Raw genomic sequence first — 58,872 nt, forward strand, 5'->3', positions numbered from 1 at the left:
TCGTCTTGTGCATTATTAAAACTATTCTGATGGCGCTTCCGAGGATGGGGTCCACTTGAAATGTCAATGCTGGGTCCGCAGCTCCTTGTTCCTCTACTTCTCTACTACTCTACTCCTAGCTCCCAGCTCCTTTGCTTCTTTGCTCCTTGTTCCCATTTTGCAGTGCATAAAGTTTTATCGCTGTCGGGAGAGGGTAAGAAGGAGAACCCGATTCCGATTCCCTGCCTGCTGTTCTGTCACGTTTCCTGGCCAAGGACTCGCAAACTTGTGCCCGGGACGAAATGCATTTGCAATTGCATAAATGAATAGCATGAGGAGGTAGAGGCGAAGCGAGTGGCCCAGACAAAATGAATGGAATTCATTATTGACCAGGAGATGTGTCCTGCCAAAGGTAGGGGGCGTGGCCGAGGTGCTGGCCTTTAAATTGAAAATACATGTCAACTATCGGCTGCCCACACAAATCACAGTTTCAGCGCGCATTTCGCAATTTTCGTTGTTGGATTTTCAGGGGGCGGGATCCCATGCACTTTATGACATGGCACTATCCGTCCCATTCCCTAAAAGGACCCCCTCCGAAACCCTTTCACTGCCCATAAAGTGAGCAATTAGACAATGTCCCAGCCTTCTTCGCCACCCACATCCTGTGTTCTGCATCTTGGCAATCGGAATTTCGGCTTTTCGCATTGAACTTTGACTTGCCATCAACATGGGGTTCGAATGAAGTGCACGTGCAGAAAATGTCAGTAAATTTATACCTAAATGTATATTACACATATGTAAGAACATACAATTTTTAAAGAACTTAGATCCTATGTATCATAACACAAAAATACAATAGTAGTGTCTACTGGGTAAAAAAGCCATAATAATTATCTAAGTATGAAAGTTCATAATTTGAAGTTGCGTTCGTTTATTGTTTAATTATATTATTGTCTAATAATCTACAAAACATTTGAATTTCTTGCACCCTTGTCACGGTGTTCATTTTCCGATTACCCCTCGGCCTCCTTGCGCCAGATCTTGTCACATGACATGATGGCCGTCCATTGCCGAGCTGCCAATTTGCAACAGCACGGGCGTGGCAAACGGACCACGTCTAATGATGGCATACATAACGTGACTTCCCCTGAACGCCTCCGACCTGGCCAGGCACACGCCCACGCCCGGTCCTTGGTCCTTGGTGCTCCGAGCTGTTCCTATTCCAATTTCTATTCCTGGTGCCTGTGACCAGTGCCTGGTCCTCAGGCCTTGGTCCTTCGCAAGTGTCATGTCACACAACGCACTCGGCTGGCTTGTCAATTTCGCAGCTGGGCGTGGCTGGAAGCCAGGAGCATGACTTGAGCCCCAGTGGCAGGCATTAGCATGTTCCATCGAAGGCACAGAGTTTAAAGGAGGGAAAGGAAAAAGTATCCACATTGCAGTGCAGGACAATCGGCAGACACCCCACCCACTCGCACTCGCACTCACATCAACATCCAATCCCAAATCCCCACCCACTTTCCACCCCCCCAGGATAGCGACCCGCCCTGACAGGCGTCCATGATTAATGGTTGTCAATGGCATTCCGCTCGGATCGGATCGGTTGGGCTTGACTTGGCCTGCATGCGGAAAGTAATTTTGTTATTTTAAGAAAAGCCCTCGCAGGCTCTAAGGATTCTGTTTTGCAGGAAATTGATTCCCCCCGCGTTTTCCCTTTTTTTTCCAGACCGCTGCCGCAGGAATTCCCCAACAAGTCGCAATTTCGCAACCTTTTGCACCCCGCGATGTTCACGGCGCACAAGAAAAAAAAAAAATGAAATAAAACGAAAATATAAATAAAAACAGGGGCTAGATGGTGTTAATGGCATTGGAAATTTGCGTGGGGTGCGGTGGAAGAAATTTAATTTATTATTTCGAAAAGCAAAGCATTTCTAATCGAATTGTACGCCAAATATGCGTTTCATGGGAAATTGAAAAATTGCGCTCCAATTGGGTGGATTTCCTCCAGACACAGATAATGCCGCCAGAAATTTGAATAGGTTGGTTTTTAAGTGGTCGGGGTCGATAATGTCTATTAGATTGTTTGGCATTAATGATGTCTTGTGCAGAGGACAGAACTTTTGATGAACAGGCACTTAGGGGAAATGAATGAAGTAAAACAATTCAGTATTGACTGATAGGAATAGAGAAGCATAACACATTACGTGATAAATCAAATCTTACAATAAACTTACTATTAGTTTAGGTAAAACAAATAAGGGGACGTTTGAAAAACAGATTAGACTTGGTTGTTCCTCTAGGATTTTCCATTCTTTAAGGTTAATTGGGAGCTCTTTAAACCGCGCCCCTTAAATCGCCCGCAGGACCATGCTGCTGTGCATATATTTTTATTAATTTTCCAAATGAATTCCTGACAACGACAAAAAGACAGTGACAACGATGACAACAACAGCGGCAGAAGCGCCGGCCCAGACAGAAAGAAAGCGAGTTATCCTGGCCGCCAAAGGATAACAAAACAAAAAAAAAAAAAAAAAAATGGGGGCAGCCATTGTTGGCCACTGGCAGCCCGCTGCTGTTTCCCCCTTTTTTGGATTTTTCAGATCTTTTTTGGTAACTGTTGGCGACATTATTACGTTACTTACTTTACGCCATAAATGTTGTTACGTCATGGCAACCACCCAACGGACCATCCACCTACCCACATGTGCGCTAAAAAAGGCAAAACAATGAAATCAGAAGGAGCAGAAGGAGCAAAAGGATGCGATGGCTGCCATCATTGTTATGTGAATGTGACGACTTTTTGACTTCCGCCACGCTGATGTGTTTCCGTTTCCTGTTTTATGCACAACTTTTGTCCGCCGCCTTTGCTTCGCCTCTTCCTTGCGCATCCTTTGTGCGCTTGTTTCTTTATATTTTTAAATGTTTGCCGCTGATGAAATGTAGCCAAGGATAACTGCCTGACGATTTCACGCCGCGTTGAGTCCACCACTCCCCTCTTGCCAGGATATTTACCCGCCCGAGCTGTATGTGCATCCTCAATTTCCCTTTTATGTTATTTTAATTTTATGTTATTGTTATGACACAATGAAAATAAAATTGAATTGACACTGATGTCCTTGCTTCCTTTCCCGAGTTTGGGGTCCTGATAAGTGCGTATAAACGTATAAGAGAGCGAGTGCGGAAGCTTCCGAAAAAATGTGTGTGTGTGCCGGTTGGCAGTGACGTTTTTATTGCCCGGACACACGGAGTCCAAGTGGCAGGCAGGGCAGACAGGATATTCAAATGGGCCATAAGTGCGGTTAAAGCGTTTCGCTCGCTTGACTAAATCTCAATCCGAGTGCCGAATCCCAATCCCCAATCCCAATAGCAAATTGGAATAGCCATGCCAATCCGGCACAGAAACTTTCAATTTTTGACGCTGCCAGCTGGCGACATGACCTCTCACCCCTTCTCCGCCCGTAAATCCAACCTCCCCCAATCGCTGACAATATTATTTGTCGCGCAGGTTCAAAACAATATCATAAAGTAATTTATATGCCTGGCAGGACGCAGGACGAAGGACGAACGGAGCTGTGGGCGTGTAGAGCGCAGAGCGGAGCAAAACGGATCGGATTGGGGGCGGACTGCTACTGCTACTGCTGCCTGACTGCGATGATATATGGGCGAAATGGCTTTTTAATGACAACGACGACAACAGCAGCTTGTACAAATTACAAGCCAGCACTCACACACACACACACGGAGATTGTGATTGACCAGGACCTCCGATGTGTTGCCGCTGTGCGTTAATTTGGATTGTCTTTGGGCTGCAGCTGCCTGATAAATGGGTCACACGTACTGGTCCCATCCCGGTTTCCATCGGATGAGTGGCTGAATGGTGTTGTGACGGCGCGACTTCATCAAAATCTGTCCACCTAATGGGCCTCCCATTCCCATGAGCACATTGATTGCTGATCAACAGATTTTGATTTCTTTTGGGTTCCTTTGAGTGTGGTGGGGAAAAGATGGCTATATTAGATTAAATTTACTGGTCCTCTAAGATTAGAGCTCCTTACTTATATTAATTTAAAAATCTTTATAATGTGGATCCTTGTGAAGTCTATAAAAATGGACATCTACATCCAGTTTTTAACTGCCTAATAATAATTCAAAAATTTGGCTACTTAACTTGCCTTATAGAATTACTTCTTATTTATAGACAAAAGTTTAGTAAACTACTAAAAACTACTAGTTGTTGGAGTGTTCAAACTAGGCATGTGGAACTCCACTTGATTTGACAAGAACATTTATCGCTCGCACTTTTAAAAATTCATTTGGTAGTGACACTTGGCCAGGACATGAACGGCGAACAATGCGGCCGGAGGCCAAGTTGTCGGGCTTTCTCTGTGGCTCTGAATCCGGCTTCTGGCCCCCAGTTTGGTCTGGCTCTGGTCTGGTTTTTGGCCAGGCTCAGTGTCCGATTCTGCTGCTACTGATGCTGCCACTACTGGTGCTGGTGCTTCTGATGCTGATGCTTTTGGCCAGGCCGGCAATATCCTGGTGTGGCTGTTGTGTTGGCTTTGCGCAGATAAGAGAATTGTCCTGTCAACCGGAATGATATATGCGCCAGCGCATTCAAATTGGGCTAACAGACGAACCAACGGCGGACTGGCCGTGCGATTGAGGATTTTCCTCTGCCCATTCCCATCTCCATCCCCGCATGGTTTTTTTCCCCACCTTCACTCCACTCCATTTCCATCTGCAGGATGTGTTTTTCTCGCACATCAGCGTGCGTTTCCCATGGAATGCTGATGATAGTCCTTCTCCCCAACCCCCGAAAACTCCTTCTTATATGAGGGGGGTTAAGGGGCATTCTCTTTTTTCTTCCTTGGCTGCTGTTTTATTTTCAGCGCTTCCTTTTTTCCAAGCGGGTTTGTCGAGTTGAAAAATTGGTGTGAAAATTCAAAAGGAGCTGCGAGTGTGTGAGTTATGTGAGCGCTTGTGTGTGAGTGTGTGTGTGCAAGGGGTGTTGCGAAATTACTTCGTGTGTAAAATTATGCGAATTGCGTATGGGGAAAAAAGTGGGAAAAAAGCACGGAAAAAAGGAGCTGAAAAAGGTGAGCGAATATTCATGCACGTAGCTGCGAATGGAAAAGTGGGAAAATGGTCGGGGAAAATGGGTCTGGGATGCGGGCTTCTCACTGCTTGGCATCTCACTTTTATTGCATTTCAACACTTGAGTATGCGCGCATGCAGAATTTCTCATAATAAATGTAATAAATAAAAATGTAACCTGAAATGTGACAGTTTCGTTTGATGGGAACGGGTGAGTGGAATATAAATCCGCGGCACACGAAATGTATGAAAAAAGGACGAGAACAGGTGAACCCAAGTGCCTGCACCCACATAAGTTATTAACAAGTACGCTTTCTGCGTGGCTCTTTTAAATATTGCACGAGACTTAAAATTAACTGAATCACTGACAGCGGGAGTGGATTTTCCTGCTCGTAGGATATTTGCTTTATCCTCGAACGAGTTGAACGATGACATCAGTGGAGTAAAGCTCTCGGTCTTTTCCTCGTTTTGAGTGATGCCAGCCTCTGGCCACACAATTCCTTAAATTTGCTCAATTATCGTCCATCGATGTGCCCTCATCTCCTCCGGCTCTTTGGATTAACTTGCCCCTGCCCTGCAATTTGTCAAACTACGCAGTAAATACAACAAAACCACAGTAACTCATACCAATCGAAAAAATTGAAGGATACGAATTGAATGCTTCAATACGGCGAATAGATAATATCCTATCTTTGAAAAGATAAAAACCACTTCCTTTTGAGAACTATTCAAAAAGGTTTTTATAAGTTTAAAGATATATAACATAGAACCATTTTATTTGATATATGATTAACACGAAGGAATAAGCTAACAGAAAATTAAAATACATTTGTATATTTTCAAAATTATTATTTATTACGTCATATCAACCCTCCTTGTTGTCTCAATCGCTCTTAGGGTATTTGAAGTCAATGATATATACCAATTGTTTCATGCAAAATCAGCACAAAATTTTCAACGCCACAAAGAGCAGCGTCATCAGTTACAAGTCAACAACATGGAGGAGTACGAGCCACAAGAACGATGGGGACAATGAAATAATTGACGCCATTGATGCCGTTGCCAAACTCAAACTGAAACTCAAACAGAAAAGCCAGAAATCAGAAATCTGAAACAGGGATTCCGGGATGCCAGGATGGGGCATACAACATTCTTTGGGAATTGAGCTCATTATGGCATCGGCATCAGCAGCATCACGAATGCCATGCCAGCGCCACGCCTCCATTAGTGTAAAAAGCCATGCCCCCGGCCAGGTTCACGCCCCCTTTTGCCGCCCACTTGCACGCCCCCGGCCAAAAGTCACAGTGTGGTCAAAATCGGGCTTCTAATGGAGGCGTGGGCTAAATCAAAAGGGTGGCGGATGGATAATGGTGCTCCGGCTGGCTAACGATTCCAAATTGCGTCAAAGATGAGATAGTATGCCGAAAGGAGAACATGAGGGTCCTCTAAAGCGGGGTATCAGGATGGTTTTATGCCCAATTTTTTTATATGGTTAAAATATAACATGGCGGTTAGAAAGGGATATACTTAAGCCTCATTTTCTTAATAATCTGTATAGAAGACTCTCTTAGCTTTTATCAAAATTTTCTCAGTGGAGTGTATGTTTTGAGTGTAACTCTTATTAGATAATGCATCATATTTTTTTTTGGCACATTCCGTATAAATATACAGGGATATTCTACAAGTGCTGGGTACCACTGCGTGGTTGCTCTTCGTTGGGGCTCTTCATTTCTGTTTGGGCCAGCAAAATGGGCGCTAAAAGTGCTCTTGCTTAGGCGGGAGATTGATGCCCGGCAAGCAAGTGCCATGATGACTGCCAGGCCTCCATTCCTGCTCCTTTGCCGCCCCTCCCCCTCCAACTCAGAAGAACTGGTCTTGTTCTATCGAGCGTTTCGAGGATAACCCATTGCCACCCCTGGGCCAGATGCCCCTTCTTCTACTCCTACTCCTGGCCTGGCCAGGCCAGGCCAGCCCATTGGAACGGCAGTGAGGCTGCTCTTTGGGGCGTTCAGGCTGAATAAATGGGTGTAAAGGGCAAACAAAATGATTAATTGCCCTGAGCTTTGATCGCCTGCATGCACAGCAGCAACATCAGCAGCCGAACAACAAGGAGTCGTGGAAGGATGTGCCCAACAAAGGGTGCAAAGGATGTTGATGTACATAGTTGTGTACTATGGAAATGGTAGTGGAGGGTAGGGAAGGGAAAGGCGGGGAATGGGTTCAGTCCCTGGCGTTATAACAGAACGACTTTGCTTCCGTTTGAATAAACAAACACGGAAATGTAACCCTTGCTAGTACAGCGACAGGAATTGGAATAGGAATAGGAACAGGAGCAGGAACAGGAGCAGGAGGAGCTGAAGCTGGGTTCAAACTAATGCCGACCAAATGGCCAACGGCTAGCTCAAAACTCCGCCCACTCAGTGGGTGCACTGCGAGGAAATATCTGTAATTGCTATATTTATAAACATTACATTACAATATAAATCGTAAAGTTTTATATTGAATGAATTAAGTCATGACGTACTTATTAATCTTAAGGTTATTTGAAGTTATATGTATATTTCACACGTTCCAAAGCTATAATATACGATCATTTCATTTTGATTATTTTTTATTATTGTTATTCGTGTTATTCCGAAACTTGTTTTCAAGTGGACCTTCGAGTTTAGCTAGGCAAAGTATCACTCAACAACAAAGCGCATCGCAGCGCGTTTTATCCTTTGAAATCCTCTAATGAGAAGGGTTGAAAATTGCTGCGGTCGCCGCTTGTGCAGCTTTTCCTGCTTTTCCCGCTTTAGCAGCCTTTGCTGCCTTTGCTGCTCGTGCTGATAACGTGGCCAGCAGCGTTGGTCAGCAGTGGTCGGATAAAAGGATAATGCGGGTCTGCCCACGCTCTGACCGCTTCTGTGTCTGTTTGCGTGTGTGTGTGTGTGTGTGTGTAAGAGTGGGCTTGAGTGTAATGTAGCATGGCAGGACTCTCTCGAGTATTTGTTTTAAAATTACATAAAAATTGCTGTGCTGAAAAAAGAGCGGAGAAAAAGGACTCATGGTTGGTTGGTTAGTGCCATAATTTCGCAGGACATCGTAAAGTACTTAGAGCTAGGCCTAGCCAAGGAAATTTAATGAAAAACGTTCGCCCAGGCCATAAACATTAAGAAATTTTAGCCCTGCCCAGGAAGACTAGGAAAGTTTGTGGATGGGGTGGAAAAAACCTGGCTGCCTGGGGGCGTGGCCGGGCTCGAGCCGACGATAAGCAGACAAATCGCTGAGAAAAATACGCAATTTAAATGCATAACACACACAGGACATGCCTAATGCCAATAATAGAAAAGGAAATCCCGTCACAAATCCTTCGAGCGCTCCCAGGGCATGCGAAAAAAATTATGTGGCCTACGTTATGGGGCACACACATACGCGCGCACACACACATACGCTAAGGGAGATATTCATACATATGTGGAAAAGACGTTGGAAAATATAGAAAGTAATCTTGCGAGGCGAAAAGGACGTGGCCAACCACCTTTGGCGACATTTTGTTGCAGATTAAGTTCTATTCGCACATGGCTGGCTTGAAATACGATACACGCACACACACACACGAACCGGGAGGGAGGAGTAGCTGTGTATGTGTGGGTGCCTCAAAGTAATTGGGACATCCTGCGAGCATATAAAGTGGATATAAAGTAGCAGGAGGAAGTAGGATCAGGAGGAGGTGCGGCGGCAGTAGCAGCAGCCCTAAGGCACAAACATCGCACCGGCTCTCTGGCATTTTTATGCGTTCGAATGTCGTCGTGCCTCATCCGCTTTTCCGAATCGGAACCCCAACCACCGGGATTTCCCCCAACGCAATTTTATCCCCCTATCCCACGCCAGTCGGTTTCCCGGGAATTATAACAATTTTCATGCTACTTTTCTCTTTTTTATTTGTTGTCGCGCTGAGCTTATGATTTCTGAAATATGACATTCGAAATGGTGCTTTCGGTTGCCTGTTAAAGGAAGTTGATGCCGCCGCCATTCCGAAATATATTAATAAATTTTCGTGTCTCATATTGGAAATGTCGCAACTTTCGCTATAATTCAGCTATTGTTTTTGCACTTTGCTGATAAAAGCAACAAAACTTTAACTACTTCTGATTGGTTTTTACAAAAAGTTGAGATTAAAGTTTCGGCTATGCTTTCAGGGCTTACAAAGAAAAAATTAATGCTTACATTTAATCCTTACTTTTGTGATATACGATGTGGAGAGAAATTTAAGCTCAACTGCTTCAATTAAGACGAACGCTTTTTTTTAAACCTTTTCCTATCCTGAATTCAATTTTCCATTTCCAATTAGAATATTTTAAGAACGAATTTAAGAGAATAGAAGTGGAAATTAAGCCCCAACATTTGTTGCATCGCTTGAAACTGTAACTCTTTCCCCCGCTCCACACTCATCATCCATCTTTATCTCTGCGATTTAGCGTCGGCCATTGTTGTGGCATCACCATTGTGGCCAGCAGCCGCACAATCGCCATCGGACATCCAGCAATCCTGTGATCCTGCAATCCGTTGGTGCAGTTTGCAAGGTAAATATAATGCAATAGATGGAATTTTTATCAAATGTAAAACGATAAAGGGGAGTTGTGTGTGTTTGTGTGGGAATGGGAAGTTTTGGGTCCTCGAGAGGGGTGGCAGCACCGACTACCCACCACAGCGACGAATCCTGGATCCCGAAATCGAATCCCAGATCGGCGGACTGGCAGGCCAGAAGCCATTTGTCAAATGCGAGGCGGAGGCGGCGGCGGAAAAGCGGAAAATGCGCGACGCTGAGCCGCAGATAAAACCGTTCGGAAAAGCACAAAACAAACATCAAACGGGCAAACAAAAAGGACGACAACAAAAACAAAAGCAAAACATGAGCGGGCATGAATATAAAATGCGACACAGGCACACATCCACATACACGCAAATATACAAATACACGGAAAACAAAAGGATGCGTGGCCATATTTTTCACGCATCGCTCGATGGGCGCGCGTGTGAGTGGGACGAAGATAGAATGGGGGACAGGGACAGCAAGGGCATATCCTTGCGCCATAATGGGATTATGGCCGATTAATGCATTGACATGTAACGATTTTCGATTGAATTTATCGTTTTTCGGCGGCTCGAGCCATTTTATTCATTTACGCCCACACGTACGCTTCTGCAATGATATTTGCACGCACGTATACAAACACTCCCCGTGTCCTTGCCCCTTCCCACCCATCTCTCACCACCCATGAGTGTGCGTGCATGTGTGTGTTTGTCGCTGCGGGTGTTAGAAAACAAAAGCGCAAGGGAACAACAGGCTAACAACACGGCACAATATGCAAAACAAAACCATCATCAAATGTTGTCTCTAGTTTTTATTATTTTTACCCTTTTCCGCATCCTGACAAGGGGTCGTTGCGACTTTTCCAGCAGCTTAGAGCTGGCATTTTCAAGTGGCTATAACGAAATTCCACATCCTTTTGTGGTGCATTTATTTAAATCGCAGATTTGAATTGACCAAAATACATTCTAATAGGTAAAGAGTGTAGTTGAATACACCATTCTTACACAGTTGGTTAATACTTAAGGAAAACCCAACCATGCAGTAATAACACAATATTATGAGTAATTATAAGTTGTTTGAGCAAATAACACGTTAGTGAAATAATTATTTCCTAAAGCGTTTTGCTCGAACCAATTCATGGGACCCTTGAAATTGGCAAAAACAATGATGAATATGATGGGCTATTTTATTTATTAGCCACTTAACTTTGGCTGAGTATCCCGCATTCGCAGTGATTTCCTCTCGAGCGACGTCCTTGCTGGCATTGTTGTTACGGGTATTGCAACTGCTATTGCCACTAGTGGGCTGCCAAGTGCATTGTTGTTCGCGCTTTTTAGACAATTAAAACTAACAATGCGCTGGCCAGAAGACAAAAGAGCCCGAAAGAGACCAGGAGCAGTGCCATTCTGTGATTAACACATGTAAAGCGTGGCAGTTGGCGAAAAGCGGCGGGGGATGCGATTTCCCTGGGATCGGGATCGGAATCGGGATGGGGGACGCGGAATGGGAGCAGTGGAAGAGGATATGGCAGCACATGGGACTGTGTCCGGACTTGACTTTATCAATTGAGCATCATAAGCCCGGTGGTGGAAGTCGCCTGTGGTTGCTCCTGGTGCTCATGGTGGTGGTTCGTCCTGGTGCGCTCGTGTCCCCTTCTCCCGAGTCCGGCAAACTGCTTCATTTTCGCTGCAACTGTCGCCAGTGGCGTCGATTAAGTCGTAATTAGATTTAAGGATATGGCACCAGCGGCCCAGCAAGATGATGAATTTCTCCTGCGGCGCCATGCTGTATTGTTGCAGAGAGAAAAACAATCACTCAACTTAAAACTATTTATAAATTTTGCATTTAATTTGACTAAATCTATTTATTAACCTTTGTTGTATTACAGTCGTTAGGTTTGGCTACTCTTTTAAATTCCTCTTCCTATTTCTTTCCAAGTGAATTTATTCTTTTTATATGGATTTGTATTTCTTTAAGTGTACTTCCGCTGCTGTTTGGCACTTTTGCACCCCAAGGGGCCAAGCGGGATGGGAACGGTCAAATGAGCAGTCGCTAGTTGGCAATCGGCAGTCGGGCAGCTTATGGCATGTTGTGCGACGTTATCAGCGGGAGCGGTACCGGGATTGGGATTGGCATCGGCATCAGCACCAGAAGCCGGCAAGGGAGCGGTAGTGGAAACAGGACACGGAGCAGCAGCGGCAGGAGTCACCCCTGCGCGTGTGTTAATCAGCGTAATGGTGCCATTCCCCGGACCATTTCCAATCCACAGCGCATCGCTGTCCCAATCCCAATCCCAATGAGAATGCTCACATGCGGAGCCAGCTGCTGGTGGTCTCCGTAAGCTGGCCACGATGCCTTCAACTTGGGCTCAACTTGCGCATTATTAGCAGCCAGCGGAGTATCCTTTGTGTCCTTGCTGGTGAGCACTATTAGTGCGTCTTTCGCTCGCTGGCTGTGTCTGTCTGTCACTGGATTTATTGCAATCATTAATCTTCTTTTCTGGACCCCCGACCACCCATCCAACCGCCACCTCGCCATGTCCTGTGCTGCAGTTTTACCCCATCCATTCAGCAAGGACCTCCTTCCATTCCGAATTCTTTCTTGCGAGTAAGATTTTATTAAATTTTTGTTGCTACTGCTTTGATTTTATTAATTTGGCCTTTGGTGCGTGGAATAGTTAAGTAACTATTTTCTTGCACTGTGGAAAAAAAACGGGTCTTAGTAGAACCACTTTTTGTTTAATATAAAGTTGTTAGGGGGAAAATAATATAAGACCAACATAGTTAGTTTAAGCACTTCAATCACAATATAAAGAAAGGTAAATGTACTTTTTTCTTACTTAGCCCTAATGATTATGATTATGTTTTTTAGGCACATTTAAAATTTTTTTGGAATTTTTTATAGTGCACCAAGTCTGGTTTCTCAGCCTGATTGACGTCTGCCAGAGACTCGCAATGTTGCCAGTTTTTGGCTTATAATTGCTCGGCACTTGATGGTATCCGAAGAGGGGGAGGTGGTGGTTCGGTGGTAGAAAGTGGTTGGGTTGCAACGGGGAAGGGGTAAGGTGGGGTTGCGGCAGGGGCTCGAAGAAGGGCAACCAGTGTCTGGTCATTAATCATGGCGATGTTGCAACAACCGAAAGCGTCGTTCGGGGGTTCGCTTCTAATGCAAAATGCAGTCGTCGCTGGCATTCGCAGACTGGGCGACTTTAATTGCTTTCAGGGAGTTGCTCTTCCTATTTTCCATTTCCCAGGGGGGAAAACGAAAAGTCCTGGCCGCAGCTCTGGCAGCCATTTTACCTATATTTGTAAACAAATTAAATGCATTTTTTTGTTTGCTATCCTCATTTAATGAAACATTGTTATACTTTTTGTTTCCTAGCAGAACAGTGACTTTTGCGCTTGATAATCTCATAAGAGTGATTTATCTTAATATGGCTGAATGAAGGAAATAACTATTTAAATGTTATACTTTTTAGGCTTAAGTCCCGAATTATTGGAAATTTTGTTTATCGAGCTGTGACATTTTACTTTTTGATTTCAATTTGGTTTTTACATTTTACATTGTAATAATTGTCGAAATCAACATTTGTAATTAGTTAATAATATAAATTGTTTATTTAATAACTACATTATACATTTAAATGGTTTATATCGACATGTACTTTTATATTTCCATCTACTATTTATATTACAAAATTAAACTCTAATACTACTGGTGAATGCTAATGCCGCCAATGATAAAATTGTTGAATGTTTTTTGGCCATAAAGTTAATGCACGGGTTAAATCTCACCTCAAATGCAGTTGGAGCCCGTGATAAGTTCGTACCTCCCGCAGAGATGGCCAGGTTCGATTTGGAGTATCGCGGGCGGTTTAAACGGGTTTAACCCAATGGCATTTCGGCGGGGGGAGGGGACCACAGTTATTTATTTATTTACATCTGCGTGTAAACTCCGTGTGTTTGTGCTCTTTTTTTTTACTGTGTTTTTGGTGCGGATGCCAAACGTATTTCCAATTGGTTTGTGATTACAAAAGCGTATCGGGCGAGTCATGATGTGTGCAAACATTAAATGGCGTCACTCCCGCTCTTTCGACTCCCCAAAAAGGGGTGGAGGATCGGTCGCGAAGGGGGAGTGGCTGCCATACGCACACGGATATGTATGACGCGTATCTGCGAGATACATTCCAATATAAATACAAACAATGCGCGGGGAATGTTGGCCCAAACACATTCAGCAAACATTACACGCATCGCGCTGTGTGTGTGTGTGTGTGTGTGCCAAATGTGCGTGTAATTGCAAATTCAATGAATTGTTTACATTTCTTTGCGCTTGTTGGCCTCGGCCCCGCCCCCTCGTGTTGGCCATGTTGTTCACTTGAATTTCTCAGTATTTTATCTTTTTTTTTTTATTCGTTTTGCAGCGCTGTTTCGCTGCTGATTTCATTTATAATTCGTGTGCAAAATTAAATTAAAGCCAACTGACAGGCAGGAACCCCCGTTGCCCCTTTTTATTGCGTTTTAGCTGGCAATCATTTCCATTAGCCACGGCAAGCAGCGAGAATTTCACATAATTCACAACTGGAAAATTGCTGTCAAGAAGGAGAAGGAGAAGGAGAATGAGAATTCGAGTTTCGAGTTGCGAGCCGGAAAATGCAGCCAAATAGCGAATACCGAATGCGCCGCCTCATCACGCATGCATCAAAGTGCAGCAACACCAACAATAACAATAACAGCCATCAAGACGGCGCCCAACAAAAGGCTAATTGCAATTTGACTGCGTTTACAAAACTTTCAGCCCCTTCAGCCCGTTCAGCCCGCACTTCGTCGAAACCGAGCGCACAGTTGCGCTTTCAAATTGCTTTTTAGCTATGAATAATTTAACTTTTTTGACTTTCGATTTAGAGAAAACACGATAGCCCGAAAAAAAGCCCGCAACTGAAATTCCTCTGACATTGACAGGACGAAACGCAATTTCTGCCCCGTCCTGAAATTCCAAGGCAACTTCTAAGCACTGCAAAAAATAACTAGCTACAAGTTAAATTTCAAGACTAATAAGAATTAAAAGGTAAGTGTTTCACACTTTTATTTGCAAAATGATAAATTTGAAATTTATGATTAACTGAATATTAACTAAATTGCCTCGTTTCATTTACTTTTTTAAGGAATAAATATCTTCAAACGCTCAGTGATAACTTACAAAACCGTCGAGGGGATTTGGCTGGTTTTTGCCGCCGGTGGGAAAATATTTCTCTTGCGTTCTTAATAAGTAAATTGGCGCAATTTGCCACACGCGCCAAATTAAAGGGGAAGCCTGGGAAATCGCCCAGCTGCAGTGGCGAGTGGAAATCATATTGGAAATCCAAGGCAGCCTTTCGGAACTCAACTCCTGGACTTTTCAGGCATTTGACTGGAGGACTCTGGAGATCCCTGGGGTCACCAGGGGCAGCGAACCCTTCGCCGCTGCGATTCATACATCATTCATCATATTAAGTGTTTTATTACACTCGACCCCTCTCACTCGCTCTCAGTGTCTCTGCTGGATCAAATCCCATTACGGTAATTAAATCACATCCATGTGAAAATTACATAATTACAACTCACAAAACACACACGCACTGAGAATATTTACCCACTCACACATAGTTCATATGCGCAAGTCCATAAACGTATTAAAAATAATTTACTTAATGTCAGAGCCGCCGAGGAATTTTTCGAAGAGCCCGAAAAATGTAATTCAACACTTTGTCAATTAGTGCGCCGCCCCTCGAAACTTTTCCCGCTTGCTGGGAAACTTTTCGAGTGGCAAACACTCAAAGGGTGACTGATCCGAGCCTGGATCTGGACAACCCCTCGGAAATATTTGCACACACACATACACAAGCGCTCTCGACTCTCCAGATTCGAACCCCAAAGGATTCCAACCACATTAACATTGGTAATTAGAAATGGGGGAATATAGCCTTGGTTTGATTTGGCCAGGATTGTTCTGCTTGGAGACTCATTACAAGCCAAATCATTTATCAAAACAAACTTTGTGGGGTCCGGATTGTCCACTGGGGAAATAATGTTCGCTTATATAGAGCTCAAATATTCTTAAATCAATTGCAACCTTTAGTTGAAGAGTTTTGGTGAATAACATCTTAAGAAAGCCTGTCATATTAAATTTAAATTTAAAATTCGATTATACATGTACATACAATTTTTTCAGTAAAAAGAATTTGATTTGGTACTCCAACTCACACCCAACGATGATCGATCACCGACGTTCACTAAATGGACGCTCCAATCCATCGAAAAATAGCAACGGATAATTCAGGACCGGTCAAAATTGGTCAGGGCAATCAGAGCACCCCCGTCCAGATACATTGAGTATCGATTAGGGGCAATGCATTGCGGCTGGCCGCAGCCAAATCAATGCTAATTTCAGCCAAGTTATGGCACCACAGAGCCAACGAGCCAATGAGCCGCCCAACCGCCCAGGAACCTGGAACCAGAAACATGGAACCCACTGCAGGCAGGTGAACACACAATTGCACCCAAAATGCGATGGGGATGGGAATGGGGAACGAACGGTGGGGAGACATCAGGTGAGGCACAATGACAATAACCGAAATGAATGCATTTCCAAATCTAATCATTGCGGACCCTGCAAGGCATGTCCATAAACCAAACGGAAAACGTGAGCCATGATAACTCAGAATGCATATTACAAAATGCCAAATCCAGGATGGGGCCAGAAACGAGCTGGCAGCCCACTCCAGTTTAAGCCAGATCAAAACTGGCCAAAAGCAAGCCGCAAGCTGGTGAGTATCTTTCGGATACATGGCCCAAATGACAAAATCATAATTGCTTTTCCACAAATTCTGTGGTCGACCTCCTGTCCGCTCCGAAAAATAGGTTTAAATGTATTGATAATGCACATTATGCGAGTGCAAAATTAACAGCCAGCAAACTGGTAAATGGAAGCCAGACAGTTGGACATTTGCACATATAGCATACACATGTAGATAGGGAATGGCTGGCAAATTATACAAAGTGTCCAGCTTCCCTACAGGATGCGGTTTTGGACTTGTATTCGTATTCGTATTCGTATTCAGATTCCGATTTCGATTCCGAATCCGTTTCGAACGGGGAATCGGCGAAGAGGCGTTTTATAATTAAACCACAGTCAATTACAGACAAAAGCGTCACTCAGGCATCGATGCAATGGGTGGGGGTATTCGTGATAATTGGGTTTTCATATTGAAATTGGCCGGCCAAAGCCAAAGCCAAAACATTTAGCCTTGGGCCGCCTCTGGTTAACAACTCCTTCTTCTACTCCTTCTCCTACTCCTCCTTCTTTGCTCCCTTTAACTCCGATTTGTAATTGCATTTCACGACTTAGCGACAGGGCATCGCCTCAGATGAACCGCCATCTCACTTTTTGCCAGCCGCCACTGTTGACAATAATGCCGCGAATAATATGACGAAATGTAGAACATCACCGCCGACAATGGTCAACTGAAATCAATCCCGAATCGAATCGCATCGAATGCGAAAAACTTTACCAAAACGCAGACTTCGACAGACCGTCAAACATAAAAATTGACGACAAAAATTGCCGGGGAAACACATGCTCCACATATTTGCCGGACATTTATTGAAGTTAAGTTCGCTGTGAGGGGCATAAATAAAACATAATCCCTTGCAGCCAGGCCGCCACGATCGGGCTAGGGATCGGGATGGAAAGGAGATGGGGACACGATATCTATAGGCAACGAAGATCGGAATACCCTAACACAATGTAACCCACACGATGTTAATGGAACTTTATTCAAATGAAAACTACAATAGCTATTTAGCTAAAGTACGTAGAGTATTTTTAATTTAATAAATATACATTTTTACATCAGAGATGATCATAGCCAAGCTTAGATACCTTTAGTTAGTATATGAAAACGGCAAACGAACACTGAATCCATTCGTCCGGCAAGTGGAAACAATGCGCTGGGCAAGAAACGCTTGGCAAACCTGTGCGCATTGATCGAACAAGACTGATGGAGCAACTGGGATTACGTATGCCCCCTTGACGTCGCTGGCCCCCAAAATCCCCGCCCCCCTTTTTCGTCTGCCAGGGGCAGTCGCCGTTCCCAGGTTCCAATTGAGTTTGCAACTTTTTGTGGCCGCGGCGGATTGAGCAGGATTGCTGGCTAGCTGGTTGTCGGGTTTGCCGGTTGGCTTGGCTACCAAGTGCTACCAAGATTAAGCCCGGTTTTGGGTCTGGTTTTCAGCCAGGATGGTTGGCTGGATGGCTGGCAGAATTTATTTAATCTGCTGCGGCGTCGGCGGCGGCTGCTCAAAGCCAGCGAAATCAACGCATAATAATTTTTCACATGCGCCGATCGCTGGAAACGGACGACGACAACTGGCTACTGACTTACATACCCGAAAAGCGCATTTATCAAAGCTGCAAATGGACGGTACCCTCGGAGGGGGGAGTTGGAGTTGGGATCGGAATCGGAATCGGAATCGGAGTCGGAATGGTCATGAATGAAATTCTGACGACAACGGAAGTTGCTGTCCCTGCATTAAAAACAAAATAAGTAATACGAAGAGGGCCCACTTTGGGGACAGATTGAGAGGTCATTAGGTGAAGTAAGGTGGCATGATCTATGCGAAGACCCAACGGATATCTTTGGGAAACTCCTGCAGTACTGCCACCGCCTTTCTGTGACCCATATCTACCTTAAGCTGGGCAATGATAAATTGGGCGAAAGGAAAGGAAATTAAAAGCCATAAGGCCCGGCAACTAGATTAGGCGCTGGCGCAAAAGGAAGCGAAACCAGGGACCGGAAAAGCGAAAAACAAAAGAAATTCCGTGCCGGCGGAAATGTCAAAATGGGCGCAAGACACACACAAACAGAGAAAAACTCGAAAAAAAGACGGCAGAAAGGATAAAAGTAATTAAAGCCAGTAACCGAAGGAGACAAAAGCCAGGATCATGAGATGAGGGCCTGACAGCCCGAAAGTATGCAAGTTGGCTGGGCGGTGAGGCGGGAAAAGTCGGAGAAAGTCAAGGAACCCGCTAAAGGACACTAAGTAACCGAATTCCACGCGCCGCATTTTTAATTATAAATTATTCAAATTCAGTAACATAAATCATTGGGTGCACGCACCCAGTCCAGCTGGATATAAAAAGAAGTGGAACGCAAAACAAAACCCAATTCGATGGCGTTTCTCTTTGTGATTTTCCTGGCTCTTTGGAGGGGTGGGAAAATGTCGGGGAAAAGCCAGCGAAAGTGGGCAGGATTGCGGCTCCGCTTCACACGCATCGCATCGCATCGCACCACATTCGCAATAATCCTGATTTATTGCCGTTTTGTAGTGATTGCACAAGACTACGCGACAACAAATAGATCCTTCATTCCGCCGCTCAGTCAGTCACGAAATGCTAAATTGTAATCAAACAATGGCAAACCCAAGGCGAGCCAGGACCAAAAAAAAAGCAGGACTCGCTGCGCTTCATTTACAAAACAACAGAGGACAAGGAGCAGGATCAGCAGGAGCCGGGCGGTTCGGGGTTCGAATGCCAGCAAATGAGATTTGAATTTAAAGATTAGGCGTCCTGCCGCTCGTCCTGTTTCTGTTTGTGCTCCTGCTCCTGCTTCTGCTGATGGTCAGATGTGGCTGCAACTTTTTGCCGTTCACCTTTTTGTGATTCGATTGCTTGGCAGTCACTGGGAAAAAGTCATTAAACAATCAAGAAAATTAACCAAATATTTTTAAACACATTTCTTGGGTACGATCTTTTATGTTTTCGCTTTAACATAAGTGTTGATAAAGCTTACATGTTGGTTTAATGCTAAATAATATATTTGAAAGTGATAGAAAAGCTTTTTTTTTAAGTATTTTCAAGCTATTGAAGACTGCCAACCAACTACTTGGTTGGTATAAGCATGTGCATTGCATTTAAATTTTTTCTCAGTGAATCAAATGCAAGGAGGTGAGGGGCAGGGAGATTCGTTGGTGAGACAAACACACGCAGAGCAAAAAGATAATGCCAGACAATGGCAAAAGTTGGTCGACACCAGCACCACCACCCACTACCCACCACCCACCAACGCCCAAGCCGCCCAACCTGCCGCCAGATAAGCGCACAGAAATCATTAATTATCCTTGTTTCTTGTTTTGTTGCCTGCCCTGACTTTTGATTCGTTCGCTCTCTCCCCAGTTTATTGTTGCCCGGCTAAGCGAAAAAAAATATTGATTTGTTTCTAATTTTAATGAAAAATTTCTGCCTTTTTTCGACGTCTCTGGCGCAGTCCTAATTTAACTTTTTTGATGAGCACTCTGCGATAGTCCCAGCAGTTTTTCCCGCTTTTCCTTCGAGCTTACTTGTTATACTTTTTGTTATATACATATTTTTTTTGGGTTTTCTTCTGTTATTCGTTGTTTTTCCTGCGGGTTATCGCAGTTTTGTGCTTGGCTGCAGCGCTGCCCTCGAAAGTGTCACGCAAAACCATTTTCCAAAACTAATGATGGAAGGTATTTTAATTATATTCGCCCCGCCCCCCTCTGCCGCTTTTCCCTTCCATTATGCTCGTTTTCCGTTTTTCTGTGCATTGCTGCAGAAATGTTCTTATCATTTTCATTACTCCGCTGTCTTGGCTTTTGCTTGACTGATTCTGATTCTGTTTTTGTTTTCCCATCCAGCTCGTTTTTTCCTCCTCACTTTGGCTTGCAATTTGCTGGCCAGCATCATTAGTAAGATTAATGAGCGAGTGGCAAGGAATGGCAACATTTTAAAGATACAGATACCGAATGCAGGAGTGTGGGTAGAATGGTAAAAAAGTGTCCTTGCCCCCCTGTTGATTATAGTCGCACCACGTGCGAATTTATATGCAATAAGAATTTGAAAATATATGTGGGATATGTGCGGGGGCTGTCCCGAATCCGTTCCCCTCGCAGGGCGCAGGATCTTTGTATCTTTTGCTGTGTGTGAATGGTTTTGGAAACATTTTGAGCATTCGCCTCGCCGCACAACAAATTTGGCGTCGCGTACATTTCATGCATACCAAAGAGCTAAGACATGCACTGCGAAAAAGTAAAGTTAATATTTCTTATAAGTAATGTTAGATGTCTTGCTAAGTGCATAACTTAAAAATTAATTTGTAATGTACATAAATTAGTTAAACCATCCGCATATATCAAAAAACTGCTTAATTCAATTAAATTCGTTAATTTTCCCAAGGTGTAAGAGCAAAAATATCCTGAGAATCCTGGCGAAGAAACTGAAAACGAAGCAGGTGCCTCGAAGGATAACACGCGGCTTGTAGCTCAGGTCCTGGACTCACGAATTGCGATTGGAGGTAGTGGAGGAGTGGGAGTGGATGTGGGCTTGGGATCGGCTCCTCCTTCCTGTCGCTTGTTTATCTATTTTAGCTGCCTTCTTTTTCCTAAGAAATCCACAAGATTAAAGCGGGAATCCTGTGCAGCCAGCTGAAACTGGGGTTGGGCCAAGGAGCCCAGCTGAAATATTTCGCTTTGCACAAATTGAAATCCAAAGTGCTTTCAGCCTGGCGAATTGCGGTGTTACCAGCACCTTTAACCCCTCCAACACCTGGTCCCCATTCCACCGGGTGAGCCGCAGTCTGACAGAAATATTAGCATTTGCGGTTTTTCCATCCCCGGGTCGGGGGATCCTCGGATACCACGGGTTCCGTAGACATGTTGCCTGGGAATGCGGCAGGTGTTGCACGAGATAAATTCAGATACATGGAGCCTACGGAACCTCAAATTGAGCTTTCAAAATCTACAATACAATGAATATTGTGTGTTATGTTACAAAGCAAATCAAAATGAAAAAGATTATCTCTTATAAGCGGATTAATATTTAAAACACATTATAAGAAGTTCAATTGTTATAATAAATATTACTAATAAGTTATTTCTATGCTTTCTATTTTAGCCATATTAGGAGGAAGTTTCAAAAGGTTAAGGTGAATACCTTAACAATTTATTTTCCTGCTGGTTTACCTGGCACGTTTCTCGAATTTATGCTCATTTTGCTTAATGCCCGTAAATTTACACAGGCCACCCAAAAATACTTATGAGCTTATATAAACTAGGACCCAGGCTAAGTAAGAACTTAGATAGGTAAACAAGGTGCAGTGCCTCTGGAATTCGAATCTCTGTGCCCCTTTGATGTTGTCACTTCAGCGCGCCTGTCATAATTACCAAAGTGAAAATTATTAATTGGGACGTTTAAAGCAAAATGTGCATAATTGTCGCGACTACGAGTACGCGGATGAGATTTATGCAGGCGCGGCAGAAAAATTGTCTAAAACGTCGGACGGCATCCACCGAATTACGCGGAAAAAGCGGCAGCGGGCTTTTGCCACTTTTGCCGTTTTGCCAGTTGCCATTTGCCACACTAATTGCGTATGCGATAAATCTTGTCAATTAAATTATAATGTTTGCATGTGGCCGCCACAGATTCGAAGCGATGCGCAAAAGCGCTGAAGATGCAGCGGCAGCAAAACGATCTCGGCGATTATCGGGTGTTTTATCACCTCGACTTCAGAGTCCGGGGCTCCAAACGCATGCCCCGCAATCCTCTTTAACCCACCAATCCCCTAAAAACACCTTTCTGGCCACATATACATACATACACATATATAATTAAAATGTTCACAAGTGCCAGAACGCATTGCTGGATGCATTTGGCCGGCGGAGGAGCAGAGATGCTGACAGCGGCCCGTGGCTGGAATTTTGAGGCGCATTAGTCGCGCTGCATTTGCTGCTCATAAGAGCCAAGCTGCACCGCAATATCGCTGCACCAGTTGCAAATGCCGCACGTTGCCAGTTGCCAGTTGCCAGTTGCAACTGCAGCAGTGCGCCAAAATTGTATTGGCAGCGGCGCCGACTGTCGACTCCTGGCTCTTAATTCAGAATTCTTGACTGGCCCGGCTCGGCGTGGTTTGGCCAGCAACTCCTGCTCCCGTTTTCAGGTTGTGCCAACCAGTTGGGCGCATAAATTTCCAGCTTGTCAGCTTTTGATATATTTTCATAAATTGCCCGAGTGCATTAATTAATTAAGCGAGCCGCATTTTCGGTTGTCCGCTCGCTCGCGAGGTCTTCATTTCACTGGCGCCCTGAAAGTAGGCAACAAATGGCTGAAAAGTCCACTTATCGCTGACATATGGATGACATGCAGGAATTCCTAGAAAATTGTCAGTAATGGTGGTCATTTCGGACTGGAAAGTATTATAAAAGAAAAGATTTTATTGGCAGAATTCTCAGCGTTCATTGGCAATGTTTACTGGACATTTTATAGGCTAGTTATCTATAAAATGTCTATTTATATATTTGCATTTTATATATAGTTTTGCTGGCTCGTTTCACCACTTTTTGGTTTCCAAGTAATGGCGAAAATGACAGGGAGTTTCAAGCATTGGAGCGGAAGGCCACAAAAAAAAAAAATCAAAAACTAATTACTCTTTGCCAGATAATTACCCGTTTTATATAACAATTTAAATAATTTGCCTGCTGACTTTTACACAAAGGAGTGGAATGAGGAGGGCGGTGGTGAAGGGGGGAGTGAAAATAATAGTTTCATGGCTGATTGTTGAGATACAGGCAAGAAGTCGGGGCAACAACAATTTGCTGCACGCCATGGCCAGAAGCAGCAACAGCCAGAGCAACAATAACAACGAGGTGAGCTCAGAAAATTCCTTTAAAGTCGTCAGCTGACATTCGAGTGTAATTTTCGAAACTGATTTTACATCGAAACCAGTTAAATTGTCAGAAAAATCAACTGTCAACATGTCAAAAAATCGTTGACTATGCAAATGCACAACATGGCTCGGAAAGTGGAAAAGCGGGTAGAAGAGGACTGGAAAGGTTGGAAAATGCGTTACATGACGAACATGTGCGTGCATATATCTCCTAGATACGGATCTAAAATAGGGACAGATAAAATGTGATTTCCCGAAATGAAATGTATTTTCTCCGATCCAATTCGATGGCACATGCATGCATGCGGTGGCTTTGTTGCAGTTCCATGGAGCATGGCCCACACTTCATCGCATTCATTTCGATGTCAGAGCTCTCTAATTGGCTGCCATGACTACCTGGCTGGCTGGCTGGCCACTCAAATTACCTAATTATAAAGCGAAATATGAAATGTTCCCAATCAACCATTGTTCGACCACAAAAGCGGAATCCCAGCTCATGCAACTGTCAAGACAATGGGACGTACTATAGATAGGGATACACTCGCCAAGTCTCAAAACCCATCCAACTTATTCAAATTGTGTGTGAGTGCGAGCTGTCAACAGTGTTTAATTTCGGGGGTTCCCGTGCCACATGCGATGGAGTCCAGTTCCAAGACGGGGAATCGACCTGGCCGAAACCGCAATGCACTTTGACTAGCCGGATTCACCATATTACCATCCCTCGGATCGGATCCTGGTTAGCAACTCAACAAGCTAACAAATTAACATGCCGTCCAGCGATGTACTGTCCTTTTGTTTTGGTCTTCGGCCAAACTTCTCGTCCCGTCGCCAGAAATGTCACGCAAGGGGTCAAGTAACAAGCAAACAGAGTGACCAGGATCCAGTAACCAGTAACGGTGCGATGTCCTGCGGCGATGTCCTTTTTGTCTGCATGCAAATGCAAGTGCATATGCACGATGCGATTGCTGTGCCTGCGGCTGCTTAATGGCCACACCTGTTCAATTAGTCAATGTAACCACAAATTCTGGTTAAATTATCGCATTAAAATGTTCGTGCCTGACCTCAGAATGTGCGTGCGTGTTTTGGGTACCAGCACCACCTAGTCTGCGTTTTCCCGATCCACAATTTGCCCCCTGCAACTAAGAGCACTTTGAACCGCCGACAGTTAATCAGCGCCTTGGCCGCAAACTCAAAGGGGGAAGATGTATGATTTCGGGTCTACACAGCAGATACAATGTATTTCCCAAACATTTGAAAATTGGTAATGAGTAAGGTTCATATAATGACCATCTCAAGGTAACTTCAGTGATCCTGTGGATCACCAATTTGGTAATATTTGTACCTATGCTTTTTATTATTGATACTTTAGCAGTACAGTTGTGACTGTGTGCTGTCGTCCATAATCGCTAATTATCAGCAACAACTGACACTTACAGCGGCATCGACTTACGCATGCGTGTCCATGTCCTGGCCATCTTGCTCCTCCAGCAGCGGATCGTTATGGGCCTGGCTTATGAGCAGGGCATGTTGTCATCAGCGAGGAAATAAATAAAAAGTTCAGGGACAAGAAACAGTTGGGAAAACTGGAAGATTGGATGCTCTTAAGATAAAAAAATAAAAATAAAGTGTATAGAATGTGATGTATAAGTCATAATTCATATGTATTTACACATATATATAGAGAAATTAAAATGTTGCTTGATATCTTATGTTTATTTGAATTACATTGAAAAGCGATGAAGTGAACTTTTGGTGTGATATGATGGTTCCTTCACACACCCTATGATGGGTAGTCCAATAATATATTAACTATAGTAGGTCACATAAGCCGACTTAATCAACGGACCCCGACTCCAGACTACTACTACATCCAACATGGAAACGAGTTTAGGGCTCGTCCCGGTGACTGGACTCTGTGGCTTTGACAAATTATCAACTGTCACTGCTTAATTTTTGGCGCACTCGGCAGAGTATTTTTTGTGGGTTCCTTGGGCTCTTTGTGGGTATGTGATGTGTTTTGCTGACTGCGATCCAGGTAGCACTCAGGTAGGGCCTGTGGTCCTGTTTTCTTATATATACTGTTTGGTTTTTTGTTGCTTGAGCTGGGTGTTTTTGCATTTTTATCTGGCGAACCGGCGACTCACATGATACTGATATCGGGGAGCTTCATTAATTGAGAATTGTTGTTCGCCGCGGTCCTGTTTTCCGGTTCGCGTTTTTCCATTTACATAATTTATGATAAGCAGGCGCGCGGCTGGGCAAACAATAATTTTGAAGAAATACATTAATGCAATCAATGGGATGGGATGTTGTCTGGAATGCGTTGCGATCCGAATGGGATCCGAATGTCGGCTGCCATTGAAGATGATGGTGTGCTCCCAGCCCCGGCGGCTTAATTAAGTTGTGCACAGGTGGGTTAAAGGGTGAGCAGAGGGGTCTTAGGTGCTTCTAGGGGGTCCTGGGGGGCAGGGGGGGCTTAAGAAGATTTGCGGGGGTGGAGGAGGCTCGGGCGGTACTGCCACAAACAGTTTGATGAACTCTACGTGTGAGTGTAAATTATTTTGCACACAGCGGGCGAGCGACACTTGCCAAAGGCTCCGCCTGAAGAACCCAGTCATTACTGCACAGCAGACTGCGAAAAATCGGAATGACATCCAAATTAATATCTTAAATTATTAAACAAACCATAAGTTGAAGATGAAGTTTTGTGGTTGTAACCCAGATCAGTTATACATCATACTATACTTTGTATATTCGAGTATTTCATACATATCCTAATGGTAAATTGTTTCGGTTTTAATCTTCAAAATTCCAACAATTTTCGCTTAGTGCATATCCTCCTTCGTTTCCTGGCCAGGCTCTCTCACTCCTTGTTTGGTGTGTTCGGTGCGATTGAGTGCTTTTAAGTCATTTGTGTCACGACATGCTAATTTCACATGAAATCTCTCGCCGACGGCTCCACCGTTCCGTTGGCCAATGCATCGTGTTTCCTACTTCTCTGGGCCCGGACTTGGACCTGTTCCTATTCCCAGTTTCCTGTGTCTGGTGCCCGATGCCCTGGCCTCTGGTTTGGACCATGTCTGGTGGTTTTTCGGCCTCGGTCTTGACAAACACACACTCTAGACACACTAGACCAGCAGGCTAGACATCAACAACGTCGTGCATGTCCCGGCCACGTTCGCATCCACATTATGAGGAGCAGGCTGGAGCGCCCAAGGGGGCGTGGAAAGCCGGAGGTATGGGAAAAGGGGAGGGGTTGGAAAAGTGGGCGTAGAACGGCACCTGGAGTGCAGCACTCAAGTGTACTTGCGGTTTTTGCGTCCATTGCTGCCAATGACATTTTGGCCAGCTAAAGTGCAAAATTTACCGGTGCACAGTGAGGGGGTGGCGGGTGGCTTAGGAGGTTTTTGGGTGGTTTACGGTGGGTTAAAAGGGGGCTAGATGAATGGATGCCTGGGCAGCCGCAGAGTCAACGCCTTTGCCTGGCGAGAACAATGCCTGCTGACCGAACTGGAGTCCCTGCTGCAAGTGGCTTTGCTTTGGGTATTTCAACCAGTCGGATGAGGAGGTGGAGCAGCCTCTGACCTCCACCACCCACTGAACCACCGTGATTAGACGCCCGTCGTCGAGGTTGTCGTCTGAGCCTGGGCTGCTGCAGTTATTAGGTTGTTAGTGGCATAGTCCCTGCCATTCTCATCGATTTATGCACTTCACGGCATCTCGTAATGTGGGTTTTTTCGCCTTCCTTCCCTCTCTGCTAGCCATGTGTGTGTCCTGTGATCCTGGCCAAAAGGGAGCTTTTGCATTTCTGGCCAGTGTCGTTTGCTTAATGGCCCGAACCTGTTCGCAAAGCCTCCATTTTCCAGCCAATAGCTGTGTATATTTGCTTTTGTCTTGGCCACTTCATAAACAGGCAAACTTTTGCTGATGGACACGGACAAAGTTTGAAAAACGCGGTGAAATATGGAGGCTAGAAATGTTGGGAGTAGATTTATTGAACTAAATGGGCAATAATGGTAAATGTTACTTTGACTGAACTCTGATTGATAAACAGAAGTATGTGAGATCTTATGGATTGAACATAATTTGCGAACAAAAATTACTAATATTTAGTTGATCATTTACCAAGCAGCGTTTAATTATAAGTATTTTTCACTTGAAAGGAGATGAACGCTGAGCAATACTTATTAACATTATTAAAACAGTATATTTTGTTTATTTATGGCCAACTCATTATTAAATCAAATACCACGTTTAACTTACCAAATTTGTAAGAGAAGACGACATCTTAATTGATTGAATCAGTCACAGGCCAAACTTCATAAGTCTCCAAAAACGGTGTCCATATTTCACCGAAATTATAATCGCTGACATTTATGGCCAAATATATTTTATCAACTTTAATGGCAGGAAAACCCGAAGCGGCCGAAGCCAATCCCCAAACAGAGCTCAATGCAGCGTGCACCTGTAAGAGTTTTTCAGCGGTTTCGGGTTGCATCTCCGAGTGGAGTGGAGTGGATTGGATTGAAGACGAGGGCACTGGCCATACCAACTCATCCTGTTCCCAGAGCTGAGCGATCTGGGCACACAGTCTCGAGGCCCGAGTCGTGCCAAGCACCATAAACAATCTGCCTTTGGCCCAGTCAGTCGTCTATGCCGGCGGCGATGTCTCTTTGAAGTACGCCAACTATCAAGATCTAAACGCAGTCATTAAGAACAAACAAAACGACTTTATGGACAGCAAAATGTACGAGAACAGAGCTCTGAAAACTGCGGAAAGGAAACCAACACTGAACTGAGCTGAACCAAAATAAAACTGCGAGGAGAAGCTCTTGGGCAATCGATTGTGAGGAGAGCGTCTGGGCGATCTTTATCGAACTGCAGACAACTAATGATCTAATAAAACCGAAACCAAGCCAGGCCGAGCTGCAGATACAGATACAGCCGCAGATACAGGGACAGCCAGCCAGTTGCCAGTTGGCGTGGATTACCGGGCCAAAAGCGGAGCAGAGCTCCAAAAGAACCCGGCTCGGGATCGGGATCCAAAGACAGGAGCAGAGCTCCCGATTGCGATTGCAAAAAGCAGCGACATGAAAGAACAAACGTTCTGCTCCAAACGAGCCGACAAGTGGATTCGAGGCATTGCGGGGATCCGGCGGGGGTTCGAGGGAATCCAGGGGAGATGGCACAGAATCTGAAGCGTTTATCTATGATCTTATATCATGTACTTTCGACATTACAATTGCGGTAAATGCTTCTAGTTTTTAGTTACAGCGCGTACACGAGGCAGCCGCAGCTTTATCAATGGCCAGCAATCATCGCAAAGGCTCAGGCTCAGGCTCAAGCTCCTCCAGATCCTCGGTTCCCCCGACTTCCAACCCCTGATTCTGCACTGAGGAAAAGTCGTGTGATATTAATTGAAAGTAAAGAATATATAATGTCTATTCTGTAGATATGTGTTGAGTTAAAAAAGGGGAGTTAGTGTGGTTAACCAATATGGGGAGGTATTTTTTTAAACAAAGGAATAATATTTACAAGGGTAAGTTAATTTTTTTAATTATACATATTTTTCGAGTGTGCAGTAGCAGTACTCTTGGCGGGAGTTGCACAGCGTCGTCTTTGGGTCTGGCCTTTGAGTCTCTGAACTGAATCCCCGCCTGAAACCGAGACTAAGCCCGCTGCGACTCCTGTTTGCCGACTCCGCATGCAAATGCAACTGGTGGTGGCTCCCGACAGGGCTGCCGATCTGCATACCAAGAGCATACCCCTCTGCACTCCTTTGATCCGCGTTGCCCCATGGACCGCCGTTTCCATCTCGTTGGCCAGATCGTTGGCGGCGATTGTTTGTAGCTGTTTCGGCGGACACAATCAGAACCGATCCCTTTGCCGCCGTTGCCGCATCCCCGCCAGAGTTTCGGTACGCAAATGTGGCTGGCTCGACGCTCGCCGATCATTTTGATATGGCTCGATAACAATGAGGCTGAGGAACCCATCCCGATCCCGATCCGATCCCGGGTTAGCGGTCGCTGTCTGTCTGTAAGCACTAACAAGCAGTACCAGTTGGCCAGAAGATTCTGGCCGGAACCGTTCAGCCTTCGATTCGATTCAATTCGATTCGGCTCGACTCGTTTGTTTGTTTGCCGCCAATGGAACTCGGATGCCTCCCCCTTTTTGCACTCCTTTTTCTTACTTTTCCAACTTCTTGGCCTGGTGGAACCGTTTTTATGGCCCTGACTGAGCCAGCATATTATCATAAATATGTATCAAATTGACGTTGCATCTTCTTGAATTTTCATCTCCCGGCTACTTGTCATTGTCTTTGATTTTCCCTCATTGTCCATGGCCATTGAACTGGACACTGGACTGTGGACATTGGACGGTGGACACTCTGCTCCGCGGACATGAGCTTGGCTTTGATAAGCCGACATTTTGTCCTGGCCAGGTCTCATTTCATTTGTTCTCCTCACTTTTTGTCCGCCTGTCGAGTGGTGCCTTATAGGATTCGCAACATGGTTTTATTTCTTAGTTGGGCAGCGATCAAAACATTCCAAGAATGGGCGGCTAAGAAACTAAGTTTAAGTATATAAGTATCTAAAATATCTCTATATATGTATATCCATTTGACGGATCATTTTAATTTACCAATTGGTATTCAAATCATCCTAATTATTCCCAAACTGAACCTGCATTACGAATCAGAATCTGGCTCAGATATTTTTTCCACTTTCAGAATTTCGAGTGGGCCATGCCAATCATCTTGGGACAACTTTTACCACTTAATTCGCTGCCACGACTACCGGGTACTGGGCTCATTTATTCTGCAGATCCTCCTTGCTCCACCTGTCTCCCTCCATCGCCCAACAGCTGTTTTTGAGCCAAGAGCCTGGGGCCATCGGACATGGACATGGAAGGCAGCTTCTGTTGGCTGTCGCTTTTCCAAGAAAATTAACTAACCCAACAGGCGCCCCCCATTCGCATTCACATTCACTTCCTCGATACAGCTGCAATTCGCAGTTTGCTGTTTTCCGTTTTCAGGAGAGCCCGCGCAGCCAACTAGCGATGATAAATGTTCACTTAATCAGCATTTAGCGTAATTTCAGCTTTTACAATTTCTGGCCAGGTCCGATCTTCGTCCTCCTATCTGCCGTTCTCCTTTTGGAGCAAAAGCCACTCGGTTCTCGATTCTCTAGCTCCAACTGCGAGTTAGCGACCAATTATTTATGACATGAAATTACAAATTCATTTTGTTTAATTTTTCACAAATGCTATCGTTGTTCGCTCGATTCCCTTTCCTTTTCTTCGTCGCACTGCTGGCACCTGTTGACTAACCCTACAGTGAGAGAAAAGGGCGGAGCTTCAAGCAGGTTATAGGTTTTATCAGTTGCTAAAAAGGTAGTAAGTGATCTTGATCCTTCGCATATCTGGGATAAGATGAAATTAGCTTGAGATTAAATGGTTGACTTCTGAGATGTGATATCTGGTAATACATACTACCCATTTTCTCTCAGTGCCCGCCAAGTGAGTGTCTGTCATTTCTATGGCCGCTTTCGTGGCCCCTTCGCTTCGCAAAAGGTGTGGTCCTGGGGCCATGCATTCGGATCGGCAAATATGCACCCCGGCGTAATTAACTCGGGTTGGAATCGTAAGTTAGTCACCATTAAACAATTTAAAATTCTCAACGGCTAGCTGGCAGGAGATGCGCGATTCGGCGGAGGGAGGGGCTTTCGGAGCCAAAGGTAAATTGCAATTAGGCTTCTGGCTTCTGCAAATGCAAGAGCAACATCATGCCGGGAAACGTCGTAGGCCCATTCGGTTGGTGTATTTTATGGCCTGCGGGCCCGTAGGACTGGCCAATGTCTCCGGCCAGCAATGTCTGGGCTGGTCTGGATATCGGGATATCGTGGGGCCCATAGGGGGTTGGGGGGCGGTAAACGCCCGTAGACGATGACGATAATTTCATAATGGCCCGCGAGTGAGGGAGACCGTCCCTCTGGAGGGGGCGTGGCACATGCAAAAGAGCGAGTCAGCAAGTGACTCCGAGGAGTACTCCCCTCTTGCGAAACCTAGGTCTTAACTCATATACCCCAACTACTCATTCCACAGCCCCATCAGCTTTTGTACAACTGCATTAGAGAGGGACCATCAATTAAAAGCCCGCCTCACGGCATTCGCAAAAATGTTAATAACAATAATAAAGGCGACTGGCATTGCTGGCTGCTCGTGCTGTTAATTATTAAATTGCGTTTCTCTGGCCACATTTCATTTGACGCAAAGTTTATTGAGTTGTGGCAGAGCCTTAGAACTAGTAGAACCCCGAGAGTCGAGAGTGTTTATCATTAAAATGTCGTCTGCTGCAGTTCGCATGAAATGCTGGCCACTTGTCACTCCATTCCAGGTGCTCGGCTTTATCTCAAGCACTTTGGGCTTGGCTTGGCCAGAACCTGGAACGTTGGATTCCAGGGGAGGGTGCCACTTTTATGGGCATTAGTGCGACTTATGTTGTTTGCAACGGCACAGCAGCAACACTATTTATTCCCCCCTCTAGCAATATCTGCAGTAGTAACAGCAGCAGCAGCAGCACTTGCAGCAGCAACATCAGAGGTCCTTCAGGCGAGGTGTTCATGCGTGCGACACGCTGAGCAGGTTGTAAGGTGGCTCAGACGAGTGGGTGGTTGGGCTGGTGGAGAAGGTGGTACAGGGACTGGGTCTGGTGGTAGTGCTGTCAGTGCACCACATTTGAATTTCAAAGTTGGCCACTCCGACACTCACACGCAGAAATTTCGTATGAAAATCCACTTTTTCAGTTTATGAATTTCTCAAAAAGCTCAAAATGACAGTTGCTCTCGTTGCTGTGGTTTGATACCGACTCCACCCCGCTCTCCATATCCTTTTTGCCTTTTTTTTTGGGACGGGGTCTCCAGCTGGATGGAGACCACATTCACCCCATCCTAAACCCTTGGCATATGCAAATGTACAACGCATGTCGTTGGAACTTGTGCCAAGTGGCACTTTGTTCAACATATCAAAGGATTGGCTCCCTTCTTTTCCTGGTTCTTGCCAAGGGTTGTCCAGAAACCATACAGCCGACTAAGTGTGCGGATTACGGTAGTAACCCCAGGTTCGGATATAATGGGATGACGTGGTGTTGTCCCCCATCGTTTGATTTTAATGGTTATGGACCAGTTGGTTGCGAGTGCTTCAGATAATTCAATAAACTTTGAAGCCACTTGGTTGATCGGTAATAGATTCATGTTGCTCATAATACATTCGCCACAAGCCATTCAAAAAGATTTATCAAGGGTGGGCAAGAATGTTTCAAAAAATGTATACATGGGTGTGCAAAACTGATAGGAAATTCAATGCTGCTTGGATATCTAAGGGTTATGGAACCTATGCAAATTCAATCGAAATATTTCAGTGTCCTAGTTAAGTATGTCATCATTAAGCATACAACTGGTTAATTTGCTTAATTTAAGGACACAATATAATCAAGAGAACAGACCCCGCGTCTCTTGAGTCACCAAGTTAAATTTTTGCGACATATACGACTATATATTTAATTTCGTGGGCAGCGGATGACGCCTGCAGCCGGGTGATGAGTGTCAGGTTTTTCGGGGTCTGAGGTCGGAGCTCCGGGGCAGCAGCAAAATCGGCTGGTGCTCATGAGCATTTTGTGTGCTAAACGGCGGAGTGGGAAATGGGCGGGACTTGGGGCTTGGGACTTTGCGGGGAGCAGGAGGTGGGGGTCAGAGGAGCATGATATACCAGCGACAGTTGCCACATGCTGTGTGTGATGGTGTGTGTGTGTGAGCTGGTGTGCATAATGCGGGAGAGCCATAAATTACATTTGTAGGCGTTGGCAGGTGTCGCCAGAACTGTCTGGAATCGCGATAAATCTTCATGTGAAATAAATTTCATAGAAATTGCTCTACTGAATTTTGTTGGTTGCCTTTTGGCCGACTTCATATTGTTGTTGTTGCTGCTGGTGCGGCAGTGGCTCTAGCATTTGCCGCTGCTCTTGCTTTTGGCCACTGTCAGCGGATGTGAAAAGTCCTGCAGGACTCTTCTACTGCCTAATAAACTGCTGGCTAAATACGGAGTTTCAACCGCACAGTCCAAGCTGTTGCACTTTTTTTCAGCATCCTTTTCGGCTTTTTTGCCGTAGATTTTCGGTTAGCAAAAGCCGGCGGCCAGACCGAAAAGTCAAGCCTGAAATTCCGGCGGAAGTGCGCATGGAAGTCTCTCGAGTTGCAAATGCAGCCGCTGTTGCAGTTGCCATTGCTGCAATACCGTAGTGCGAGATGTAGATGTAGCTGCAACAGCAGGCGCATAAATCATACGCACTGTCAAACAGAAGTGCTCCAATTGTGGCCTAAAACATTTGTACCACTCATAAGCAAAACCCCTCGACATGACAAGCTCCATTCGGGTTTCAAACGCGACCGATCCCACTCCGCCTGAATGCAACGAACGGCGACTACAACGTGTACTTACATACTGAGCTCACATGTAGCTCATTTTTTATGATCGATCAGTCCATTAAATAATGAGCCAGCCCGGTCCGAGTCCCAGTCGCAGTCGCAGTCCCAGCCAAAGTCGAAGTTGGAGTGGAAGTCGGGGTCTAGGCATCCCAGTCGCAGACTGCCATTTATCGCTCCCTAGACTCCGCTTGGACCAAACTCCGACTTCTACCTCCAATTCGACACGGTTCGGTTTGAATTCCATCGTGATTTGTAACGACATTTATTTGCCCCAGCCAAATTAGAGACGGCGACGAAGAAGGAGGCTGGCCCTGTGGCATTGCCAAAGCCTGTCCCTCATTCACGGAGAAAAAAGTTTATTAATTTGGTTTGTAATTTGCTAGCATTGGCAAATAAATATTAATCAAGCAATATGATGTTCAATCGATTAATTTGTAAAGTCAAAATCTATATATAGTATTCCAAAGGTATTAGATGATACTTTAAGGTTACTTGTGTACTTTTTAAGATGTAACGACTATATAATTTATTTATAAATGCACAATATTGTATATTAAAGGCATATTCATGCTATGAAAGTCTAGAGATATGTCCTTGTTTCTTTCTGTGTACTCTTCTGGATTTGCTGGCTCATCCTACCCGGTGTGGAGCTCCATCTTCGTCTCCATCGCCATGGCATCGTCCCATCCGCTGGCGCATTCCCAGCTGCGACCTACGCATTTCATCCTCTTCCTGCGCCATGTTGATGGCTATCGTCCGATGATGAAGTCGGGCCAGGACGGGCCATCATAGCCACTCACTCACTCCCCGTTTACAGAGCTAGTGGATGGTGGATAGTAGATGGTGGCTAGGGGGACGGCTTACCTGGCTCACCTGGCTTACCTGGCCGCTCCGCTGATTAGCTGGTTAATTCAGTTAGGCAGGCATTTTCGCCCTATCATTTGCCTGACTCTGGGTGTGGCTCGCAGTTTATTGTTAGCTGATCGCAAGGCGAGTTCTGATTCTGCGACTCTTAACTGATGGCATTCCGATAGCAGATGGAACTGCCAGTGAATGCACGCAGAAAAACATAGCTTACAGGGATTAATTTTAAGAATCAGAATTGATTGACCAATATATTGTAGGAATAAAACAAACGAAACTAGCGTGTTGCAAAAGTGGGATTATAAGCTATTAGGGTTAAGTTTGCAGTTGAGTAAGTTAACACTAAAGTAAATAATGATTGCGATCTCTTCATGTTTCCTAAAATAGCAATCTTTTATTTTTCCCTCTGTGACCATTGTGCTGCCCAGATCAGAAAGATATTTGCTAAGCTAAACTGCACCTTCGCAATGTTAAAATCATTTCCTGCACATTTCTCACAACCAGAAACAATCGAACCGGCGCACTTGTTGTCATCGATCGAGTCCCATTCCCCCGGCCAATCGGCCCGTACCAAATGGCCATCCGGGGAAGGCAAACGACTCAATAAGATGAAATATATGGCGAGCAATAAAAATCGGTTATAATGCTTTGGGAAAACTGCCGCTGTTCCCGCTGCTGCAGCAATGTTGCTGCTTTTGCGCTGCTGCGGCTTTTGGCTACTGCGACAAACTGCAAAGCAGATAAGTGCCGACAAAGCGGCACAAACAGGCGCCGATGTCGGCGATCCGAGGGATCCCAGCAATGCCAATGCCGATGACGATGCCAGCGATCTCCGAGAGCCTTGCTCCTCAAGATGGTAACCTGACCATCATTAAGAATGCCATTTGTACCAATAAATTCGAATGGCCTCGCGAATGGGGCCGCGTTTTCTGCCAACGACAACGACGGCCTTTGCGGTCAAGAGCAGAGCGATCGATATGGCTATTAAATTTAACAATTAGAATTTATCAATGGGCCTCGATTTCGCGGCGGCGATCTCTCAGATTTAATTGTGTCAGTTTACCGCGGGAAGTCATATTTTTTCCCCTTCGCCCCACACACCATTTGAAGGTGCATCATTGTGGCCCTCGCAACCGGCGACAAATTGGGCAGTACTACAAAATCCAAACTTGCATTCGAAAGCCGCTACGAACATGGCAATTTCAAAAATTACATCGTGATCTTAAACTGCGAATTGCCAAAGTGCAGCAAAGTTCAGAGCAATTTTGCTCGGCAGCCAACAGGCAACAAAACGGCAACAAGCGCCCATTCGGACGGACATGGACACCAGCCGCATCCACAGCGGCAACTGCAACAGCAACATCCAATAGCAACAGCAGCAGCAGCAACAGCAACAAGCCAGCAGAAACACGAAGAAATTCCTTAGGAGATCTCGGTGAATTCAAATTGCTTCGTGTGCAAGAAAATTAGTCTTGGCTGATCCCAACCGATCCCAATCCCAATACCAATCCCCAGCCCGTTGCCGATCCCCCTGGCCGAAAAGGCAAGACTCAGAGCCAGAGGAGCAACTGCAACCAATAAGCGGGGTCTCCGTAGGTAGGTAGATATATAATAATAAGAGCAAGTTGGCGGCATCCTCCGCTCAGCGCAAAACTAATCAAGGGCTAAAGCTAAATCCAATCCGATTGTGCCGGCACAAAAAGCAGCAGGGGCTCTTAGCCCGGCTTAAACAAAAAAAAAAAAAAAAAGAAGGAAGAAAGAAATACAAAATAAGAGTGAGAGAGACGAGGGAGAAGGGAAACTGGCTCGGAGCGATAAGCGAGGAGCTGTGGCAGCCATGTCTGTCTCTGTCCGGTATCAATGGGTTTTTGGCCAGATCCCTCCGCCTGGCCACATAGCCATGTTGGTCAGAGCTCGGCTTTCTGGAACGGAACCGAACCGAACGAAACGGGGCAACTGTTGATGTTTTTAGGCGGTCGCACGTCGGCAGCAACGGCAGCAACAGCAACGCTCACTACTTGCGATTCGTGAAGTAATTACTATAATTACCTTCAAGGTAGATTTTCCAAAACGATGCGAGGGCAGCAGGGAACTCAGCTCAACTCGGCCTTAACCGAACTGAGCTGTGTTGGCCATTGGTAGATCGCGAAAAGCTGTTTGGCCGGCCTGCCCCTTCTGGCTTTTGTAATAATTTTGTTGTTTCGGTCAGGCCTGCAAGTTGCAAGCTGGCTGCCTGCCGCTGATGTTGCTGTTGTTGCTGTTGTTGCTCTTGTTGTTGTTGCTCCTCCGGGTTGTTATTATTATTATATGATACACCATTGCAATGGCCGTTTCCAGTCCGCTTGTCGGCTGCCAATTCCTTCCAATGTTGCTACAGTTTGTTCTGCTCGTTGGCGTTTATTTTTGCTTATTTTGTACGTTTTGCTTTCCCCAGCTTAATCGGAAATTAAAGCTGAGGGGCTGCTGCCGGCCACGACTTTGACTTTGACTTTAATTTTCGCTGCAGTTGGGTCTCCATTTACCCGGCTTGTCGTTTGTCTAATATGGAGTGCCTTACCTGGGAACATCTTTGCCACGTAATTGTTTAGCTCATAAATCATACCGAATTTCGTTTCTTTTTACATTTCCCTGTAATTTCACAGGGAAAAAATTGCTGCTGGTGTGGGCATACATTTTCACAGACTGCAAATTAGTTACAAGACCTGACAGGGGGGGGGGGGGATAAGAATTATTTTTCGTACACCAAAATTGGTGATTTTATTTTAAAGTCTTGTCATGGCCACTGCCTCTTCATTAGCAAAGTTTCTGCACTTTCCAATTCTGCAGTTATCGAACCTCAAACTCGCCCTTTACAAACTGCCACAGAAAACTTTTACATCATTTTAAAATAGTCCCCCCCCAAAAAAAAAGAAGAAATGCCAGCATTTGGGAAAGTTGCAGCTCGGTTTTCCCCCTTTTCCTGGACCCAAGCCCAGAGTTGCCGAATTCGAACTAACTACACTTTAATGTAATTCATACAATTTCCATTTGTCTAACCATCCATTAATCATTCGCACGCTGCTGAACACGGCCAAAAGGCGGGGCAGAGGTGGCCAAAACGGGGTGGATGATGGTTGGATTGACTCACCGGACTTGGCCAAATTTGAAGCTTTGTTTACGTGTGACAATCGGGCGACAAGTTGGAAATCAAAAGCATCTCCATCTCTCTCCTTTTCCATATCCACCGCCATCGAAAAGTTGGACCGAAATTTATTCATCTGGCCTGACAACTTTCTGGCATTGGAAAGAATCCAATGCGGTTGGTAAAACTTATTAGGCGCAGTCAAGCATGGCCTGCAAATTGGTACACCTTGACTTTAAGGCTTTAAGGCAAAGACAAAAGGCCGCCAAAAGGACAGCCAGCGGCGGGTTGAGATACTTGGGCAGATACAGATACTTAGCGGCGATAAAGACAACGCTTGATTATGAGAAGCCAACCCATGGCTGCGGAATTTATTTGTGTTGTATATTTATTTATGAGCTTGTCCCTCTCGCCGAGCAGAAACAAAAGAAGCCAGTGCCCAGAACTCGCAACCCAAATCCCCGGCAGAATCACTCAAGTGCAAACGGAAACGGGCGCCCAGAACTTCAGAACTTGGTCCTGCCATCGGGCAGGAAATCAGCGATTAAGCAACCAACTAACCAGTAACCAGTGAGTCAGTCACCAGTTCTTACTTGGGGAGCACAGGGAGAAATATTGGAAATAGATAGATTTAGGACGGTATGTTTCTTACAAAAAATATCATGTTCGTTCAGCGAAACTATTCTTTTATATCTTAACCTTAACTAAGTTATAATTGTGTATTTTTTTTTTTCATAAAATTCAAACAGATTTATGTATTTCTCTCAGTGCAAGCTCTTCAAATCCCTGCCCTCGGGGCCTCTTCGCGAATGGAAGTGTGTAATTTTTGTATTAATTGCTCGGTCTCGCAAAACTTTCCGGCTTCCAGTTAGCCCCATCAGTTGAAATAATAACAATGCCAGAAGGATCGAAAATCGTGTTGTTGGAGGAGGAGGTGAGGAGGATCCATTGGAGGCTTAGGAAATAATTGTAGTATCGTTTTGTAATTTGCTTGCAGCAACTGGACACGCCCACCGACAATTGGCAGGGCGGCTATTTCAATCTCCTTCCCGTACTGAACCCCTCTGAAAAGAAAGGGGGATGGGATGGGGGTTCCAGGGGCCCTTTAGGAGGAGGTTTCCGATTGGAGGATTTAACATATTGACTATGACCTTTTGTTGGCTGTTTGCCGTTTGCTGTTTGCTGTTTGTTGTTTGTTGTTTGCTACGGCGGCAGTTCGAAATTTATGCTCACATGGCGCCTTCGATAAGATCGAGAACTCCATGCTGAAAGTAAATTTCTTCCCCTCAGCCAACAAAATCCCCACTTCCCTTCGGCACCAGCAAGAGCAAGGACATGTCGCTGAAAGCATTATCAAATATTATGCATATTTTGTGAGCTCCAATATACAATTTTTTCCCTTGCCAGCTGGCGGGGAAATGGAAGTTGCTATTTCGAGCTCTGCTTTAGAATGTCTACAAAGTTTGCTTTATCTCATGCATAAATCAGTTGCTAAAATAAACAAAAATTGTATATGAGAGTTGACAGGCGGCGGGGAGTGAGTTTTGGATATTGCGTGGTTGGTTTGGGGACCACGTAGATTTCTCGCGGGAGGGCCAAATGGAAAACTGCGCTATTTCGAGCGCGAAAAAATGCGAGCAGAAGAACTTAATATACGGCAGAGATAAGTAAGGAGGATATCACTTGGCTGGTGACTCATTGACAATGCCTCATTTGCATCGACTGGAGTATGACAAATGGATCACCCAATCATCTTCATTTGCTATGTCTTTATCCACTGAGAAAAAAACTTTTTTTCTACAATATCTCAAAATAAGTATGGTAAAAGTGTCACATACTAGTGCTATTTGGATCATATAAAACTGAGATAGGTTCTTTAAAAAGGCTGAGATATAATCTTATGTATCTATCATTTTCTGCTGTGGAAAGTGCATCTAAGCCCCATAGCCATGCACTTTTATCCGTCATTCTCGCCTGATGACGATGTTGACTCGTTCTTCACCGAAAAGCCCCTTTCAGAGGACTGATGCTCTTTCACGTCCGATTCTTTTGATGGGGCTCCTGTCTCTAATGACGCCTCCCACACAAATTAAGCTAATGCGATGGCACCAGCTGCTTTTCCTCCTTTTCCTGGCCTTTCCCGCTTTTCCCGCTATTTCCCTTCCCCGCCGGCGAGCTGCACTTGTGCTCCTGTCAAGCGGCTGCGGATGAGATTGCCGGCCAGCGAGCCTAAGAGAAATGAGCCGAAGCCGAAAACCAACAATCAAAGCGAGTGGGTTAGGGCGGAGTGGGGGTTTTTAGGGGATGCACTGAGAAAAGTAGATCTTAAACCGAGAGATATATATGTGCTACGTTATTATATGTTAATTTTCTTATCCTAACAGCTAAGGTATCGAATGTATAGCAAATATGTCTTCTCAATAATTGCTTAAGATGACTTGTAGTTTCCAGTGTATGGATAGCAAGCCAAAGGAGGACTGAGGCTCCTAATATGTCCGTTCTGTCGAGGACTAGGGGATCCTACGGCCGGGACCGTTCATTTCGTGTCGTTTGGTTCTTGTCGTTGTCGTTTGTCCCTCATTTTGACACGATAACGCGCACGGTTCCTGTGCCAAGCCCCGTCCTCTGAGCCACCGAACTGCCCCTGCTCCACCACCCTGCTCCAGCCTGCACCATCGTGCACCACTTTCCTGACCCAACCATCTTTGGCATTGCGCTGGCGCTCGACATCTCATAAAGTACATGACAGGACATTAGAAAACACAAGAGCACCAGCGAAGCCGACGCCTCCGCATGAGGAGCAGGAAAATTTGGATGCGAGGCGGGTGGTGTGCGGTGGTGTTGGTGCGGTGGGGGCGTGGCCCATGCAAATTTTGCACCACCATCAACCGGCACCACCAGCGTCACAGGCGTCGTCGTCGTCTCGTCATCATCTGCATTTGGCCAGCGAGGCGGGCGAACGTTTGTCGTAAACATGAAATGGGTTTATATCGTTGCTAAAATTATTTGACATTTCTTGGACTTTGTGCATTTTTACGAGCACCAGTTGACATTGTTGAGGGAGCAGGAGCCTGCTGTCCCTCGTTTGGGGCACCTCCTCAAGCCATCAGTTTGGATGTTGGCCTCGTGTTCTTTCTGGAGCAACAGAAGTCATCAAGTGGGGAATGCTCTAACAGAAAAAATGGGAAATCTAGCGAATAACAAGGTATTCAAACAAGATTATTAAAAGTAGAATAAAAACGTTTTAATATATCTTTTTAACGTAGAATATTAATAGCATGAAATCAAGCATATAAATGAATTTTCCTAAGTAAGAGGAAGTGCTAAACTATATTTCAAGTCGGTTAACTCCTCTAATTTTCTGTTAATAATTTGCAATTTCGACTCCTTAAAGGCATCTAAAATCATTGTTAATTAGGTGTTCTATTTATTCTCAGATAAACTTTCCAGGGCATCGTAAAATCGCTTTCATTGGCTCTTTAGCCTTGGCTCCTTGTTTGTTTGTTCATTTGACTTATTGTTGGAAGCTTGGCGTTTGTTGTGACATGGACGTGGACACGTCAGACGAAAGGGGGTGCTTATGCTATCCGAGGAGCAGAAACAGCTAAAAACGTGGGCGTGACATTCGCCAACTGCTCCGGCTGCTTTTGCTTTTGCTTTTGCTGTTGCCGTTGCTCTTTCTCTGGCTCAAACTGAAACTCAGGGACTGGGGCTCTGGGACTGGCAGACGTTGACAAGAAAACGCCATTTTCTGATTGAATGTCACACAAAAGCATAGCACACACACTGTCCCAGAAAGGGGGGTCATGGGTTCAAGACTGGGCAATGCCGTCTTGTGTTGAAGGAGGCGGTGTGATGGGGGTCACTTGGCTTATCAACATGCACACGAAAATGGCCAAAAGGGCAGGCCAAGTCAGCCAATCGCAAAACGCAGCTGCTGCATCAGGGCAAAAAGCACCAAAAATAGTGGATTTTGAGGGGGGTACTTTTGAGAAGGGTTTTCCACTGGCGGCGGGGGCCTGGTGGTTTGGTTTTGGTAAAGAGGACGACTTCGTAGCCCAGAGCAACTGCAACAACAAACAACGACGACGCCACTTTGGACATGCGCGCGCGCCCAATCTTGCATGCAAATGTTACTTCCTCGGGAGCCCCCTCCTTTCAAGGGGGTTTCCCCCTGGAGCCACCGCCCCTGGACCCCATGGCTAACCCCCCCCTCTGGTTCCCTACTCGGCCGTTGGGTAGGTGGTGCAGAATGTTTGCGTGGCACGCAACATGCAAACATTTTTGAGTTAACTTTGGCTCCACTCTCGTCTGCCCCGCCATCACTCCCTACTGCCCTCCCCGAAAACCTATACTACGCACTTTTGACTCTTGATAGTGTTAAATGCCACACACACTGCCGCAGCAACAACAACGGCAAACGCACCAGAATGGGACTTGCAACACAGGCAACAATGCAGCGCATGTCAAGCGGCAATGCCAAAACAAGCGAAATTTCTTTTTAGGCACGTCGCGTCGGCGACTGCAACTCGGAATCTTGGATGGAAATGGACGTGGAAATGATGGTGGGGGAAAACTGGGGTAGATATGAGTGCAGAGTTATTGGGGGAGCAGTGCAGCAGTGGGTGGGCGGTGCTGTGGGCGATGCTAGTGGGTGGTGCAGTGGCGCCTATTAGTGGGAAGGGACCATACAAGGACAGCAAGTGCTCTACAGTATTAAATTATAGCTATAAATAAAATGGTACAAATGAGTTATTTCTTTATATTCACTTTACATCTCCATCTCTGCATAATTAATATATATTATTTTTGTAAGCAGAATACTATTATGTGAGTAATTAGGACTTAGAGGAACCCACCTTTAATATTAATATCCCCTAATGGATAATAATTTAATGTCGATTAGCGTAGCTTGTAAGATTTGACCATTTTCACTACCATCTTAAATTGTATTTAACCAATTTTCTAGGTTTCATGTCAGATATCATTGCCCTAAAAACGCAGCGATATGTCATAAATCCCTACTTTAATTAAGAACTTCAGGTGATCACTTCAGAAATTAAAGGTTAATGAAGAATCGCCTTTTAATTTGTCACTCGCCTGTCGCAATGCCAAATTCGAATTGGGGCCAAGGCAGAGCTTAATTCTCAGTGCCGAGCCGAACAGGAATAATTATTAATTTAACAAACGTCGCATGTTGCACAAAATAATTGACAAATTTTCATATTTAATTGAAGAGCGGAGCGCAGCTGCTGTGGCACTCTTCAATGGTCGATTGTTGTTGCCGTTTTGTCTGTCACCAGGGGCTGAAATTCATAAACAATGAGAGTGTCGGGCTCCACATGCAACTCATATATTCACGCACACAGCTGCATGTGAAATGTCAGGCGGAAAAGTTGGAGGGAAAAAATGGGGGAGTGGACGCACTGAACAAATGGACGACCGAAGAAGCACTGTTCTTTGTGGATAAAAATTGCGAAATTAAGCAGAAAAAATGTTGAAAAGCTGATGTCTGATTTGCGAGCATGGGCGATACCAATTTCAATCCCAATCCGAAACATTATTATGCATTATTATTATTCGGCATGCGGTGTGCGATAATGCGGCTGCAAATGAAATGCATACACATAAACTGGCGCTGGCGTATAAATAAAAATTGAAAAATTATGTACATTATATTAAAAAGCCAAATAAACGACAAGCGGAAGCGCAGCCATTTAAGTGGAAGTTAACATCCGTCCGAAAGAGCCATTCAGCCGGTCAGCCGGTCAGCCAGCCAATCCCAATCCGATCCACCCACATCCATTTCCCAACGATTCCACACCCATTCAATCCCACGCGGGATTCCACATCCTTTGTTTAAAATAAAATAAAATTGCATATTATTTGCTGCGTATCGGACATTTCAGTTGTCATTTCATTGTCGTGTTTGTTGCTGTTAATGCAAAAATAAAAAGCCACCAGGCCCAGTCCCCCGTTTTTGGGGACTCCATTGAACCACCCAACCATCTAGCCAACCACATGCGCACCACATCTGCATCGGTGGTGTCCTGTGTCAATTTCATGCCACATTGCAGCCTTCCCTCTAATGCAGCCAGCCAGATTATGGAGCAATCCATTCTCATACCCATCGCCTTCCCCGTCGGACAACTAACATTTTAATAGCGCTCATGATTTCCGAAAATTGAAAATAAATTAGTTGTATATCATTTTCGGTCAGTTGTGCGACTCTGCCCCCTCCGTCGAAAGTGCGGCAGCCTCCGACTGTTTGCATAATTAAACTTTAGCGTATATCCTGTCCCTAAATTGACATTTCGAGAACTCCAAATGTCCACGGAATTGTTGGCCCAAAAAGTTTGGTTACATTTGCGGATCCGCGAATTTGATACTCTAACTTACCTATGATAACTGTTGAGAAATAATACACTTTCCTACGTTACTACAATTTTTTTTTTCAAAATAATGCATATTTTCTTAAATGAATTATATTGTTGAAATTGATGAAAAATTGCTATTCTACAATCTGAACATTAAAATGCAATACCTTTTAAACTAAAGTTTATAAGAGGATTGACCTGCAACATAGACCTTATTTATACAACTTTCTCTCTAATTTCCACTTGTCAAAGGAATAATTATAGCTACTCCATTCATCCGAAACCCGAAAAAAATCCAATTCCTGACTGCACATTTCCCTTTTAGGCAATCGGGGAACTGCGGACTTGTCCGCTGCCTAATTAGCAACGCATATTTAAATAATTTTCAATTCGATAAGCAGACATTTTTAACTTGAGCTGTCAGTTAGCGTTAAAACGCCATTTTGTTTGGCTGCCCATAGCCCCTGGCTCTGCGAAGCTGGAAAAGCTGGCAGATAAATGCCGAGAAGTGCTAAATTATTGTCAATTCAATTTTTAATTTGTGCAGTTTGTTGGAATTTTCGCAAATTAATGCAAAAGTCAATACGTTGTTCTCGTTGTCGTTGGCGGTGAATTTAATTGACTGGTGCAATGGTAACTCGGTTGGCCCCTTTCTACCCAAATCGGCAGGCTCTTCAAATTGTCAATTAAGTTTTATTTAATGCCATTTGCCAGTTGCCCCGCTCTTTGAGGTTATGTGTGCGGCCCTTGAAAGTATGCAATACTAATTGTAATTGCGCTCACTGGCGGCCATTTTGAAAAGCGGAAAAAGGTGAAAATTTCGACGGTGAGGGCCTGTCCGAAATTCGTGCAATTTTCTCTAATTAAAAATTAGCGTAGCAGCAAGAAATCCGCTTTCCCAGCCACCTGGCCTAAGTGCTGCCGCGAAGAGCCGATGTTCAATTTTAATTAAACTCGCAGCCGGCTAATTAGAAATTGCGAGTAGGCCAAAACTTTGGCCGCAAACAGATGCCCATCTCCGCTCGATTCCGAGAAACCCCAGCCGAGCATAAGATCCCGAAAAGCCCAATAAACAAATTCCCTGACATGTTTAACACTTTCCGCTGGCAGAGCCAGGATACACAAAAATTAAGGACCATCTCTGGCCTTTGTCAGTGGCATCCAGGCAGCCGGAGATGGGGTTTCCCCTGGAAGGAAAGGGGAAAACTTTTGTGTAAATTTCATTTCGTTTGGCGATTAGTGTCGCCTCTCGGGGCGCGTTTTCATTGTTGAAATTGTTATGCGACCATTAAGACATTTTATAATTCTTTATGGCATTAGAGAGGCCCGAACACAAAGTGAAATTCCTGCTAATGGCAAAATGAAAGAGCCACCGCGGGTGGTGCAAAGGATGTTCGCGGAAATTAGCATTGAGTGCCAAGGATGTTCCCCATTGTTATCCTTATCGAAACGCCCAATATACATGAACCGATAATTCGAAGCTTCCTGAGCCACATTTCAATAAATCCAGAATGCCAGAAGTAGAAAATCTTAAAGTTTCCTTACAATACAATGTATTTCTCCAACGTGTACTGACGTATATTCGGAAGTCTTGTAACACGCACTCACAACTCAATTATCGCACATTCACACACACACACACACACAACCATAGAGAGAAAGGGGGGTGGAGAAAGTCAACCCCTTTCCCAGTCTGCTGGTGGTGAGGTTGATTTACGACACCCAGGCGGCGTCACCTGAGATTAAAAAAGTAAAAAGCCCGTCGAAAGTGGAAAAAAGGAGCAGCCAAATGGCGAGGGACAATGAAGAAAAGGGCGAAAGGAAGTGCCGGAGAAATAAAGGCATTAAAATCACTGACAGCCAAAAGGATTGTGCCGCAATCACAAACACTCACGCGCACACATACACAGGAACATTCGAACGTCAAAAAGGGCAACATCATTGGCACCATGTGTTGCGTAATTTGTGTTATTGCCACACCACCTCATATGCATACGTGTGTGTGTGTGGGGGTATTGAGCACTTTCTTTTAACCCTTAACCCCTGTAGAATTCAATTTCCCCCGTCTCATTTCGGTTGTCCTTTTCGAAATCGATATTTAGTTTTTAAAATTAATTCCAATTGCTGCATAAAATATGGCACTGCACTTCATTTTAATTGAATTCACACACTCTCAACACACACCTTGCCAATTGTAATGGTGTGCATATGTGTGAGGGGGGGGGGGAGGGGGCGTGACAGGGCGCGAACACCGAGATACACACTTGCATGTATAAATTACCTCATCGCCGATAATTGCAGGCCATCAATCTTGAGCACATCACACAGGAAAATTGTCAACGCGCGCAAAAAGTCATCAGACACGAGCACTTTTCCAGCTTAATGGCCGAAGGAGCTGTTGTCTACCTATGCGGTTTTCCAGTGGCTTGAGGCGTCGTGGGGAAACGGAATTGGAGGCGAGACTCTGCCCATATAGGTGGGCTTCATTAGGATACCATATACATACATGTGGCTCCCCTGGGTGGCCACACTCAACTGCACTGTGTTGTTTGAGGAAGATCTTAAAGTATTATAAATTAAATAATGGATTAGTTATATTGAAGCTCATATGTATTTGAAACAGTGTGTATATTATACTTAATTTCACTTTACCAAATAGATTTTGAAAAATCGAGTTTGTTGCCTACTGTAATTGCTTAGCGTTTTCCGACGGGTAATTCAGTAGCACCTAGTGTCATAAAAGGCTGGCGAGGATTGCCCTGTTAGTTTGCAAAAGGAGCTCAGGCTACTACTCAAACCCCACTAAACGACTCTATGTAGTAAGTGGCTGTAGTGTAAGGAAATCGTTATTAGTTGCTAGCTGTGCTCCTTGGCCAGCAGAGTTGGTTGACAGGCGCTACATCTTGGCCCGCAGCTGTCTTGGACTGGCAATTACTTGTCTCTGAAATCTTATCACGCATTCCCCATCCAGCCAACCGCTCACACAGCCATCACCCCATCATCCCATCCCGGCCACCCACTCACGCACATCATTAACAAGGCAGCTCCGTTGGCCAAATTACTCATTAGAAAATGTAGCCAACATCTGGGTGGGTGGCACGTCCTCATCCGCGCAGTAACGAAACGAAACAAAACGAAGGCCACCAGCCACGACCAACGGTTACAGTAAACACTAGCTATATGGCCGCTTGATCCCAGAAATCCCGGGGAGCGGAACAGGGTAAAAACACAACTCCGGCAACTTGACGACGGCAGCGCAGACTGCGCCAAAAGTCAAATTTTGTAGATTGCAATAAATCAAATAGCAATTACACGAAATTAGGCATGTTTTCTCAATTTTGCACACATACACACACATTGCTAAGCGGGGGATTGAAAGGAGCTAGTGTGTGTGTGTGCATGTGTGTGGGTGGGTGGAATCCTGAATTCTCTGCCCACATGGAGCATTAATTGCAGCAGCTGGGCCACGGCAGCCCCGAAAATGGCAGAGTGTGCGAAATTGGTGAAAGGGTTCAAAGCCGGCAAACTTGAACTTGTCTGGCGCGACGGAAAATCCTGCACCACCAAATTGGTTGTGGAAAGTGTAGCAGTGGCTTCCTCAGTGGTGGTGGTGTGGTGTGGGGGCGGCAGCATATGCGCCAGCTTTCTAATTATGTAAACTTGGCCATGTCGCTGCGCTGTTGCGATGTTGCTGCTCCTGCAGCTGCAACACTAAAAATGCCGCTGGGGGACAACGACGACGACAGGCGGACAACGGACCATAACACATAACATGCACCAGGAGGTGCTCTTCCTCCCATTTCATTCCCATTCCCAATCCCATTCCAACCCATGCCATCCCATCCCGTCGCGGTGTCTCCAATCGCAGCTCCAGTTTAAGCATTTCTTCCTTCTCGATCCAGCGATTCCTGTTCCAGTTCTCCGATTCGATCCGATGCCCGGCGGAGTGCGTGCTTCGAGCATATTTATCTTGTGGCTGCAGCGTTTTGGATTTTTATTACAAATCAATTGAAGCATCATTAGCATAATTTATACAAAGCGTTGGCTTAATGAACCTGGCCGATCTCCGGTTCCCGCCCTAGAAAGGTCTTGGAATCTGTTAGAGGCGTTCGTCCTGAGAACATAATGCACAGCACGGAAAGCCTATTAAAATCTGATAATTAAATTATTTACAATAACGTAGTTTACATAATAGGATCGTAAATCAAAACATTCATTCATGAAAATATTTATACATATTAAAATTAAATATATAACAGCAGATAATTTCCTCTTCAGATAACAAACTCTGTTACTACCATAACACCTATAACACCTTTGACCACAGATTTTCTTGCAGTGTTTGATCTGGTTCAGTTAGTCGAGCTCTCGGTTCTCAGCTCTTGGGGCTCCGATCGCCGCCTAATCACGATCATCAGTCAAACGGCAAATCCGCCGCTCCAGCGCTCCATTTGGCGCCCTGACACTTTGACTCGCCTGTCTCGGAGTCGCGGATGCCAGTCTTCCTGGGGTTTCACCGGTGTTCCAATGGCCCAAGCCCAAGCCCAATCCCAAGCCCAAAATAGTCGCCAGGGATCGGTGGCAGCGTATCGCGAACGGCGATCGGTCACGTAGCTGGGGAGTTGGAGAGCTCAAGAGCTGGAGGTGATGGAGGTACCCAGTCACCAGTCAGCAGTCACCAGTTGAGGTGCCAGTGGCGCAGATCCGTGGCCAAATGTAGCGCCAATTGCTACGCATTTGCGAGCACCGAGGCGCCTATAACAAATGCCAATCGTGTCGTGGACGACGCCAGCGATATTTAATTGTTTCTGCGGCGACAACTTATCGGGGAATTTCGATCGGAATTTTTAATTTCTGCAAGTCTGCAGTCCCCCATCATACGTCTCCCATCCGCACCTCCTCCAATCCTCGTCCAATTCCATGATGAGTGTCACTGCAGAATGCATAAAAGGCGGCGATGTTGCTGCTGCTTCTGCTGCTGTGCCTGCAATATTGCTACCGCTGCTTTATGCAAATATGAGGTACGGACAAAGAGCAACCAGGCCGGGCTTTTCTGAAAAGTTGGCCAACTGTAATTACTGGACACCCCTCCAGCTCCATCTCATCCCTTGCCGTCCCATATCCACTGACAACTTTTTCACACCTGTTCAAACAAGTTAATTAACAGCTCGCAAAACTACTTATTAAAATAAGAAAAAAAGTAATACAAATAAAAAACAGCGGGAGAGAGAAAAAGAAAAGACAACAAACAGACGAGCAGCCTATGGGAAAGTTTCTAATTAAATGATTGTCATCTCGACTGCGCAGCGGACAAATGGACAAATGGACGCTGACCACCGAGGAGCTATGTATTTCCGACCAGCTGGATGCCCAGAGTCGGAGGCTGGGGGCTAAAACTCCCAGATTGTAGTGCAAACTTTTGTCATTATGCAGGCAGAATGCGCGAAACAAAACAAACAGAAAGGTAGCACAGGGAAAAAATGGAGAACATAGTGGACAACCAGCTGAAATTATTAGCCAGGCTGAGGGGCAGATGGTCAGCCGTCCACGATTTACTTAATCCCAGCACGGAAAGAAAAGTCCGAGGGATCCAAAAGCCATAGTTATCAAATCAAGCTAACTAAAAGGTATTTCAAAACTATGATATAATCACTACAAATAGGAAACGAATTGGAAAATATTTACAATTGAGTAACCCCAATATTTTAGCAGTGCATTTTTCGGCTCCGCCAATGAGGTCATCAGCTCCAATCACCTCATATATCATCTGCAATAAAGCGATTTTCCCCGAACTCCCCCACAAAACCCCATAATATCCACTCCGAAACGGAGTGTGAATAAAAAAACGAGTGATTCAAAAAAGTCGCTTTGCCTTGGTGGTTGGTTGGCCACCAAATTGGCGACAAAAAATTAACGGATTTTGCTGTGGATTTTTTTTTTTGGTGCCGTGTGTTTGCCATTCAATTAATATAACTAATGAAAAAGCTGCTAACTTTGGCCAGGCAACTGGCAACTGCCAGACGAACTGCGTCTCAATTAAGCCAAATCTCTGGGATCTGCCGTGTAATGAAGTTGCTCAACGGCCAGTGGACGGTGTTTTTCTGTTTTCTGCTGCTGCTCTTTAAGGATTGCCAATTTATGATTGGAGTAGCCGTGTGGGGGAAAAAATGTCAATCTTGTAGATGTAGATTAGCCGGCACCAGGTGGGAGCCTTGACCACTTCGCCTGATTGGAGCACACCGCAAATGCCAGACGAAATAAACGAAAATGTCAACATAATTCTGTGGTCTCTCGTACATTGTACCCAAAAGATCTGGCGGCAATTTATTTGCCTGAAGTGCGAAAAATAATCACAAATTGACCGAAACCTTTACGTTTTGATTTATGACACATGACCTCTGGAAAGCGTAATTCAAATTGCTGTGGTATTGACCTTCTTAAAGCTGATGATGCAAGGTTTTTCAAAGATGTACAAAAATTAATGACAATGTGTTAAAAGAGTTTAATATTTTTTCTCAGATTTCATTTAGAGCTAGAGTTAGAACAAAAGAGAAACTAGAGAACTGTTTCTAAGCTCCTATGCCAGCTATCCAATTGACCTTTATCCGATTGCCTAAATGCTACTAGGCTTATGCAAATTTCCCAGATGCCGAGTTCACTTTCTTTTCATTAGGATAAAAGCGGAGGCCAGGAAATCGATGCATTTCGAATGAACTTGGAGGCAACTTCATTAAGCGGCCGTTCGACTGCAGTTTGCGTGCTGCAAAAGGGAAACTTTTTCGCCCCCCAAGTGAGCGAAATGGAATGGGCCGGTTCGATTTCATTTGGTCAGGACGGGGGGGAAATCCAGAATAACAAGCGGCGGCGATTCGAGTCGAGTCCCAAAAAAAAAGGGTTAAAAAAGCAATAAATAAAACAAGTGGCAGCCACGGCGACAGCAACGATATTTGGTGAGTTAGGAGAATTGGAGTTTGGGCAGCGAGAAGGAAGTGGAGGATTCTGCGAACCCTGTGACAGGCAAATCGCCAAACGAATACCGTGGGGATGCTGGCTTTTCCACCCGCAGCCCCCCCGCCATCGTGAGTGTTTGGCATTTTCATTTTGTAAATTTGTTTTTCTTGTTCCGTTTGGCTTCATTTCCGTTTCCGCCGCCAGTCTTCTCGTTTTCCATTTGCCAGAAAGTGAATGTCCTTTTCCACCTCTACCCAACCTTCCACTCCTACACTTCTCCACCCAAGCCACCCAATCGCTCGCTGTCGATAAGAAAGTGCGTGTGAAAAGGGTTCCTTGGTGGCTGCATAAATTTGAATTATAATATTGCAATCCTGTGAAGCAGAATCCGGACTGGTCAGGAATCCGTATCCGGTCTCCTTGCTGGCTGCAATTTGTGTACGGAATATGTTCCGGCATATATTATGGAGATTTCTTTCGCACCAACCCCAACTCCAATCCGAACCGCTGACTTCTGCCAATGCATGATATAGTCTCACATATCCGAGTGGGGATTTGCCTAAATCAAAAGTGCGTGCTCTTGAATTTATCAAAGGTGGATGTGGACCGTGGACCAGCCAAGGATTCATTCTTCGTCCTTTGGACTTCGTTTTTTTTTCTCCTTTCCGATTTTTGTTTGCCCGTCTGCGGTTGCGGTCTTGTTTGTTTGGCAAGCGCCGTGATTTATGGCTTAAAGTTTTCGGAGCGCGTGCCAAGTCCCCGGATTAGGAAAACTGCCCTGGAAAGCGGCCATCAGAATCCACACAATTTGCTAGTCTAACGAATAAAAGAAGGAAAAAGGAAAACTATGCTTAGTAAAGTGCAAAACATGACACTTGGCGTTTATGTTAATCACCTGCCCGAAAGCCCGAGCAGCTGCTTCCCAACTCCCATCTCCCAACGCCCAGTCCCAGTCCACCAGCTCCTCCGATTCCGATGTTCTACAGCCATGTTGACAATGACAAATACGCACACGAGTCCGCAAACCATGTCCATATACAGTGGATTTACATATATATATAATATATATACAGTACAGTATCCAGGAGACACATTTGCACTTTTTGGCTAGCAGGAAAAGTGCAGCTAATGAGTTGGATTGAACATCGCTCGGGAACTCATTAAACCAGCCAGTTGTAGCCGAAGAGCTGCTGGCTGCGAGATAATGATGAATTTCCATAAGTCGCCGCAGCAGAACGCAACTCGCCCATTAATCTTGGCCAGCTAGACGTGGAAGGGGTATGGGATCGGCTGGGTTATGTGGCGTAGTGTCTGGGTAGCGCAGCTTCTCCTGCTCCTTGACTCGTCTGAGTGTTCTTGTGGCTTCAGAGGATGAGCACCAGGGTGAGTACGAGGACGAGGACGAGAATGAGCATCAGGCTGCCCGCTGTTGTGTTGACATGCGTATGCGTTGTTAATTGCGAAAAAAGGATTACCAGCAGACGGTGACTCCAACTCGGGGGATTACATGTCAGCGTTTAGAAAGTTTAATTTTGCCAATAGCTCTTGAGATTTGCATACCAGATGCGAACGAATGCCGTCTGAGATTGGCCAATGGGAAAATCATTTAAACCAGACATAAAAATCTTTGTTAGCTTTCCCAATAATACTCTTAATGAATTTTAAAAATAACAGATAGCATTTTGCATATAGCATTTTGAATACCATTTCCCACTAATTATGTTTTTATATTATTTCCTTTCCAGATCGATTATAATAATGCCAGATGGAGGAAATGCGACCTTTGGAGGCCCTTCACCACCGATGTACCATCATGTGAATGCCTTTAATTACAGGCAATATGAATGGGATTATCGCAATTCCCAGCGACTTTAACCGATCAACCCCGGGCCTGAACAAGAACCCACATAATCCGCTTCATATTGGCCACAACGAATGTAATCAGGTTTCGGTAACCCTAGCCAATTCCATCGATAACACTCCAATGGACCTCGCATCTAATCCTACCCCGCCGCCAACTTGGCCTCGGTTTAAATTTCCTCTTCGATGCAAGGGATTGCCCGATGGCCCGAAAAGCGAAAAACCTTTTTCCCAGATAGACAGTCTGACACTCGGGAGCACAATGCAAGGCAGCACGCCCTGCGATAATTAGTAGACATGCCCATTTAGAGGTTGCCCTTTTTGGTCAAGAGCTAGGAAGCAGGAGGTGGCGGAGGCAGGAGAGAGGGGTGGCTTGGTGACGAGGGATCGGATCGGAAGGCATGTAAGTATATACTGGAAGCATAAGAACTACTGCGATGACCATTTCGGTCACGACATAAATCGTGCGTCGGAGCGTCGTTTGCAATTAGCAGCGTTACGTTGTCGAACTCTTAATCAAAAGTATTGGGACCCAAACACTCTGGTTCTTTTATGGCCCACACACATACACACACACACACACACTCGTACACTCACACAATTGCGGAACGGCAACAACAAACATGCGGATGTCCTCCGACACTTCCTGTTTTTCTTATTCACTGATTTTTATTCGCTGTTTGAGGATACGCAAATGACCCATTTGGGGGATGTTATTACAAAAGCAACGGCGACGAAGTCGTTGATGTTGCTCCTTGCTACCAACCAGCCCCCTCTCCCATGTGGCACGCCCACTGCCACGACCACCCCCTCTGGAGGCCATTGAGCTTGAGTTTTGGGCTTGGCATAACGGCACATGCCAAATGGGCACATAAAAAGGATAAAGAAATTATTTTCGCATTGAAACCAAGTCCTTTTGGCATCGAAAAAGAATGAGAGGGAACTATAGATATGGAAAGGACAGGGCTATGACAGAGGAATCTCTGCTAAGTCCATATTTGTAATTTTTACAGAGCTTTTCTGGCGCCATCCAAAAAATTATTTTTCACACACTGAAACTAAAATATTATTAATTGAATTCGTATAACATCAACAATATATTAAACTTTTGACTTTGCATTTTTGTCTAATTCGCAGGTTCTTAATTTTTTCTCTTTAGCTGAGCAATGATTATATGATTGTCGAGGGATATAGCACATATAGCTATGATTTATTTAAGTACCCACTACTACATTCACTCTTCTGCTTAAATCTGATAATTGAGGTGTTTGACTATAATTTGTGTAACGCTGTTGACGTTGTTGTTGGTTGGTTGTTGTTGTGGCATTGTTGCGGTCTGAGGTTGTGCATACGCCACGTGGCGCCGCTGAGTTCAATGCGAAAAATTGCAACGCGTGCCAATAATTAAGTCGCCTTCGTCCACATTCAACATTCTTCGATCGCGTCTGCGAAATCAAGAGAAACGAAAGGGGTTCAACCCCTTTTCTTTTTAGAGAAGAGGGCATCAAATTGCACGCTGGCTGCAGTTGGTGTCCTTTTGTTAGATGACAACTAACAGCAACAACAACAGGAACAACAACAGCAACAGCAGCAACGGTAACTGGAACGGCAAGCGGCTAGGTTATTCACAGAGTGTCCTTCTGGCCATTGTGAATTCAGTGCCATTGTTGTGGGTGAGGTTGTTTGCGTTTAATTTTTGGATACGCCCTTTGTTGTTGCCTGCGCTTTTGTCTGGGGCATTCTAAAAATTAAATGCACAAAAGGCGGATTTTATTTCATCAACAAAACGGGAAACGGCAGCTTCTGTTGTTTGTTAAAGCATTCACCCACGCAACAACAACAATGGCAGCAGCAACAACAACGAGGCATTTTTTTATGCTCAATGCTCAGTGAGCAGAACGCACCTCTTCCCCATCCTGCAGACTTCGCTATGTCCTTTGATGCACTCCAAGAAAATATTTAAAATAGTAATCACATATTTTTGTATATTTATTTGAAAGGAAAGTTTAATACACTTGGAAACTGTGATCTAAAATTTCAAAAAATTTTGTGTGATCGAACTAAGAGCTTATGTAAACTACTAGATATAGTCACTACTTGGATATTTCTCCAGTGCACTGGTCTTTCTGCCAGTCGCCACAGGCAGATCCCAGAACCGAGAACCCAGTGCCTCAACCTCCGCCTCCGTTCGCAACAACAATTCTAGAAACAGACGTTCCACTCAACACAGCTGAGCCCACCGCTCCCCTTTTCAGACCTCGACTTTCCATCGACCTTTCACAAAGGTAGAGAGCTGGAAACTGAAAACTGCAAACTGAAAACTGAAAACAGAAAACTGCTGCGCTTTGCATTGTTTTCATTTCGGACCTCAGTGGCGAGGGGATTTTCCAGTGGGTTTATTTATTTTTCCTGTGCCTGCCACCGTCTCCTTGCCCCTTCCTTTTTCCTTACCCCTCCCCAGCAATGAGTGCATTCTCCTTTTGTATCCTGGAGGGGAATTTGAATTCCGTTTGGCTTGCTTTTGGGCAAACATACGCTAAATGTGCCTAGGCCGGTGATAAATCGCTGCTTATGCAATCGAGTGTTGGCAGATTGGCTTGAGTGGCCTAAAGATGCTGCTTGTGGGCCATTTCTTCAAGTATTGTATTTCCGGCACCTGGGACTACCACTCAATTTAACTACAGTGCGGAAAATGTGATTGCGTTTAAAATGCTTTATATGCACGGATCAGAATAATATAATATACTTAATTTATACTGTTCTTTGCTAAGAAATAACTTAAAAAATCTACTTAAATTACTTCAGATTTTATACCTTATATTTCCATTGGCCTGGTTTCTCTATAACCTTTCTTAATCCCCTTAAAAAGTACCCTTCAACAGAGCACCCATCGCATTTGGAAACTTTCGGCGGCCGTGAGCACTTAAGTAATTGTAACTACTTGCCCTGACTGATATTGCCTATTTCACAAATTATTATGAGGCCCATTTGGAGGCCCATTCCCCCTGCCTTACCCAGCCCTGCCCTGCCCTGCCGCCCCCGGAAAATCCCCAAAGCGACGCTGATGTTACGCCTGTTGTTTAACGGCTTGATGCCAAAAAACGACGACAACGACGGCTATGAGCCTCATCGCATTCAATTATTTCGGCATTGTGCGCCATCTCTCTGTCTGACTGTCTGCTTTTCCAGCTCCCAGAAGAAGAAACAGGAAAAAAAAAAAACACAACATTACAATCCCTCTAGGCTGAGTGGGTGTTTTTGGGTGGGTGGGGGAATAAGAGCCAAAGGTTGAATTGGTGTTCGGTGCGTACGCCGGAGTTTAATCTTATCGGCCAGCTAAGATCGCCCGGCAACCGGGGGTCCAGAACTACTTCATTTGACTCCGGGAATCCCCCTGCCCCGTGAATGCGGGAGCGTATTGCATAATTTCACAATTTTCCATTTGATGCTCGTTTTGCGCCGCCACCGCCGTCGAGATGTTTGTCTAATCAACTGTCATTTGTTTGACGTTTCCCTCAGGGAAGACGACAACGACAGCGACAACTCCTCCGAAGAGTTGGGTCTGGGAATCCAGCTCGGCATGGGTATAGGTACACTACCAGAAAATGCGAGAGCTCATTAGATTTATTTTGACCAGCTCAAAAGTTTACTTTCAATTACATTATCACTTGAGTAGCGCCTTTGTTCTAACTTGTTTCACTCACCAAATAAATGAGTAATATTTATGAAAAGGTTACCAGTAATTTTTTCTTAGTGCACACCTTCGGGAATGAGGATGACTTCGCGAGGATGGTTATTCCGGATGAGTCTGAGACCCAAAACGCACCAGGACGCAATGCACAGCTTCGTCGGCATCGGCACTCTTGTTGATTGCTGCGGGGTGAAATAAACCCCGTGCGGCGTCCTGGGCTGCCGAGGGTTAAGGGCGTCAAGGGGGTGCGGCCCAAAAAGGGGCTACAAAAAACGCTAAAAGCCGAATGTGTGCCTGTCCCCCGGTGACAAGTGCCCCCCACTCCACCAGCCCACCGTCCACGGCTCACAATCCACAATCCCGTGACAATGACAGCAAAACGTAAACGCAAAGCCAAATGTTGTTTTCAGTGAATTTGATGACTTTTATGTGCGCCGAGACAAGAGATCAGGCGTTTAAGATGGCCACGGGGTTGCCCATTCAGTTTTGTTTGGATGCTCGGATGTTCAGATGCTCAGTTGTTACTGTTTGTACCGCTTTAACTGCTGTTTGACGACCGTTAAGATGTGTTTGCCATTGTTTGCCTTGGCCCGGGCAATTGGCTTAGGGCGCTTAAAATGATTTCTAATTAGCCGGAAGTGGGCATAAAAAATGGGAGATAGCCGAAAGTACTGGCCCAACTTAAGTGGTGTCGATTTTAATATGTTTATATAATATTTTATGGCATACGGTAAAGTGTAGTTATAAGGAATATTTTACAGAATATGGTGACATTTTAGAGAATATAGAGAACAGAGCCAAGTTACTTAAATAAACCCTCATTATTGATCTCAGTAAATATTAAGTGACAATCCCACACAACGACTTAATAAATTAAACTTTTTTGCATTTACATGACGCGCATTTGTCGCTGCTACTCAGCCTTTTGCTCATTAGCCGCCCGAACGTGATGAGATTTGCGTTTCGGCCCTCGAATCGTGGCACATAAATTCCAATTATGTCAAATGTAATATTTTAATAAACACTTTCGCGAAGGCCGAAACAGCCGTCGAGCGAAGAGAGAGAGAGAGAGAGAGAGAGAGAGCGGGAAAAGTGGTAGAGGACCATAAATCTCTTGGCTCTCAACGACGTCAGAACGGGCAAGCGGTGCAATTAATTAACGCCTCATTAAAACCCAACCGACCCAGACTGGCCAAAAAAAAAAAAATAATAATAATAATATAAATCCAAAGTTTCCCCAACGAATGTGGGAAAATGCCGGGCCATGAGCTTTGTTTGCCAACCCATTCCGGTCAAATCTCTATCACTGCTCACCTGCCAGGTGCCTGGTGACTGCCAACTGGTAACTGGCAACTGGCAACTGGGTATCTGGTAAGTGGCGAATGGTAACGGGCAGATCACTGCATCTCGCCCTGCTTCCTGGGTTGGGTTCCTGGCCAAACTCTGGACTTATCGATGGCTCAATCAGTCCGGCTGACTGGCTCACATAATGGCTTGATAAAGAGTTGGCAGGAGGACGAACTCCCAGTTGTAACATTGAAAATCAGCTCAAATTGCCATTTAGATTTTTCGGTCCGGCAAAGGTAGATAGCGCCGAATGGCAGGATAATGCAAAATGAAGTTGTTTTGTTGGCCGGGATTGGTTCTCGCCTTCAAAGGGTTGCCGGGATGGCCCATCTCTCCGGGAAATTCTCGATTCCCAGGGGCGACATTTTGCGTTTTGGTTTATGCGTCAAAGCCAAAGCCAAAGCCACAGCAAAAGCAGCCGTCATTGTCTTGGGTTTCTTTTAGCCATTTCCCATCGCCTTTTCCGCTTCTTGAAGGGGTTCGTTTCCCTTCCAACTCGCTTTTTTATGACTTTTATATGTATATATAAAAAATTGCATTTTTAATTATCAGCTACGCGCCCGCAGGTTAGAAAACTAATTCCAAAGCAACCCCGAGATGCGAAGAGCTGTCTTTCGGTTTGCATTATGCCAGAGATCTTGGGGAAAAAGGGGGGTTTTCCCAAGGTGTGGGGATGTCTGAAAGGGCGGTTCTTAATGGCGGGTTGCCTTACCTGCCTGCATTGATTTGGCTTGTAGAACAACGGCAATTATTGAACTTTCAACGGGAAAATTTGCATAAAAAGGTGCCCTAATTGAATACGCCCAGCAAAAGG

At 45.0% G+C, this 58,872-nt stretch overlaps 3 long non-coding RNA genes across 3 annotated transcripts; 1 reads left to right on the plus strand and 2 right to left on the minus strand.

Annotated features, from left to right (window-relative positions):
* The first annotated feature begins 23,397 nt into the window (after window positions 1-23,397).
* lncRNA:CR44939 (long non-coding RNA:CR44939) lies at window positions 23,398-24,448 on the plus strand. The gene has a single exon (NR_125129.1). It is a non-coding gene; the product is annotated as a long non-coding RNA:CR44939 (long non-coding RNA).
* A 308-nt stretch (window positions 24,449-24,756) lies between these two features.
* On the minus strand, window positions 24,757-27,348 carry lncRNA:CR44955 (long non-coding RNA:CR44955). Its single transcript, NR_125130.1, has one exon. It is a non-coding gene; the product is annotated as a long non-coding RNA:CR44955 (long non-coding RNA).
* Window positions 27,349-50,692: 23,344 nt separating this feature from the next.
* lncRNA:CR45576 (long non-coding RNA:CR45576) lies at window positions 50,693-52,586 on the minus strand. Its single transcript, NR_125131.2, has 2 exons — window positions 52,056-52,586; window positions 50,693-51,976 (listed from the first exon to the last, which is right to left on the minus strand). It is a non-coding gene; the product is annotated as a long non-coding RNA:CR45576 (long non-coding RNA).
* Window positions 52,587-58,872: the final 6,286 nt, after the last annotated feature.

Source organism: Drosophila melanogaster, chromosome 3R (assembly GCF_000001215.4).
Source record: "Drosophila melanogaster chromosome 3R".
Taxonomy (NCBI): Eukaryota; Metazoa; Arthropoda; class Insecta; order Diptera; family Drosophilidae; genus Drosophila; species Drosophila melanogaster.